The sequence below is a fragment of the Ixodes scapularis genome, unplaced genomic scaffold (genome assembly GCF_016920785.2).
Source record: "Ixodes scapularis isolate PalLabHiFi unplaced genomic scaffold, ASM1692078v2 PGA_scaffold6__148_contigs__length_123643588, whole genome shotgun sequence".
Classification (NCBI taxonomy): Eukaryota; Metazoa; Arthropoda; class Arachnida; order Ixodida; family Ixodidae; genus Ixodes; species Ixodes scapularis.
This window is the reverse complement of record NW_024609881.1, coordinates 88,964,673-89,036,557: the sequence shown is the minus strand read 5'-3', so window position 1 is coordinate 89,036,557 and position 71,885 is coordinate 88,964,673. Positions and strand designations below refer to the sequence as shown.

Genomic DNA, 71,885 nt, shown 5'->3' with positions numbered 1-71,885 from the left:
TTCTTTCGCCTTGCGATAAGCCTCAGCTTCGAGGACGGTCCATGTCCAGCTCGCCCCCTTATCCAACAGTCTGTACAACGGCTCCAAGGTGTGAGCAGCTCCCTTAAGGAAACGATGGTAGAAGTTAAGCAAGCCCAGGAATGACTGTAGTTCCTGTTTGTTCTTTGACTCTGGAGCATCATGAATGGCCTTGACCTTGTCTTCAGTTGGTCGCACCCCGTCCTTGTCAATCCTGAATCTCAAAAACATGACTTGCATTATGTTGAACGTACATTCTGCCTTGTTAAGGCGTAACCCGTCTTCCTTGAATCGCTGCAGCACAGCTCGCAGGCGTCTATCGTGCTGTTCTTTGGATTCTCCGCCGATAAGGATGCATCGTCTAAGAAAATTAGTACTCCTTCAATGCCGGCAAGTAACTCCTCCATATAACGCTGGAAGATCGCTACGGCGACGGATACTCCAAATGGAAGGCGGTTAACCTTGAAAAGTCCCTTGTGCGTCGTGATGGTGAAAAGCTTTGCCGACTCATCATCGACGGTCAACTGCTGGTAGGCCTGTGCAAGGTCAAGCCGTGTAAAGCGACGGCAACCCGCTAAGTTGCTCAGGAGTTGCTCTGGCGTGGGCAATGGGTAAGATTCCCACTTCACTGCCTTGTTTACGATACTTTTATAGTCACCGCAAATCCGCAATTCACCACTCTTTTTCAGGATTGGAACTATCGGTTAGCCCAATTTGAGTGTTTTACAGGTTCAAGGATTCCCTGCTGGACCAACTTTTCTAGTTCTTGCTCCACTTTCGGACGCATCGCATAGGGAACTTGCCTTGACTTGAAGAACTTAGGTGCAGCAGATCTGTCGACCTCCACACGGATGGGTGGTCCCCGACTTTTTCCCAGGCCAGCGTCGAAGATTTCCTTGAACTCCTCCAGGAATCCGCTACCCTCCTGGATGTTCCTGAGTTGATGGACACCTGTGAGGCCGATTCCTAGATGCTTGAACCAGTTTCGTCCAAGAAGGCTAGCGTATTCTCCCTTGACCACCAGAAGTGGCAGAGTTGCCGACCTTTCTCTGTGTTTAACCTCCACGAGTACTCTTCCTAGGAAGATAACAGGCTCCTTCGTATATGTGCGTAGCGCAACCGTAGATGGTTTCAGCCTCTGATTTGGAATATGAAGTCGTGCCATTGTTCTCCTGCTTATGACAGAGAACATGCATCCTGAGTCAACCTCCATCGCTGTTGGCTGTCCGTCGATGTCGACGTCTACGAGGATAGCAGGTTCGTTGGACGAGAGGTTGTACAGCTCGTACATCTTGGTGGTATCGCCGTCTAAAAGATCAGCTTGCGCCGTCCCCCGTCTTGCTCTTGGAGGACTTTTCTTGGCCTTCTTTTGAAGACAGGCTTTGACAATATGCCCTTTGCGGCCACAGAACAGGCATGTGGCGTTCTTGAAGTGGCAATCCTGTGGAGAGTGTGCCCCGTTGCATCGATAGCACACGGAAGTCGCTTGCTTGGTTTCAGGCTTCGCATGAGGCGGTGTCGGTCCAGGTCCATCTTTAGCCACGCTGTGGATTTGGCTTACGTCCTTAGGCTTAGTCCTAATCTCCATGGCATTGCTCTTCGCACATTCCGCTGCTATTGCCAACTTCTCCGCTTGAGCCAACGTAAGCTCGGCTTCGCTCAGCAGACGTCGTTGCAAGGCCTCATCTTTAACTCCACAGACAATCTGGTCGCGCAAACTGCTGTCGAGGGCGTCTCCGAAGTTGCAGGTAACTGCAATACGGCGTAAGTCCGCGATGAACGCAGCCATGGGTTCGTCGCTGTGCTGTGCCCGCTTATGAAACTTAAAGCGTTCCACGATCTCCGAGGGCTTTGGTGCAAAGTGATTTCCCAACTTCTTAATGATGTCAGCGTAGTCCGTCTCTGAAGGTGTCGTTGGCGCGCAGAGGGAATGCAGTATTGCATAGGTCTCGGCTCCGCAAACGCTGCAGAACACGGCTCTCTTCATCTTGGGTGTAGCGATCCCATGGGCTTCAAAGTGGAATTCCAGCCGTTGAAGGTATAATGGCCATGTCTCCGGCTTACCTGCCTGGAAAGCTTCAAATGTCAGCGATGTCCTTTCAACCATGATGAGTTGCCGGAGTCTCGCCCGCTTTTTCCGATTTCCTCGTCGCCAAATTTGTTATGTACATTTAATTACACTGAAGCTATGTACATATATACAGGTCAGGTTCGGGACAGTACATGATGGACTGGCGGTTCGATCAGCGGTCCGAACTGCACGAGCACGAGCACTCTCTAACCTTGTCACTCGTCGTCTTCTTCCATTGACGCGAAGGTACGCTCGCAGTCGCACCTAGCAGGCGCATATCTTACAGAAATATTGTGGACTTGGTAGATGGCAAGTGTGGCCTTGTGTCACAGTGGTCGTCCCACCTGCAGTAACAGCTCGTCCCCGGCAACCCTCCTGAAATTTCTCGCATCTCCATGACGTTTTCTCGTCGTTGGTTCTGTGCTTGGTATACATGTGACCTTTGAAGCAGAGCTTCGGCGATCCTCGACGAGAAGCCACAAAGGTGGCCATGATCTATAAAGAAACCCGATGAAAATTAATTAGGTCTGTTCGATTCGGCCAGAAAGTTCTGAACCAGTTCTGACCGAGTTCAGAGGGGTGCAGCAGTCGGACAGCAGCGGCGCAGAACCAGTGCAGCCGCCGCGCTAGGACAGGTGCTGTGATCGGCTTTCCATGCGGAAGCGCAGGGTGTCGTCTGCATCTGTTGGCTCTTTTTTCTCCACGCCACGTTGTATGCTACATTTAATTAGTCGCGATTTGATGAGATCATTCGTGTTTCTTTATTTCAAAAGTATAATAACCAAATCTTTTCTGTGAAATTTTTTTTTAGTGTACTAAAAACGTTTTCTGCACGAAATGTGTTTCTGTCTGCATTTTTAACGGTCGTTCGGTTCCTGTCGTTTCCGTAAGCGATCTGTCCTTCACATTCATTTAGCAATAGTAGATTCACTCCTAGTCTCTCGAGTTTCGTATTTCGACGATAGGTTCGCGGCGTTAGGATGATTTTGCGCCGGGATTCACTGGCGGCCACGCGCGGTCGGTAGCGGTCACCTCGAAGACGAAGGCCTGACGATAGCGTTTGGCCAAGACAGTTTTCGGCCGTAACTTTCGCGTCAAGCTGAAGCGTTTATCCTGATTCTCAAGAAAGAACTGCGTGGAACTACCAAGCGAATTGCGATTCTCGTCGTTTTTCTCAGACTCGTTAGTGGGCGTCCACAGATACCAGCGGACAAAGCATGCAGTATTATGCTCAGCTACGGGGCATGCGAGGGCCAATGTACTAAATCCCAGACATCTGCAATGTATCGGAGTCATCAGTATGCATCCAAGAGCAACTGAATTTGGGGACTATCAAGAGTGCAATACCTTTCCCGTTTCTGTAAGGAAGACTATCAACACTTTGGATTCTCACAGAGCATCAAAAAGAAACAATTCACGTGAGCCAACATTTCAACACTTACCACACGGAGCCAAACCAACACGAGCAGATGCCTAAAACGCTTTCAAAATATCATAATCAAATTCCTACTCTCGGGTATAATCTCAATTCCGCGTTCACCGCGGGTACGTCATTATCATAAATGAGAGGAAATACAACCTCCGTATCAGCGTTATTGTTACACATCGCAGACATTTGAGCAAGAGCTGCGAAAAATGGCACCGGGAGCAGAGACGGCCGCGGAGCGTCGTCTGCTATCACCGTCTGCTCTTGTCGTCTGCTTCTGCACGGACGCTGAACTGACTCCGGAGCCGGTGCAAGATTTTGAGGAACTGGGTCTGAAATCGTTCAGAACAAGGATGAACCGAACGCGCCAGTGCAGCGGCCGTAGAACTTCCGGTTGAATCGAATGCGCCAGTTCCTGCACTGCTGAACTAGTTCAGCCAGTTCAGGCGAATCGAACAGACCTAATGAATCGGGCCGGCTGGACCGTTCGACTGATGGAAGCTCGATGCCAAGTGTACGATGACCTTACGTGGCACGGGGGACGAAAGAAGAAAGACGAAGTGTATATTTCGGCTCCGCGCGTGAAAAACCGATTTTATAACTTCTTCTTGGCAGAAGACTTTGTGGTATAAAATATTCGTGTATAAAATGTCCTTGGTATGAAGCGTCTTCGGATGAGACGTCTTGGAATAGAAAGTTTCTGAAATGAAGTGTCCGGGATAAACAGTCCTGGGATGAGATAACTTGGGATGAAGTGAGTAGCCCTTGAATGGGCTTTAACCGTATGAACTATTCTGGCATAAAATGCCGTGGTATGCATTGCCCATGGGATAAATTGTCTTGGGCTGAAACATACTGGGATGAAATGACTTCGGCATGATCTGTCTGGGACGAACTGTCCTGGGATGAAGTGACTTGGGATGAAGTGGGGTAGAGCCCTCAGCAGAATGATTTTGCTTGTACGACAACTCGTGCGTAGGAGGCACTTTCGAAAGCCACGCGCTCGTGCCTATGCCTTTGTCTGCACTGCAGATGTTTGTGAAATGGAGTATACACAGGACTCTCAAGCCGCGGGGAGCATTCGACCCGCAAAAAGAAACCATGGCGCTCGCAACTCTATATTCAAGAACGCAGGTAAAAGCATTCCGCCTCAAAGAAAGTAGGACGCGTTATTTCCGGCGAGTACTGGTCAGAGCACCAGGCATTCAAAGAAAAAAGGAAAAAGATATGCTCGCATCGAGCTGAGCGAAAGGATGTGCACCGGTTATGAAAAGCACGAAAAAGACAGCAGTGTTCTTGCAGAACATAAAAGCGTTCTACAACTACATTAACCAAAACTCCAGCGACAACACCGAGTTAGAACATTTGACTTCTGGCACCGAAGCTTCAAGTCAGGACACAAAAAATCTCGTCAATGACGATAGTATGGACGATTTGCAATTTTCCCAAGCGCCCCGGCCCGCGCTCGAGGAACGGACCTTTTGGCGAATATGTGCTGCCACCTATGGGGCGATGGACGAACCTGAGGCGCACTGGGTTGGAGAGTATTTGTAGAGAAAACAACGTCCACGTTACGCTTCTTGTGTGCTACCGGTTCGTTTTCTTTTTGCTGCTCTTAGTTTTCTTTCGCTGCTCTTCGAAGCATTTCGAATCGCGATGTCTCGGGATGAGAACATCCGGTTTGCGTTTGACGCGGACCACTGGGTACGTCATCCCCCGGACCGTGCGAACCTCACCCAAGACCGCGTATGGAGCTACCTCAAAAAGAACAGTTCGTTGAGGTACGCACATCGGGGATGGTCATTCAAAGAAGAAGGTTACGTTCGACACGTGATCTGTCGGTGAACTGTGTAGCCGAAGGCTACACAGTTCACCGGCATGATTGCGGTGCACGTCGTAATCTAGAACGGACGTCGTCAGTACCACGGCCGTGTCAGTACGATGACTCGTGCTCACTTTGTTCGCAACATCAAAACTTGAGCCTCGATGGTCTCCAAGGCGCGCAAAGGCGAGAAAAGCAAGATGGCAGATTGTTTAGAACTAGATACTCTCAAACCCAGGCACATCAAATATTTCGCGCATGCGCACCGCGTATTTCTACAAAAGGTCCATTGTGGGGGAGACTGTCCCTTTCCTGGCCGCTCTGCCTTGAGATCGCATTGCCTTGTCGTTTGCCTCCTCTTAACCCTCTATTTTCGACTCCGTTACCTATTTTTATCTATCCCAGTGTATTTTTTATGGCTTCTAAGTGTTTCTCTTCTATTCTGGGCGCGATATTTTCTTTATATACATAGTATTTGTGTATTTATTTTTCTCTTTTTCGACGAGAATGCCGACGGACAACACGCCGCTTCGCGCGTCGTTTCCCGGTGAGTATTAGCGTTGCTACCGATTCCTATCGGGCTATTAGATGTTCGTTTTGGTTCATTTGACCCGCGTGCAGTCGAGAGGAGCCGATTATAAACACCCGCGCACATGTCATAGGGATAGGCAGAGCTCTGAATCAACAATCGCGACGCGAGAGCCGAGTGCGGTGCGATTTAGCCGCCCGCGCTCGCTCCGTTGACTCGCAGTGTAGCGTGTGCCTTCGAGTGCCGCTTACTTGACTAAGGTACAGCACGCCGCTTTGCCGTCGCGAAAGCGGCGTGTTGCCCGTCGGCACTCCCGTCGAGAAAGGCAAAATGAAGACACAAATACTATATATATACAAGACATATTGCGAGCAGAAGGGAATAGAAACACTTAAAGCAATAAAAATACACTGGGATAGATACAAATAGGTAATGGAATCAAAAAACAGAGGACTAAAAGGAGGCAAGCGACAAGGCAATGCGATCTCAAGGCAGAGCGGCCAGGCGAGGGACAATCTCTCTCACAATTCCTCGCGCGCGTGCCGGGGCGCTTGGGGGATTTCGGAAAAGGTCTATTGCGGCCCCATGAAACAAGAGAACGAAGATGGCCTGTGGCAGCAATACAACAGACGTCGCCGACGTAACCGGTCCGATAAATTAACGTCACAGACACCCACGCACACGGTCGTACTTAAGCCCGTGTGTTGCGAAGACGTTTACAACATTGCGTGCAAGAACATCCGCGTCGCTATTACCAAGACCGGCGTAAGCGACAAGGAATGCTCAGTTCAGACGAATGAACGTTGCAACACCATCGCCATCACCAAGAAGAACCGTGAGGCAAAACCCCCTGCACTAAGTACTGGAGGCGTTGCGTGAGGCCATCCACAAGCTCATGAAAATATGAAAAATCGACCGCAAAGAAAAAGAGCTACAAATGAAGCCATGCGTGGCAACCTCAATCTTGCAAATCAAGGCAGTCACCTATCTGCGAGGATACGACAACGACGAGATTTGCTAACACAATAACTAGAGTGCAAAACCCACTAGATCTCCTCGGCCAGAATCATCGACAAGTCAGGAAGAACAGTCGTCATCACCTTCGAGTACTGGTTTTTATCAAAACATGCCTGGTAAACCTGCGAGGTTTTTAGGGTCACCTCATAGAGACCTAGGCTCTTGGTGTGTTATAACTGTCACCATTTTGGACATAAAACCGACTAACAAGGAAACAGCTCGCACCCTAAAAACAAGCACACTAAAGTTTTCATGCACACAAAAGAAAAAGCCACTTACACAGAGCTGACTGACAACTCTAGGTTATATTTAAAAATTTTTGTTTTCGTCTTTCTTTGTGGACTAGGGTTTCTGGGGCGAAAAATTGCCCCTTTCTTCTTCCTTCTTCTTCCTGTGTATTTGTAATAGGAAGCTAAACCATAAAATTAGTGGACGTAAGTACTCTAGTTCTTTTTTGGATAACATTATGGAAGGAGTGCTGACACACCTCTCCTCTTGTCTGGCAATGTTTTCTGCTTCCATGACTACTCTTGTTAACTTGTCGTAGTTCTTGCCTAACACTGTGCATTTCTCCAGCTGCACTGAGCAGCCACAGTCTCGGCAGTGAATTCCCAGGCGTCCGGAGTTTTTGTTGGTGATAGTGCAGTCGTGCACACGAAGGCGATCTTTGAAGCACCTTCCGGTCTGTCCTATCTATTGTCGTCCACAGGATAGAGGGAAGGAGTAGAGCACATACCTAAAACAGCGCACACACACAAGAGGAAGAGAGTAGACACACGGGGGATCGGTGGCCGAGTGGTCTAGCGCACACCAGCTCGGAGCACTTGGAGCGAAAGCTCGCGCTGCAGAACCCAGAGATCCTGGGTTCAAGCCCCACCCCTGCCCGTTTCGATCTGGATGAGCATCGTACCGGCGTGCGGTCGTGTATCTCTACTGCGTGATGCACGTTAAAGACCCCAGGCTAGCGGCTGTACCGCACTGGCTAAATTTCTCATCTACAGCTGGGAGACTCGTCGCCCCTGTGAGGCAGACCAAGTTCTAGGCTGTATAAACACACACACAACCCAATTTTTTTTAGAGTAGACACACGAAAGAGCGCTGACTCCCAACTTATATAATGTGAAAGAAGGAGGAAGATGAAGCTTCAGGTTTGAAACGTTTGAAACCTACGCGCGCCCACAAGGTAAAACGAAGAAAAAAGAGAAAAACAGTCGCGGTAAAAAAAGAAGAAAAAAGCAACTACAATATAAATGCACGACACAGAAATGAAATAAAAAAGGAAGAAAACACATTAAGAAACAACAAAAAAACATTTAATTTTTTTTTTGTTTTTTGGAGAAAAAATGGAGTAAAAAAGGAAGAAAAAACTTAATGTTTTTTCTTCCTTTTTTACTCCATTTTTGTGTCGTGCCTTTATATTGTATCAGAATTGATTGGGGGGCTAGCTGGTTGAACATCTAGACGGAGGATTTGAAAGCGCAAAAGACTGAGAAGAGAAGGAGGGGACAGGACAGAGCGCTTACTTACAACTGCCAAATTTAATAGAGCATCTTGAGAACGACAAGGTGGAAGTGGAAAAAGAAAAGAAAAAAAAGAAAGATGAAATTAAAGTCACTGATGCTAAAAAGAACATATTTAGTATTATAAATTGAAATAAAAATTATTTTAACTTCAGCCAAAGGCAAAGTACTTGTCACGTAAAAAAAACCCAAAAAAACTCTATACTACAAAAAGCGAAAGAAAAAGAAAAACATGAAATAGAAGAGAAAAAAATTACGCTGAGCAAAAGGCTAAAACGTCTTCAGATAAAATACCGCTAAAACTGAAGTTCTCTCTGTGTTTCACGTCTTCAGGGGAAACACCGAAGGAACTGAAGTTCTTTTTGTGTTAGGTTCACTGATGGCGCGCTTATGCACTTATCGCCACTGGTGAGGATGACTTGAGCCTCGTACAGTTCTCTGGTGTTTTTGTCACGGAACCGCTTTAGAACTTTGGTGTGGTTGAATGTTGGTGAGCATTTGCAGTCTCTGACATGCACCGCAAGATGTCCCGATGGTGCTGATCTTAACGTTTGGGCATGTTCTCTTAATCTGGTATTAATACATCGCCCCGACTGACCTACATACACTTTGCCGCATGTAAACGGTATTTGATATACTACTCCACTTTGACATTCCACATACTTGAGTCGATGTTTTACACTGCACTCTGCCTGTTGATGCTGTTGGCAATTGATCTTAGGGCAGAGCCTTTTTAGTTTGTCCGGAGCTGAAAGCACAACTTCGACTTGAAACTTCGCAGCTGTTCTCTTCAAGTTGTAAGACAAGCGGTGTATATATGGCAGAACAGTCGGTCGGTGTTTCTTTCGTTTTTCAGTGTCACGTTTTTTATTTGAGGTCATCAAGGATTCGGCGACGTCATATATTATGGAATTCGGATATCCCAACGCTTTCAGTCTTTGCACTTGAGCATCGAAGCTTTCCCCCGCTGAGTGCATGCAAGATTTTTTAAGAGCTGTATTCAGGCAATTTTTTGCGATTTCTCTTTTTATAATCTTGGAGTGAGCCGAATCATACTGTAAAAGACCTTTCTTCGATCGAGGGGAATACATCCAGCAAGCGTGGTTGTCGGAGAACACCAGTCTTAGATCTAAAAAGTGGAGTACCGAGTTCACTGGTGATTCTTGGGTGAACTTGAGACCTTGGCCATTTTCTAAAAAGTTAGATTGGATGATGTTGAATATTTGCGTCTCATTCTCACTTGGGCGATGTTGAAGGAGAACGAGGTAATCATCAACATATCGAAAAATATGAGACACATGGCTGTTAGAAAGTGTACTGTCTATTGCCCGATCACATCGGGACAAGTAAATATCACATAGTATAGGTGCCACACAGGAACCTATACATATACCTTTCTTTTGTAGGAAAGAATTACCTTCAAATGTGACGACTGTAGCAGAAAGGTAGAACTTTAAAAGTTCTAAGAAGGACTCTACCGGAATGCCGCACTTGTTTTGAAATGAAATAGTTCCATTGGCTTCAATACATTCACTTACTGCTGCAAATAACTTGATGTGAGGTACTGAGTAAAACAGATCCTCCACATCAAGTGAGAAGCCGAAGCGCTCTGTCCTGTCCCCTCCTTCTCTTCTCAGTCTTTTGCGCTTTCAAATCCTCCGTCTTTATATTGTAGTTTTCTTCTTTTTTACCGCAACTGTTTTTCTCTTTTTTCTTCGTTTTACCCAGTGGGTGCGCGTAGGTTTCGAACCTGAAGCTTCATCTTTCTCCTTCTTTCACAATATATAAGTTGGGAGTCAGCGCTCTTTCCTGTTTCTATTCTCTTCCTCTTATGTGTGTGCGCTGTTTTAGGTATGTGTTCTAAGTACCAGCTAGAGCCACTAAATGAGCTACGTACGTACTAGCTGGTACTATAGTCGGATGCAACCTAAGAACAATCTTTTAGCTCCACCCACAAGCGCATTGCGCCCATCTGAAGTGCGTCCGCCGTCGAGAAAGTAGTTCGCTAGCAACGTTGCTTTTTCTTCCTCTAGGAAACGTGTCTTAAACTACTACAATATTTATTTAATTCATTCAGGACATTTAAATAATTTAGAATACGTTTTTGTCAACGAAATAAATAACGAAATAGAAATAACGAAATAACGAAATAAAATAAAAACGAAATAAAATAAAAACGAAATAAAAAAAAAAAAACCGTCCGTGCTGATCTGAAAAAGAATGGATACACGAGCACCTTCATCCAACGCGTTGCCCGTCGTCAAGCTCGAGGTCAAAGACAACAGCAACCACAAGCCTGTACGCAGCCACGCCCAATTTCGCGCGTCTGCGTACCCTACATCAGAGGAACAAGCGAGGCGCTTGCACGCGTGCTAGCCAAAGAAGGAATCCGCGTAGCCCACAAGCCGATGTCCACGCTTGGATTACTCATGCCCCGTCCAAAAGATCGCCCTCCGAAAGAAAAAAACGCAGGGCGTGGTTTATAAGATCCCTTGTGCAGATTGTCCAGCCACTTACATCGGCGAGACAAAGAATTTTAATGAAAGAATACGCCAACACAAAAACGACGTTCGCAAGCTCGACCACGAGCGCAGCGCAGTCGCCGAGCACTGCGAAGTCAAAGACCACCGGATTGACTTCGACAACACCAGCATTATCGACGCAGAGACTAACAACCGACATAGGCTTTTCGTCGAGTCCTGGCATATTCGAACGACGCCAGGCAACATAAATAGGTGCCTTGGTGCTTTACCAACAGTGTATGTGAACGGGCTTCGCCATATTCATGAAAGAAGAAGATCGAGAATTGCGCCACATCCCTGAGAAAAGAAAAAGATCGAAAAACGACGCTCCTCAACGGCCACAGTCGCCCCTGACGAAGAACCGAGTCGGTTCGAAACGTAGGGCCCCTACATGTTTAGGAATTGGTTGGTTGCCATATTTTAATTAATAGCTGTTTAGTAAAGAAAGAAAGTCATGTCCAATGTACCGTCTTCCCAACTCATTTTCTGTCCAAGATACTGTCTAACATACCGTCTAACATACCTCTCAGCAGTGCTAAGCCTCGCGCCCGCTTCTAAATTTTCGTTGGCGATAGCGTCGCTGGATTCTCACGTTGTCGCGCAAAAACTGCTGCAAACGCAAGCCGATACCATTAAGATTTCGTGGCGTAACCTCGGACACGTAAAACACGGTGCAAAAAAGCAGAATAATTGTCACGAGAAACTAGCGTCGCGTTGCTAAGGCCAGCAGACATGTTGGGCTTTTCTTTTTTTTTTTTCAAAAGGATCGCGATTGGTTTACGGAATCGTGACGTCATGAAAACGATTGGCTGGCGTTTCTCGGCGTAGGATTACATTTTCCTCTGAGAGGTATTTCCGGTTTTTTCTTAGCTTGCAACCGACTTTAATGGTACTAGTACCAGCTAGCTCAACTCTCTACATTACTAGAGTAGGCCACCTTTTCGGTACACTGTACGAAGTTGTTTTTATGTTTCTTCGCGCACCTGACTGTGGTTCGTGTGGGTGTATTTACTCTCTCTAACAGGCTCTGAAGTTTGTTATGGGCTGAGAAGACGATTTCCAGGTTAACTCGATTAGCTATTTTCTTTAGACCGTGGGAAAAGTTGTGAATATATAGCACAGTGATCGATTTTTGGGCGCTGTCTTTTTCTTTTTGTTTAATGTGGTTTCCTTGCTTGATGTCTTCGATAAATCTTTCGGCCACTGATGTTAGTAAGGAGGTTGGGTATCCTCCGCATTTTAATCGACAGACTTTTCTGTTGAAGCTTGCTTGCATGGATTGGCAGCATGATTTTGTAAGTGCGTTGTTGAGACTTAACCGCGCAATGCTCCGCTTAGCAAGTTTCGAGTGCGCCGAGTTGAAAAATAGAAGCGGCTTTTTTCCCCGGGGCTCATAGGACCTTTACCTCAAATCCACGTTCGCTACTTGGGATAGTCGAGCATACCTACAAAAGAAGGGAGTCTGCATAGGGTCATGCATTGCCCCTGTCCTTAGCGACCTCTATCTTGCCCACCAAGACAGGCAGTTGCAGCACACCCTGGTTACCTCCAAAGTTATCAAAGTCTTCAGGTATGTTGACGATTATTTAATCGTGCTAGAAACCGATGATCACGACTTTACAACCATGGTTGCCGAAGTTCTAGACAGTTTTAAAGGCTGCATGAACCCTTTTGACATTACGCACGAACTTCCAGTTGAACACTCGTTGAGATTCTTGGGTCTGCGACTTTTTATTTTACCTTCTCATGTCTGCTGGCCCTATGAGCCCAGGGGGAAAAAGCCGCTTCTACCTTTCAACTCGGCGCACTCGAAACTCGTTAAGCGGAGCATTGCGCGGTTAAGTCTCAAAAACACTCTTACAAAATCATTCTGCCATTCCATGCAAACAAGCTTCAACGGGCAAGGCTCTCGATTAAAATGCGCAGGACATCCAACCTCCTTACTAACATCAGTGGCCGAAAGACTCATCAAAGAGATCAAGCGAGGGGACCACATTAAACAAATAGAACAAAAATGAAAGCCGTTTTGCAACTTCCTGTAACCCCGAATTGGAGCGCAGCTCTTGAGGAGGAGAAGGGGAAGGGTACTGAGGGGGGAGGAGAAGGGAAGGGTATTGAGGGGCGGGTAGACCCCTCCTCCCTTCTCATTCTTCTCCCCTCATTCTTGAATATACTCCGGGGGGGTCACCTGACCTCGGCGGGAGGGGGTCACGTTGCCTCGGGGGGAGCGGGGTGTCACGTGACTTCGGAAGGAGGGGGACGGGAGGGGGGGTCACGTGACCTCGGGGAGGGGGAGTCACGTTACCTCGGGGAAGGGGGGTCGCGTGACCCTGGGGGAGGGGTCACGCGACTCCCCTACGCGTGATCCTGTGGACGACAATACATAGGACAGACCGGACGGTGCGTCAATGATCGCCTTCGTGAGCACAATTGCACTATCACCAACAAAAACTCCGGACACCTGGGAATTCACTGGCGAGACTGTGACTGCTCAGCGCAGCTGGAGAGTGCACAGTGTTAGGCAGGAACTACGACAAGCTAACAAGAGAAATTATGGAAGCAAAGAACATTGCCAAACAAGAGGAGAGATGTGTCAGCACTCCTTCCATGATGTTATTCAAAAAAGAACTAGCGTACTTAGCCGTCCAATAATTTTATGGTTTAGCTTCCTATTACGAATACGCAGGAAGAAGAAGGAAGAAGGAAAGGGCAATTTTTTCCCCTAGAAACCCTAGTCCACAAAGAAAGACGAAAACAAAAATTGTAAATATAACCTAGAGTTGTCTGTCAGCGCTGTGTAAGTGGCTTTTTCTTTTGTGTGCATCAAAACTTTAGAGTGCTTGTTTTGAGGGTGCGCTTTTTCCTTGTCCGTCATAAAGCCCCTCGATGTGTTTGCGCTTTAGTCCGTCATGAACAACCAACTAGCCCGAACATCCGTTTTAACAAATAAAACCGCCGTCTGTAATATAAATGTCAAGCGCTGCAGCAGTTTCGGACACGAATATGACGCGTCCGAAAACTGTAAGCTGCAACCCAAATGCATCAACTGTAGAGGGGCACAAATTGCCATGAGCAATGATTTCCCCTAAACACACGATCCCACCGAAGAAAGCCGAAATTCCACACAATAAACTGCAAAACAACAGCACCTATACGCGAGTGGTTACTCAACGAAAACCTCTTTCAAACAAACAACGTCGCCGGAGTTTCTGTAATGGTTTAAACATTTCCCGACTTTGCCATCAGCCATGAAGCCCCTTAGCTTCTTGTGAAATCCGTGGAACTACCTTCTGCATCAGAGCGGAGAAAGCAACAACGGCTCGGACGCGTCGTCTCGCTTGGAGTGAATCGCGGAAGTACATGCCACCCGTGTCAGAATTAGCACACTTGAGAAGAAAGTCGAACCCTTCGAAAGCAAGGTTGGGAAGCATAGATGCAACCTCGTCAACGCACTCGGCAGCGAACAGCATGTAAAGTAGTGCCTCGGCGTTCAGACCCGAACCACCACGCCAAAGAAAGAAAAGAAACAGCGTACGTTGGTGGGCAAAGGACAAACAGAAAACCCAAAGACAGCTAGGTGACTGGTGCGCGACTATAAAAATTGGCCTGGTCTTAGTATCAAACCAGGGACCTCTTCAGTTCCAGTGGAGCGCTGTACCAACTGAACTCACCAGGAGTTAGATGTCAGTAGAGCAAACGAGTTTTATCAACTGAACCAGTCTAACACCAATAAGCCAATAAGGGTGAACAGCTTACATTTTAATGTTATGATTGATAAAGCAATTAAGTGCAAAGGTGCAACCGCGCTGGAGAATAGTGTCAAAAATGATCCCTGGAGAACGCGAACAAGGTTGACAAAGTACAAACACAAAACTCCAAACACAGCAAGGTGACTGGTTCGCAACCAAAAAATTCCGCCTGGCCCAGGCACCTCTCTATTTTTAGTACGCTGGTTCTTTTTTTTATTTTTTTTTTTGTCGTTGGAATTGCAGTGGTCTCCAACAAAATCTCTCCGAGCTTAAGCTCAGATTAAAAAAAAACTCAGACAAGACGATGTTATCCACCTTCAGGAGGCGAACGTGAAGAACCAGGATGCGAGGGTATCAATGCTTTTCTCCAGCCAATAATCCTCAGAAAGAATGGTAGCCAGGCACTTAGCCAGAAGGGGGAGGGAGGGGGGGGGGGGTCATGGGGCCCGCCCTTCCCCCCCCCCCGAAATCTTCCATTTTGCTGGGACCTCCTCTCCCCCCTCCCCCTCATTCAGCATTTTGTCATGCGTCAAGGCGGAGGCGTTTGCAGGCTATCGTATCGCCATTAACTCTCAGCTCGTATTGCAAATGCAGCGCATAAACCACGTGACCCCATCAAGAAGTTCGAAACTCTCTGTAATACAAGCTCTCTAGCAGATTGTATAGTAGTGTATTCTGCGGCGCAATCTCTTTGAAACAAGAGTTTAAGTTGAACACGGCAATAAAGTTAAAGAGACTAAAAAGGAACGAAAACAAAAGTGAAAGCCGTTTACAACTCCCTGTAACACCGAATTAGAGCGCAGCTCTTGAGGAGGAGGAGGGAAGGGTACTGGGGGGTGAAGTGACCTGGGGGCGGGTCACGTGACCTTGGGGGGTCACGTGACGATGCCGATGATGTCATCAGTGACGTCACTGATGACGTCATCCGTGATGATCACGATGACGATGCGGATGCCGGGGACGTCATCAGTGACGTCACTGATGACGTCATCAGTGATGATGACGATGACGATGCGGATGCCGGTGAGGTCATCAGTGACGTCACTGATGACGTTATCAGTGACGATGACGATGCGGACTCCGATGACGTCATCAGCGATGATGACGATGCGGATGTCGGTGACGTCATCAGTGACGTAACTAATGCCGTCATCAGTGATGATGACGATGACAATGCGGATGCCGGTGAGGTCATCAGTGACGTCACTGATGACGTCATCAGGTGATGATGAGGATGACGATGCGGATGCCGGTGACGTCATCAGTGACCATGACGTCATCGGGGAGGTCACGTGACCTCGGCGGGGGTCACGTGACCCTGGGGGTGGTGACGTGACCTCAGGGGGGTCACGTGACCGGGGGGAGGGTCCCGTGAACTCGGGGTCACGTGACCTTGGGGGTCACGTGACCTTGGGGGCACGTGACCTTGGGATGACCTTGGGGGTCGCGTGACCTTGGGGTGACCTTGGTTACGCCGACGCCGACGGCGACGCCGACGCCGACGCCGCTCAAGCCGGGAACGGGCCCCTAACAGCTCATTCACGCTGGAAGCGGATCCGCGTTCGCAAAGCAGTTGCGAAGGCGGTTGTATAAAGATTCAGTACAATTGCACGCGCGCTCGAGGACATCAAGTGCGCGTGCAATTGCACTGGATCTTTATACAACCGCGTTCGCAACTGCTTTGCGAACGCGGATCCGCTTCCAGTGTGAATGAGCGGTAAGAGCTGCGCTCTAACGCCCCATTCACACTGGAAGCGGATCCGCGTTCGCGAAGCGGTTGCGAAAGCGGTTGTATAAAGATCCAGTGCAATTGCACGCGCATTTGATGTCCTCGTGTGCGCGTGCAATTGTACTGAATCCTTATACAACCGCGTTCGCAACCGCTTTGCGAACGCGGATCCGCTTCCAGTGTGAATGAGCCCTAAAAGTAGGGGAATTGGGTGAGAGAAGGTCGTCAGGACCCACCATCTGTCGTAGTTGACCCCTGGTGGGCGGAGGGTAAGAGCTAGACGGTCACGGTGGTTCAATCGGTAGGTGCTGCCTTCTCGTTGCGCAAATCAGCGTCGCACTTTCCATCACACCTCCAGTCTTTGCCTAGTACAGGCCACGTGGTAAAGTTCATTCGTGAGGCCGAGCGCTTACTCGATGTGGGAGCCCCTGATGGGCGCTGGCATGAGCCTCTAGCGCGTGAGCAGCAAATGCTCGGTGGTCTCCTCGTCTTCACCACAGGCGCTGCAGGTCATGTCCATCACGCTACTGTCAAACTTCGGTCTTTACTGTCCGGTGCGCAGGGCACCGCCGCGGGCCTCGATGAGTAGGCGACTTCTCAGCGTGTTCCCGCAGAACATTATTGAGGCGATCTCGGTCTTGAAAGATGCATACACATGCATGCTAGTATGCTGTTGCAATCCCAATGTCTAGCACTCCATTTCGACAGCCTTTATCTGCGTTCGCACTTTACGCACCCAATTTTTTTCGGCTTGGGGTTCATCATTAATCCAAAAAGCTCCAAACTTTGTGCCGAGGAGGGTGACACGGTTCCTCCATGTCGAATGGACGTTATTGAGGTGAATGTGGATGAAATCATCTGAAATGCACCGCCACCTCTCGGCAGGAATGTAAACCAGTGCGATTTCTAGGTGGGCGCTGCTGTACTCAGCGTTACTGGAGCTTGATCCAGTAATGTTGCTTGTACTCGCGTGTGACGTAGTCGTAAGTATAGAAGAGGTCGTAGTCAAACAGCGTCAGTTTCGCGCCGCTTTGATTTTGCACAAATCGCGACTCCAACGCTCCACCAAAACAGAAAGTACCTAAAGGGGAAACATCGAACAGGGTGGAACTAGTCCTTCTGCATATTTCTCCTCGTCGTTTACGGCTTCCGTGGCTGTAAGTTGTTGGAGGTTGGCCCGACGGTCACCGATGTAAAGTGAGGGAAGTTGCGTTAATTGTGTCTACATCAGCAAAAAACAAAACAAAACAAAAAAACCAGCAGCATCGATAGGGCTGCAGGGAAAACCGTGACTCATAATGACCTTACAAATTATGTGCGCCTTGCCTTGCTTTTCATGTCGGGTATGTACAAATATCTCAGTGACTCTGTCGTTACTGTCGTATTTGCGTGATGCCGAGGTCACTCTGAACGCAAACAACGAAACCGCGCGAACCAAATGTTGTGCCTTTATTAACGTTCATCAGCGCGAAAGAAGGACATCAGGTAGTCCCTCCATCGCTTTCTCGAAGAAGGCCAAGCCCCTAGAAGCTCGCTCGCGCCAACACACCACCTTAGGTTTTTAATGCACTGGATAAAACTAGGAGAAAACCACTTTGAAGTCATACATTGCCTGCTTAATCTAGGGCGTCACGCGGTTATCTGGCACATGGTACGGCAGGACCTGTTTTTATCGCCATTTTTGTCGGAGAGTGGTGACCATAATTCTCGCGGCCGATTGGAGCCCTAAGAAGGAAAAAGAAGTTGATATCGCACTTGCTGTGACGTCCGTGGCAGTTGTGGTGCCTCGAGGAGAAGCAAAAGGTTGCGCCCGGAAGGTTGAAACGAAAAGATGAATATCGCAAAGAAAGCCTACAAGCAGCACCGTGGCTTACGGAGACCATGTTCTCCCGGCCTGGAGGAACGTCAAAATGACCAACCCAGTCCTGTAAGTGAAGCCGTTCCGGCGGCAGCTCCAAGCGGCCGTGGCGCTGTGAAGAAAAGAGCCCGACGCCTGTCCTTCTTGCAAATGAAAGAACTCGTAAGTTTTCCTCTGCCCTATCACGTATAACCTCAGTCTGCATACATGCTACTGCTGTTCTTCAGCTGAAACTGAATGATAGTTTTGGAATTTTTGGCATCAACTGTCGTGACCCGAGAAACTGAGGGGAAGCAGGACACGAGAGGGCACGGGGGGCACCAGAAAGCCAAGCCCTGATTTGAATGATTAGTGGGTGACTCCAAAGCTTTGTCATCTCTGCACTCGTCAAACATGTTCAAATGCGAGAGCCGAATGCAGGACGCCGGCGTTCCGCGTTCTCACGCGTTCGACGAGTGCAGTGGAGACAAAGGCATCTAGCTCCAGGTCGACCCACAAATCATTCCAACCACAGCTCGGCGTCCTGATGTCCCTGCACGCGCTTATGTTCTCCTCTCCTGTGATTTCTCGGTGCATATATTTCTTTTAAAAAAGTTATAAATCCTCAACAGTTGTGAACGCAGAATACACCGTCGAGGTTGTAACTCAAGCCACCCCTCGTTGCATGTGGTCTCGTCGTGCTAATCATTGCTCCATGGTTCCTTCTCACAATCGGCACCTGAATTTTGACAGGCCTACAGTGGTTTAGGTGAAAGGGCAGCATGACTCAACATTTCTTCGCCATCGAGTCGTGTTTTGGTCCAAAATGATTGCACGGCATCATAGTGTCATCTACAAAACTTGCAAAATCGCTGCTTTTTTTACGCTCTTGCGCGGCAGCGCGTGCTTCATATAAGTGCCGACACAGGCGCCACTATATCACAGAGATATCGCTACTAGTTCCTCTATGAACAATGCGCGAATTGATAATGCGAAGGGACGATCACCGTTTTTTCCCTTAAAATATGTAAGGGCTGTCATAAAAAGCTTTTATGGTGATATAAAGTGCAACTTTGAGCTCTAACTTAAGAGGCACAATATGATTGACATCTTGTAGACCCTGAGATGAGGAACGATAAAAAAAAAGGGCGAACAGAACAAATCTCGAACGCAGCTGAAATTTATTGATATGATTTCAATTATGTATAGACTTTCAAACAAATGGAAAAGAGAAAGGAAAAAAAAAAGAAAATAACTCAAACGCAAAAACAAGACGATCAACGAGTTCGCCCCATCAAGCATGAGCCACTCCCCGGCTCCAACACATTCTAAACTCGTTAAAGGGGGACTCGTGAGATCACTAATTGGCAGTGCACTGAAGAAACCTTGTTTTCATTGTGTCGGGAACGCTATCAGCGTTCAAATCAAACGTCTACTGTCGGCGGGTTGTAGTTTAGAGTTTATCGTTTCAAGTGCACGTTTTACAGCTTGTACGCGCATCGGGGACCGCTGAGGGGGTTCAAGGTCGAACCTTTGCTGTGATTCCTTATTTTCATGGGATTCCTCATAGCCTAAAAGCTTTGGGTACGAAATTTAACGTTAATGTGGTTTTTAAGACGGACTTTCGTTTAGACAAGCTAACCCTATTATCCTTCAAACTTGAGAAATGTTCTGTGAATAAAAATAAAAAAAAACACAGAGATCCCTCAGTCTCCTGTGTCGCAAAGGTGGTCTACAAGATCCCCTTTGACTGCGGATTGTGTTATGTTCGTCAGACGGCGTTGTTTGAATGACCGTCTTACGGAACACAAAAGGAGTGTAAAGAATAAGGCGCAGAGTTATGAATTTGCAAATCACATTGGTTCGTGTAATTTTTGTTCCCCTCTTTGGTATGAAACTTCCGTTGTGTGTTATGAAAAAAAAAATTGTTTACAAGGTTAATTAAGGAGAGTTTCTGTATTCGCGAGCGGGGGAATAGAGTAAGCCACCCGCCTTTGGTTATCAGTGATCGGATGAAAGAGTTTTTGCTTGTGTGAGGGAGGCTTTGTAAGCTTGCGGGGGGGGGGGGGGGGGGGAGGGGGGCGGAGGGAAGGAAATTTGAAAGCGTTTGCTTGGAAGTAGGAAATGAAGCTTAGGCTTTAGCGGTTTGGAGGTCGCCTCGTGTGTTACAAATAGTAGAAAAAAAATCCGGAGAAAGTTTAGATTGTTCACATAGCCAACAAATTAAGTTACATACAGAAGTTTATGTTGCTGAGGCAAAGATCATAAGGTGATAAAATAGTGATGGCACAGGCGGGTACGTGTAGATTTATAATTTAGTAAACCGCCTGACACTTGGTGGAGACCGAGAAGTATTTTAATTGGTAAAGAAAGTAAAAGAATGTCAAACGATATAGCTTTCAGTCATTATTTTTAGAGCGCAACTCTTAGGCGCCCGTTTTCGGGTTTCGCGGCAACGGCGTCGCCGTTGCCGTAACCGCCCCGCTAAATTTAGCTGTAAATCTAATTGGTGTTGAATTTACGTGACGTTAATTTTCCTGCTAAATGTAGCGGGCGAAACAACGTCACATGAATTTGTGTTACGTCAACCATGAACAAACACAGTTCCTCCGCTAGATTTAGCCGTAAAATTGACGCCACGTCACCTCAACACCAATTCAGTTTCCCCTCTAAGTTTAGCTGGGAAAACGACGTCAAATAATTTCATGCCACGTCACCCATGAACAAATTAATTTTCTCCGCTAGATTTTGCGGAAAAACGAATGTCACGTTACCTAAACACCAATTCAGTTTCCCCGCTAAATTAGGCGGGTAAAACGACGTGACATGACTTTGTGTCACGTCACCCTTGGACAAATTCAATTTCCCCGCTAAATTTAGCAAAAAAAAACTGACGTCACTTGACCTCAACACCAATTCAATTTCCCCGCTAACTTTAGCGGGGAAGTTGAATTGGTGTTGAGTTCACGTGAAATCAATTTTCCCGCTAAATTTTGTCGTAAAAATGACGTTACATTACTTTCTCACGTCACCCTTGAAAAATTTCGGTTTCTCCGCGTGATTGAGCGGGAAAATTTACGCCTCTTGACCTCAACACGACTTCAGTTTTCCCGCTAAACGTAGTGAGGAAAATGACGTCACATGACTTCGTGTCACGTCACCCATAATCAAAGTCAGTTTCTCTGCTAGATTTAGCGGGAAAACTGTCCTCACGTGACCTCAACACCATTCTGAATTTTAAGAAGGAGGAGGTGGGCATACCCTCCCCCCGTTACCTCCTCTGCTCCTCCTCCTCCTCAAGAGCTGCGCTCTAATTTCGCGTTACAGAGATTTCTCAATCTATTTTTTGTTTCAATTTCACTCGGATTCTTCTAGTTCTGTACTCAATCTCAGGATGCTTAGAAATAGGTGAATCCGGGGAGTTTGGAAGATTCTAACTGTGCCGGGGCTCACATTCAGCAATGATCGACGGACTCTGCCAGCCGTCAGGCACACGTCAGTACCTCGAAGTGCGCGAGAGAGACGAGGGGAGGCCAGCACAGGGAGCTTGCCGAGGAGCATTGAAAAAGGCCATGCAAGGTGACGTGGGGTGGTCAAGCTTTGGATACAGGGAGGCGCTGGTAGGACACTGGGCTTCGAGTAAAGCCGAAGCAGTGTACACGAAGTCCTTTGAACGTCAGGCCTTTTCTAAAACCCATCCAGAAAAAGTGCCGATTGTGTACTGGTTAGTAGAAGAGGTGGCGGGATTCGGGACCTGTTTCATTGGTATAAGCTTCGGTGACTTTTCATCGTTCTTGATGTCTCTTGGGTCTCGTGAAACGACAGCCCCAGCATCTTCTCTTGCGAGCCTTTGCTGCACGCAGGTACACAACAGTCCGGCGTGATTCTAATAGACCGATCTTACTAGAGTGCCTTCATGTGGGCTTTGCTTGCAGTGGAGACATCTGGCCATCTTGTCCAACACTTTTACTTTTATATTTTGTTCAGAAGCGCGTGTCCTTGTATGCGTTTGTGGCGCTGACTGCTATGGGAACATTTGGTTTTCGTCAATTTTTTTTTTGTATTTTATTCGTGAGCGCGTGCTGTCGGCATCGGGTACTGTAGTGTTGGGCGGTTCGTGGACCGCTGTCAGAGCACGACCATCGGGGGCAGAGCCTCGTGAGTAAAGCCTAGTTCACATGCAGCGGTTTTGACCCTAGAGCGGCGCGATTCTGCCGTCGCGGCGTTCTGGCCAGCACCAGCAATTCTGCGGCACGAGCGCCGCGACGGCAGAAATCGCGCCGCTTTAAGGGCCACCCACACTAGCGAGAAAACGCGCCCGGCGCGCCGATAAATCGGTTAAGCGGCAAGATAAAGGGCGTGTCTCTGCACGCGCTCGTGGCGCTGACTGTGCTTCGGCGACATTTTGTTACTTGCCGCGATCGGCGTGCCACGCGCGTTTTCTCGCTAGTGTGGGCGGCCCTTTAAGGGCCGCCCACACTAGCGAGAAAACGCGCGTGGCACGCCGATCGCGGCAAGTAACAAAATGTCGCCGAAGCACAGTCAGCGCCACGAGCGCGTGCAGAGACACGCCCTTTATCTTCCCGCTTAACCGATTTATCGGCGCGCCGGGCGCGTTTTCTCGCTAGTGTGGGCGGCCCTTAAAAGCCTGTTTCACATGCAGCGATTTTGGCCCTAAAGGGCCGCCCACACTAGCGAGAAAACGCGCGTGGCACGCCGATCGCGGCAAGTAACAAAATGTCGCCGAAGCACAGTCAGCGCCACGAGCGCGTGCAGAGACACGCCCTTTATCTTACCGCTTAACCGATTTATCGGCGCGCCGGGCGCGTTTTCTCGCTAGTGTGGGCGGCCCTTAAAGCGGCGCGATTTCTGCCGTCGCGGCGCTCTGGCCAGCACCAGCAATTCTGCGGCACGAGCGCCGCGACGGCAGAAATCGCGCCGCTTTAGGGCCAAAATCGCTGCATGTGAACTAGGCTTAAGCCTAGTTCACATGCAGCGATTTTGGCCCTAAAGCCTGTTTCACATGCAGCGATTTTGGCCCTAGAGCGGCGCGATTTCTGCCGTCGCGGCGCTCGTGCCGCAGAATTGCTGGTGCTGGCTAGAGCCACTCTATGTGGCAGCGAAGCTGCCAGAGTAGCGCCACGCTTTTCCCTGTGCCGCCTCTCACCGCGATTGGTCACACGAGGTACCATAGCAACGAGCTTAGCTGGCTCGGTTTCCGTAGCAACCGAGTGACGACTCGTCACGCGACCTCTCAAGAGCCGTGATGTCATCGGTTAGATGGCAGCGCCCAGAGCTGGTGGATGCGAGTTTGTTCGGTGCGCGGAGTTGTGATGTGCCGCAGCTTGCCGACGATTTAGGGCTTCTTCGTGCTTTCTGACGTAGGTATAACGTGAAGATCTGAAAGAATGATACTTTATACCCTTTCTGTGCAAGATCGCTCTGTATATTAGCACCTGTGCGACAGCATCAGCAATATCGCCTTAGCGGTGCTCGGGTTTTCGGATGTGTTTGAGGATCGATAAGACATTTAGCATTCAATTTTCGCATTCTCTTAGCTCTATTTGAACGTTGGAGAGTCTGAGAATCGATGCGAAATCTATGCGTCGCATGTTGGGCCTTGGGGAATTTGTTTTTGCCCCAGGTAACCGCATGATCACAAACTTCTAGCGAGGAAGCTCCTGCGATGCTTACGTTTTGTACTAATCAACGAGGGAACCTGGTTTCAATCACCACCCGTGCCCGTTTCGATTTGGATGAGCATCGTACCGGCCTGCGGTTGTGCATCACTACTGCGTTGTGCACGTTAAAGACCTATAGACCCAAGGCTAGCGGTTATACTGCATTGGCTAAATTGCTCATCTACAGCGAGTGACTCGTCGCAACTTTGAAATGGCTGACCAACTACACGCTGTATAAATATTAACACAGCTCCCAAGCATACTAATCAACGATTTTACGATATGCGCAGCGCAAGTTTGTCTGCTTCTTTTAGTAGGGGTTGTGGTGACGTCAGAACGCCGAGCTCTGGTTGGTTCTGAATACAGAATAGTGGGTAGGCCTCAAGGCAGCTTGCTTTTAGGCCTACCCACTATCCTTCAATCGGAGTCACTCAGATCTCGGCGTTCTGACGTCACCACAACCCCTGCAAAAAGAAGCAGACGAACTTGCGCTCCACATAGCTTTTAGGATAAAATTTTCGCACTTTTCGAGCTTCCTTTGAAATCGTAATTTCTGAGAATCATAACGAAAGGTATACGGCGCTTTTAGGGCCTAGGGGAAATTGTTTTAGCCCTGGGTCACCGAATAATCACAGCAATTCTTAGCGAGGAAGCTCCTGCGATCTTTAACCTTTTTTACTAATCGCCAATTTTACGAATTGGCAGTTTTGAAGATTTTGATATAACTTGCTTTCGTTGCAATAGCTTACATTTGATCGTAGTGTTTTTTGGTTTGTTTTTCAAGTGAAAAACCGGCGTTTGCTCAAGTGACGTATATGAAATGTCCTGCTATATAACAGTGCATCAACACACACTATTATACTTAGATGCTCAGAGGTGTGTTCGTCGTTGTAATGAACATGTTACAGACGTATTTATTTCTTACGAGTGTAATATTTATGTTCTGTAGCTGGTCCCGTTTTGTGCTCCTAAATGTCAGTGTGCTTGGCTCCAAATATCCTCTTTACAATGCCTACAAAGACCAAAATGACGTCAGCCGACCCCAACTCACGCATTGGACACAAAAACTGCGTCGCTCGGATGTGTGCGCTCGTCAGCAATCAATTCGTCCATGGATATTTGAATTCGCTTTCCTGGCCAATGAGTGTCCTGACAAAACTTATCATCACTTGCGAATGCCAAGGTGTGCTTAAAAAGCACGGTGAAAGCTTGGGGTCATCGCACCGGTGCCCTACCATGTCACGACTGCGTGATTTCATAGTACTCTTTTGAGTTGAGGATTACAGTTAAGGAAGAAGAAGTTTAAAAATAATTTCGTGGCCCCTTTAACATGGATATGTGTGCTACACCAGATAAAAATATTGACTTTTTGAATGCCGGTAAACTTCCGAACAACCATTTAGCCTATCGGCAAGAACATTTCATATCCGGCGTCCGTCTCTTTTGATGGCGTCAACGATTCCCTAGAGGCCACCATGCCTTCCTTCCTTGGTTGAACCCCGTCGACGTCGCTCCTCACCAGTCCGTGAGAAAATCTCATCTTGAAGGGATGATTGGGTCTTGAAGGAGTATGATGCTAAACATGTACTCGCTCACTACGGGGCAGTCGAGCAGCGGTCATGTCCCGAGCCAATCGTCCTGTCGTGGCCGGCGTAATCGGACTTTGTTCCATCGGAGCGAAGTCCGAAAGTACTAGGACGGTACGTTCGTCCCACGAAGCGGCCGCCATCCCTGCGGCGCCGAAACCCACTCGCCTTGTCCGTGCAGGTACGATACCATAGCAGCATTCGTCGCCCGACAGTCCGCGGGCTGCAAATCGTCTCACTTTTCAGAAAAAAACCGGCACCATTCCTCCAGAGGTTCTTGCCGTACCGCGATGCCAAGCGTCTTATACCAATTCTCAATGAACGAATGGAGATATCAACTAGACTACAAAGGCTTTCCGCGCGGCGTCGCTAGAAGCACGGTTACCATGGCAACCTCCCAGGCCCAAAATGGAGATCACCATCAGCGCTTCTGACGTCGTGCATCTAGATAATTTTGCGTCGTGTCGCTACTCTGGCAGCTACGCTGCCATATAGAGTGGCTCTAGTGCTGGCCAGAGCGCCGCGACGGCAGAAATCGCGCCGCTCTAGGGCCAAAATCGCTGCATGTGAAAAGCCTAGTTCACATGCAGCGGTTTTGGCCCTAGAGCGGCGCGATTTCTGCCGTCGCGGCGATCTGGCCAGCACCAGCGGTTGAGCGGCACGAGCGCCGCGACGGCGGAAATCGCGCCGCTCCAAGGCCAATATCGCTGCATGTGAACTAGGCTGCTTAAAGCGGCGCGATTTCTGCCGTCACGGCGCTCGTGCCGCAGAATTGCTGGTGCTGGCCAGAGCGCCGCGACGGCAGAAATCGCGCCGCTCTAGGGCCAAAATCGCTGCATGTGAACTAGGCTTAAGCCTAGTTCACATGTAGCGATTTTGGCCCTAAAGCCTGTTTCACATGCAGCGATTTTGGCCCTAGAGCGGCGCGATTTCTGCCGTCGCGGCGATCTGGCCAGCACCAGCGGTTGAGCGGCACGAGCGCCGCGACGGCGGAAATCGCGCCGCTCCAAGGCCAATATCGCTGCATGTGAACTAGGCTGCTTAAAGCGGCGCGATTTCTGCCGTCACGGCGCTCGTGCCGCAGAATTGCTGGTGCTGGCCAGAGCGCCGCGACGGCAGAAATCGCGCCACTTTAGGGCCAAAATCGCTGCATGTGAAACCCGCTTTAGGGCCAAAATCGCTGCATGTGAAACCCGCTTAAAGGCTGGTTCACACATCTGCGTTGGTTGCGTTCGCAAGCAACGTAAACGACCGTAACGACAAAGTCACCGGGAGAAGTGTTCGCCGTACACAGCATGGCAAGCTATGTAAGGGGTAGCTTCGCGAAGCAATTCATGAGTCACCGTTGTTGCGGTGTTTTGCCGTTACAGTCGTTTCGGTTGCATGCGAACGCAACCGTTGCAAATCTGTGAACCAGGCTTTACGGATTTATTCGGACCGAACACAGAAGAGAAAAAGAAAGAAGATGTATTGAAGAATAACGCGACAGATCGGACAACACAAAGAAAAAGAGGTGAAAGATAAACACAGTAGGACACAACAGGAACTACGAAGGGTGGCATCACCCTAAACGGAAGGCTATTGAGACACCCTAGATCTTGCTAAGCGTTCGCCGCATGCATGACGGTGCCATAACTTTAGTTCACAGGAGGAAGACGGTAGTGCACGAGAGGGCTCGACCTGTCTCGTGCTCTACACGGTAGAGCTCCAGCGTTGTTGTCGCACCAGCAGAAAGACTATACTTCATCTCACCTTAGAATGGACTATTGTTAGCCACGCGTGCTAAAAGCGCGAGCTAGTCGCTTTGAATGAAGCCGCGGCGGCTGCACGAGCGCTCGTGAAGCAAGTGCTCTAGTCAAGGCAGTCAAGGCTGGCCGCTCGCGCTAGCACAGCCTTCGCAGTTAGTCCATGCTAGGGTGAGACGAAGTATAAAGTTTTCTAGATGCATTGCGTCACCAGTGGCGAAGGGAAACTGGCTGGTGAGATCGGTCTACTAGAGTCAGATAGAAGAAAGGGTCGGGTTAAAGAACCTTGATCAAATTTATGCTTTCAAGTATAGCGAACCATTGTTGTGGGAATGCACAAGACACGTGCCATGAGCGGGTGCTCCGCCGCCATTCACTTCCAAGGGACGCTCATTTCAGTGCTGCGCCGCCTTTTGCTTCCAGGGGACTCTCGAGACACGTGCCTCCTGCACTGTCGAATTTAATGCTACTTGCAAGACAAACGCAAACACAAGGGGCTTTAGGTCGGGTGTAGAACAAACAACGAACTACTAGTTAATTAAATGCGAGACACACCTACAACCCCCGATACCAACTGCGCCAATAATGCAGAAACATCCTTCAGACTTACTCTTAACGTTCCAGTCGTTTGTTTGCACATGGAAACGCAGCGCACTCCAGAAATGATTGCTGGCGAATCGCTAAAGGTGCGTGTGTTTTAGACAAGCCTTATAATACAGTGTTGCCTATGGGTATACATACCCGGGGTTGGTAATATTAATATTAATTCCTGTTGGTCGTGATTTTATTAGGCGTAGGGTCAGAGTTCACTAACACTATGCACTATTCCCCAAAACGATAATTTACTGTTGTCCGGATAGGATTTTTTTTGTGCTTTTGGGCTATTGTTATTTTTAAAGAGTACCTTCATGTTAGCATGAAATTCGCCTAGCGTTAAAAAAAAAAGTGGACAATAGAACTCAGGTATTCCACCACTCTCAATCATCACCATTATGTACCGTTAGCGGCAATTTTAAGCTGGTTCAGTTTATTGCTAGCCGAAAAGTGTAAAATGTCGCAACGCCAAGCTATACAACCGATTGCGGCATTGCTACAATAGAAAATGCTGCACTTTATTGTAGTCTCCTTTGAAAGAGATTAACGTATCTTGAGCTCCCCGCATGACTATAGCAGCTCAGGCCTGATCGCCTCTCTGCTAGATTAAATTGCCCTATACTGCACGTCGTCTACACTTTTCTTGTCCCTGGAAATATTTCATATACAAAAATTTTTTACTCGTACGTTAGACTTGGCGCCTGCAAAGATGATCATCTTTAGTCCTGCTTAAGTAAAGTTTTGTTACGCGTTTTAAAAGTTCTACCATAGCACGTATAACGCTCATGACAGAAACTTCTCACCCCTCTAGGGATGAGAGGTGTCGCCTAGAGGAGGCACATAAGGCGACGAAGCGTAAGAATTCTATTTAGACTGAACCTCTGCGTTGCTGATTTCAGGCGGAGGCCCAGCTGAAGAAGCGAAAGGAAGAGAAAGAAATCGAGGAAACCCAGCGGGCTGGCTCCATAAAAAAAATTGCGGCTTCCGGGTGCTTTCTCGTGTTCATTGGAGTCGTAGTATTCTTCGCCGTTCATGCGAGCAAGATACGAGGCAATCCCCAAGCCCAAACGAAGAAGATGTGCACCACAATAGACTGCGTTCAGCACAAGTTTCTGCTCCAAGAAGGAATGGACGCCAGCGTGGATCCATGTGAGAACTTCACGGCCCACGTCTGCGGTAACACCAAGTGGGCCGACGTGATGGTGTCCAGCACAGAACAATACATGATGACGAAATGGTTAAAGAACGGGGCGCTCTACATGAGTAGCGGGATATTTAATTTTCCTGTCACGAAGAAGGCGGAGGCTTTGTTCGCCAGCTGCAAGAACACGCGAAAGAGTGAAATAGAAGATATGAGAATATTTATGCGAGAGCGAGGTCTGCCTTGGCCCAATAAGGCAGTCACGTCAAGGCATCCCCTGGATGTTGTTTTAGATCTCTATATCAACTGGGGGGTCGTGTTCTGGTTTGAGATCAGTCTTCCCACCCTGCTGCCGGGCACAAGAAGCAGTATTTCGTTTTCTCGCTCAGGCAAAGCAAAGTTTGCTCGAGAGCGCATGCTTGACGTCAAGAGCAAAATGTCGGATATCGTTTACGCAAAGCGCTTTTATGACATCTCCAATACCAAGGTACTGAACGAAAGCGACTTGGTGACACTACTTAAAAACGAGGATGCCATTCTTAATATCCTTGTTTCGAATATTCCACCAAAGCGAAAAATAATTTTGATGCACCAAATTGAGAAACTGACACCAAATATTTTGAGAGATGAGCACTGGATTACGTATCTTAACCTTCATTTGGGTTCCTACAAGCTCGGCGCAGAAGATAAGGCACTCCTCGAAGACCAGCAGCTTCTGATCGACATAAATATGCTATTTCATAAGTTTAGCCACGCCGAACTTTTAGACCACCTCGGCTGGTGGTTTGTTCAAGAATACCTTATTCTTGCTTCGTCCGAGGCATCGAGCGCTCTGCACGCCTACGAAAATTCGCGAGAAAGTTATATCGCTTACGACTGCTACGCCGAAGTAGAAAACCATTACAGGAATCTATTGTTTATGGAAAGAAAACTCGCCAAAGAGAGGGGCGGGAAAGATACGAGAATTCCGCAAGAGATAATCGAACATACAGTTTCACTTTTAGAAAGAAACAAGACCTGGGCCTTCGGAGAAGGCAGCCGAGAGGCTGTCAAGAAAGTCGTCAGGGAGATATCTCAGCTACCGCAAATTCCCGACTCCGACAGCGGCGAGAGCAACCGGCATTATTTTGAGACCATGTATAACTCATACCCTTCGAGCGAAAGATCTTTCATGAGGCTCTGGATGGCCACTGCCACAGCCCACAAGAACGCATCTGGCTGGCCGCTGAACGACACGCTACTGCGGCGACCTGTGACAAGCTCTTCCATCGTTGAGTATGACATGTGGCAAAATACTCTCTTCGTCACCCAGAGCGTGTACAACCCACCCGCCTTCTACGAGAACGGGTTGCAGTCAATGAACTATGGAGGACTGGGGACCCTGATAGCCTTGCAGGTCGTCAAAGCGTTAAACCGTAAGGTAAGTCACTATTTTTCCCATCTTAAAGGCAGAATCACCTCCACTTTCGGAAGCTCCTGAACCTCTACCGGCAAGCGACGTACTCGGAGCATCAGTCATTTGACCTCGTTTAATCCCCTTGAACTGAGGGGAAGGGTAATGGGGTCACGTGGTTCAGTGAACACCCTCGTGACACTGGCGCTGCATAGTCAATGGGTTGTGGTTCTTGGTCAAAATTTTCAGTGAAACTTTCGTTAGAAAATACCGTTTTGTGCAGCACTCAGTATGGTTCCTCCGGCAGAGAACAGTTATTGAGAGAGGCGCTGCATGATTATACTGTTCGCTAGATTGTTAGACGTACAAGCAATGCATCACAAAATCCGCCCGAGTGCGCCTGCTAGTGCATATCAATGCTCTGAGGACCACTTACGAAAATACATTATTTTATTATTTCATTTATATTCTCTTAGCGGTGTCAAAATTGGCTCATATGGCTTCACCGGATCGCACATCGGCTGCGGTCGGGGCGTAAAGTGAAGCGAAGTGCAACCCACTTATAACGATACCACGTACAAGGATGTACAGCTTATAATGAACAGTTTCTGTAGCTTCTAGACTAGAAATAAGGATCGCTTTCTACTCCTGTTACGGCGAAAATAGGTAATAACTATCGAAATTTCGTGTTTTTCCACGTGATCGTTATAAGCGAATTGCACGGTATACGTTTGCAGGATCGTTATTAACCTACCCGAACCACCTATACTTCGTTTCACCACAAATTTAGGCGCAGTCAATGCTACGACCCGAGCGAATCAATCAAGCACCGCCATTTTGCAACATCACGGCGTTCATAGTATTCCCCTACGCGTGCTACTATCGGATAAACAAATCAAGTCCGGTGAATTGTGGCGTGACTTCGCACCTTCGGGAAGTGCGTGTTCATGGTTTCGTGTGTCCTAGCTAGATGTTCGCGAATATTTATTGGCATCAAAGAGCGCTCCATCGTTCGCTGCCTTCACGTCAGCGAACCCTGTACGCTGTAGCTCCCCTCCCAGTGTTGGAGTGAGTTAGACATGGTCTGCGCTATTCGGTTCGTAGCTGTATTCGCTCATCTCGAGTCAGAGCGACAGCCCCTAAACAGGAGAGCTTTGGTGATGGATTTTGTACCGCGTCACTAATGTAGGTTACCAGATGGGAATACACTGGACACGGATGCTACATCTGGGTTCGCGTGGAACTATTGTTCAATCAGTGAGAACACTGGTCCCTCCCAATGCTGATGTCGCAGTAGGGTCCCGTACGTCCCTGCCTTAGAGGGGACTCTTTTAGTGGTTCCTGATATTTCAGGACATCTGCTCCCTTTTTTAGGAGATGCTGGTTCCATCCGGTGACTGCACGCAGACTGATGGCCATAACTTTAAAACAAACTTTGATAGTAATAAATTTTTTTTTTTTTTTGCGCGAAACTTTATTTTTTTGGTTAGTTGCTCCGGGTTTTGTGAAGCTGCTTTTCGTGAAGCCGTGGCACGTGGTGACCCATAATGCAACCCGCGCAGAGACCTAGATATCAATTCAGTTACTCAGCTAAATTTAGCGGGGAAGTTGAATTAGTGTATAAGTCACTTGACGTCAGGTCCCGTGACGTCGATTTCTCCGCTCGATTTAGCGGGAAAATTAACGTTCCGTCACCTACACACCGAATGAATTGCCCCGCTAAATTTAGTAGGGGAAATTCATGTCACGTCACGTCACGTAAGCTATACGGCCAATAATTTATGGTCTAAATTTACTGGGAAACCTAACGCCACGTGACCCACACACGAATTAATTTTCCCCGCAAAGTTTAGCGGTGAGATTAACGTCACGTGAACTTATGTCCCGTGATCCTCAAACGCTTTATGTATGCAGCACAATTGCCGAGAAATTGGCCATGGTACCTCTTTTATGCATGTGCATGCTTCAAGAAAGTTTTAATACAGTTTTTTTATAAACAGCATGACAGGACCGTCATACAAAGAAGAGGCGCGCCTCATATATTCTGTGCAGACTTACTTCTTATGAGTGTGACTGCTGTCGCTACGGTTTACCTGGCTCTCGTTGCTGTGTCCATATTATCACTAATATTATTGCCCGACTCCAATACGAATTTTGAAGAACCTTTTTATTCTGTTCTCTGCGCAGGATAGCCAGGTTGAACCATCCTGGAACCCGATAGACAATGTCGGAGAAGGTCTTGGAGCACGGCCGGCGTGCCGTAACGTTGACCACAGAGTGCTCTTGCAAATCGCTGCCGTGCAAGTCGCATTCAGCGCTTACCTGGCCGCTGGAGGCGAAAAATCGTCCCGTCTCAAATATCTCGAGAACTATCCGCTCGATCAAGTGTTCTTCTATAGCCACTGCAAGACGATGTGTGGACAAGGAGACTACTGCAGTGATACCTTGAGGCACCTTGGAGCCTTCGCGAAAGCCTTCGATTGCCCAGACAATTCTTACATGAATCCACCTCAAAAGTGCACATACTTTGATTGACATTGTCCCACAGGCGTCACGTTTCCGGGGCATATAAATCTACAAGCTCTGGGACGCCTTTTGTTGTCAGTGAAGGAAAGTAATATAGGTTCCCCGGCAGACAACAGGAGCTGAAACAACGGATCTGACCATTTTTGGCGTCCGCGATTTCGACTAGCACTATTATTTCTTATATTTGATAAAGCGTCAAAATTATGGGCCCTCAACTCCGCATTCTATTTCCAGTTCGGACAACAGTTCTGTCAAGAACTGGCAGGTATGCCAAAGGATGATGAAGGACTTTTTGAGCTCAAATTGTTCGCGATAGTGCGTGTTGTGCTTCGGGACACACTGCGAAATATAAATCACAAATGGGGGCTGATTGAAAAGTTATGAGACCGAATTTTCTTTTTAAAAGTAGAATTCTTAAAAATCAATATATTCATTCGATTGTTTAAAGGGGTGATGCAACAATTTTTGTACTTTGTGCAAATACCACTTAGAACGGATCCCTGACGCTAATGACCTACGAAACACGCGTTCGTTTTTCGCCCCACGCAATAGAAGTCCAAAAAAAAATTAAAGAAAAACGAGCATCGTTCTACCCCTCAACTCGCAGCCAGAACAAACGGCCACGTGACCTGGAGCCGATTATATGCCGCCAATGTTGATCATAACCCCGCGCTGGGATTGGCAAAGCACAGGACACGCGCTGAGTTCGAGACATTGTTATGGCTCGGCTATTGTCGTCATTGCAGCGATTGGACACGGACCCCTACCCGAATGCTTCTCGAGCTACTAATTATCACGAGCCCAAAGCGAGTGCCCACGGATTGCTCGGGTCGCATCTATGAACCGCATTCAAATATCGTCATCGGGGTGTACTGTGGTCCCCACGTTACGTCATCAAATTTCACAAAGGAGAGACTGAATGAAAATGATCGCTTTTGTCCTTAAAATTACACCGCAACAAAGGAGTTTCTAGGTCAATGGCGTTGCGTGCTAGTATCCTTGAGTCCCACTAGTACCAGTAAGCTCGTGTAAAGTGAAAAATATTCCAATTGAATATCGTTGCACCACTCCTTTAAAAAAACCGCTAGAAACATAATTTTTGGCTAGCACTTTCAGCAAAAGCACTAGCGAGTTTGTTCACTTCATGGTATCAAGAAAACTTCATTCTACGCAGTTTGTTTAAATGTCTTTTCAGCGTTAGAAATGGCCACTATTTACAAGGGTGTACGTTCGATCTATATAAAGGGTATTGCAGTCCAGCTACCCCTCATTAAATGTTATTTTAAAATTCAATCACGCATTTCTGCCTTACTCTCACATGCACGCCCTCGCCATCTTCCATGACAACACGTGCGAGGTGCAATCGCTCGCTGGGGCACAACGCTAAAGGCTTCTATGGACTGACTGGAGGCGCAGACATGTGGATGAGGATCCTTAGCAAACCTCAACACTAGTGCCACTAAATAAGCTACGCTTCAGAGCAACGACGCTTGGCCATATTGTGTCTTAAAACCATGGTTGCCAGTTATCTGAAGCTTCATCTGAAATCACAGGAAACGCTTTTCCACCCTCCACAAATGTTTTAACAGTTCGCGACAGAGCAAAGCAATATTACATGAGCTTCATTACACCGAATCTAATGCTGAGGAAATCGCACTTTGGAATAATGAAGACTGGCAGCTGCGTCTGCTCTGCATACGAGCCAAAATGGCGGTGCCCACAATAATGTCGTGGAACGGAGTACCGATACGCTAAGCGCAGCTCATTTAGTGGCTCTACTCCGCACAACACTGCTAATCTACCAACTATTAAAAACAACAAGAAACAACAACAACAAGGAGACTCATTACTTCTCAATCAGCCCTCGTATCTTCGCAAGACTTAAAGGAATATAGACCAGTTCATAAATATATAACTTTATGTAATATCGAGAGCTGTAGCGTACATCACGAATGTTTTCTAAGCTGAGTATAAACGGATGCCACCAAAGACATTTCCGTAAACTTCCAGTTTACGGAAACGCAACTATCCCATATTGCACTGCACGAAGGGGGAATTGTGGGGCTGTTCCGATATACTCTCGGGCCGATTTGGATGAGTCATAGAGCCTAAAAGAAGCACAATTCAATCTGCTAAAATTGTAAATTCATAACACAAGCACACACACACTTAAAAACAATAACAAAAGCAACCTGTACTAATTTTTTGTTTTTTTTTGTTTTCTGGAATTGGAAAATGCAAAACCATCATCGACTTTGTCTTCTTTAACTGGGTAGTGTTTCGCGAGCTGTAAATTAGATAGTCATAATACGCCAAGCAGACGGCGGGGCATTACATATTCGCAAGCCTGCAACCCACCGAAGATGTCTTCGGTGTGCACGATGCACATGTTATAGGCTCGTCGGGATCGGCAGAGCCGTGTTTGCAGAGAGTTTGGTCAATGGGAGGCCCGGGCAGAGCCAGACTTGCACCTGACGGAGAAAGTGGGCTTGACGCAAGGCCACCTTGGACAACCAGAAGCCTAAAAGAATCCCCTAGTGGTGGTAGCGAGAAGCTGTTTTGGTCCAAGGTATGGGAATGTTGGTGTTTGGTTTTAATAAGCTCCGAAGAGTGAAGTGTAGTAACCCTTTGTGATTGAAAATAGGATGCACGTGATGTTTCGATCATTATCATGCAGAAAGATGTAAGAAACGAGTGCGCCGTTCAACTCTGTTTTGCTCGGATAAAGTGTGGCTGCTCGGACGGCAGATTCCCGGTCCTCGGAGCTTGGCGTACGGATTATGTCGATCGTTTCGCTTGTCACAGTCTTCCGCCATGATTTTGGATGATCATGATTGAAACATCATGTGCACCATATTGTCAGTCACAGAGAGTTACTCCGACGCCCTTATCAGGTTTGTTTCTCGCGACCACTACCAGGGTATTATTTCAGGCTTCTGGTTGGCCCGATTAGGATTTGTGAAGACGCCCTGGAACATGCCCAGCTCGCTTTCGGCCAATGGCGCCTCTTCCATTTGTCTCCTATACTTTCCAACGAATGGCCAAACTTTCTACATATACGGCTCTGGGTATCGGTTGTTATTGCGAGTAATCACAGGCCAACGTTGTCACAGGCGGCCATAACTGAATGTGTGACTGCGAAGCGCATGCTGATGGCGAGCTTCCACAGTTTTTTTAAAACGTGCTGTTCCACACCATCGAGATTGCCGGTCTTAGCAGCCAATTAATGTGAGATCGTTCTGAGCAAGCGCTCCAATCAGCGCCCAAAAATATGGCGTCGAGTAAACACCCCTTATAATCAGTACCTCGGCGAAGGCGTTCGAATAGTGGCTCGTGTAAAATCGCTCTTGGTCGCTAGTCTCGTCAAGCACAAAGCTGGGGCCGAAGTTTGCGGAGCGCTCTGATTGGACCGTCGCGCTGATGGAGTCACGCGGTACGAGATGTCAATCATCCAAACTGTCTCAGTGCTCAAATTCCGGCAAGAGTGTGGGACACAATGTCGTAGCAAGCTTCATAGGAGCGCGCGCGAGCAATACCGTGGGGCCAGCCGATTGAACGGCTGCGCTGATGACGTCGTTCCGGCGTGTCCCTACGTCCGCGTACGCCGCCATGGAGACTGTGCTGTCTAGATTGTCCCTAAGCGCGCTGCGAATACTTTGAACTTTCTCGTCGCTAGACTTGTCGTCTGTGAAAGTTATCGGTGACAACAAAGTGACGTTTACGACTTTGGGAGGGAGTTATTTGAGGCCAAAGCCTTCGCTTTGGAAGCAGGGCGAAGATTAAACTTTGATATTATGGGACCGTGCGCGGTGTGCGCGGCTTTATAAACCCCACAAATGTTTGCAGCAAAGGGAAAGGCATAGGTGCGTGCGCCGTTACTTCGTATTACCTCAGAATGGACGAACTGCGAAGGCTGTGCAAGAGGGAGCGGTTAAACCTTGACAACAGTACCAACAGTACCTTCACAGCCTTAAGTGGAGCGCTCGCTGCACGAGCGCTCGGGCAACCACCGAGGCTGCATCCATAGCAACTATAGCTTGCGCTTTTAGCGTGCTCGACTAACAATAGTCCATGCAAAGGTGAGACGACCGGCTATGTTCCAAATCTTACCCCAGTAACCTGTCTCTTACGTTAGCGTGTAATACCAGGTGACATCGCGAGTAAACGATCCGCGCCTCGATTTCGGAACGGCCGGGATAACCACCTGGATACTACGCGGATTGGCTTCGTTTTAGATTACGGAAAAAAAAAAAAAAAAAAAAAACACAGCAACGATGGTAGAAAATATATCATCATGGAGAAAGCACTCGAAGAGACGATGATGTTAATGACGACGCGGTGTTTTCTGAGGGGGCTCCACCAGCTCTTTTTCCTCTCCTTCCATTTGGGCTGTATATTCAGATGAAAATTAATTACTTCTTTCAGTTTGACATCAAACACTTGTTTTTACTAATCAGCGCGATCACAGAAAATCTAGATCAGCTGCCACAAAGGCATATGTTCTACGAATCGTAATTTGCATCGATTAAGTTATGCGTAAATTGCTTCCACGCGGTGTAGCGGTAGAGTGCTAAGGTTTTCTCAACATTTATATCTAGCTGACGTTCGCTTTGACGCAAGTATGATCACAAAATGAGACAGAAAACTTCCTTGGGGAAGGAGACGGGGAGGGGTTGTTGACTTATATAAGAAATCTTCCAAGCCTTTACTGCTTTGAAAGCGCTATCCTCTCATTACCCCCTTTGGGCGAAACGAAAGTACTTCCACATCATTTACTGCGTTGCACCGTTCTCAGTCTTGCACGTGAGAATGCGGCCTTCCCTTCAACGCCGAAGACGAGGATGCGGAGAAGCTACTGTCAGATATAAAAGCAACAGTGAATATACTGGGGAAGAGCATAAACAAACGTCTGTGGGACGACGCCGCCGATCAAGGGACACGGCTACGCACTATCGACCCGCACCTAATGTTTCATGTACCTCGACGTCTCACCCGACGGCGTCAAGCTGTGCTACATCGAATACGCTTAAACGTTGCATACACATATAAGTACTTGTTTATCATAGGGAGACTTAATTCGCCAGACTGCGCGAACTGCAAAACTCCGGAAGATTTGATACACATTATGCTGGATTGTCCCGACTATGAAACTGAACGCACACAACTAAGAACATATATTAAGTTATCCCCCCAAGAAAACCTCACCCTCGACAAGATACTGGGACCATGGAGAAACGAAGCCACCGCCACACTTGCGACAAAGTCCCTTTTGCGATTCCTGACCACGACTGGCCTCATCAAGAAACTTTAATGTAAAATAGGTTTTTGCTGCTTTTTCTTTTTTTTTGCTTTTTTTTTGTGTGTGTGCCTTTAACTTGCTTCACATCTTTTTACCTCTCTTCCCCACCCTTCCCAGAGTAGCCAGTCAGGAGATACCTCCCGGCTAATTTCTCTGGATTCCTTTTACCCCATCAATAAAAAAAAAAAAAAAATACTGTTTACGCTCACAATTTGATAACAAAAACAGATATACGTTCCTGGGGAAGGTGCACGGTCTGATGTGATGCAGTCAATTCCTGCGTTCGAAAAGAGCAAATTGCAATAACCGAACATAAACGGCTGCCCCTCATTCTTTGTAATTTCCAACGTTCGCCACCAAAGCCAATGGAGCAAGCGAGCTGTGACGGCTGTCGTCACAGAAAGCAGACTACGAATATATCACGTGAACTATTTACTCGAGTGGACCTTTTCCGAGAAGCGCTCTGCGCATGCTCGAGCGCCCGATGCCAAACGGTGGAATTCGGCACGAAATATCAAGGAAATTCGGAAGAAGTCTGTGTGTCAGCGAGTCGAACAACGTAATTGCAGCATATATATAATTGTGTTACACAAAATAAAAATAGTGGACGGTAAGAAAAACACGACGTTTGGGTGGACGCCACGTTTGCCCCTCATTAAAGTCGCGTGGGAACGTGTCGCAGCTCAGAGAGCGAAGAAACTGGTAGCGTAGCTCCCATTATAGATAGGTAGCGCAGGTAAGTCCTTCCTCGATTTTTACTTTGTGCAGCCACCGCCTGATGCAGTCGGTATGTGGAAAAGGTCCATTGACCCAACGTTACCCCCCGATCAAGGAGGGTAGCGTCAGTACTCTCCTGGGTGATTTCAGATAAGATCGACCAAAGGGTGGCTGGTCGACGTATTTAAAGCAACTGAAGCTTTTATATGCAATTGTCTGGTGTCTGGTATAAACAAATCCAAACTTAGATTTAAAAAAAAATGGGGACATGAAACATCGTAAGGCCTGAAGAGGTGGACAGTTGCAGTAACGCGCACTGACGGAGGGGGCACGTTTGAGAGTGAATAACTAAAACGATAAATTTAGAAGGATTCTAATACTTTTTAGACGCATACTATGGGTACAGCTTGCTTGTAATATAAAGTAATAATGTTTATTTCGATTTCTTTTTTCAAAAAATTGCCCAACAGGTTTGATCAAATGACGAGTGGCAACATTTGGAGGCCTGTATGTCATAAAAAAATGTATTAATTATTATATAATTTTCAGATCGCATTTTACTATCATTTAAAAATAAATAAAGTATCTGAGTGATACGAGTTAGGATATATTTAGGTAAACATGAAAAAACAATCAAAAAACGAAAACATTCAATGCAAATAAACAAAAAAGAAACATTTTCGATTTTTCTTATATTTGGGTACCCTGTTATACTCTATTTCGGCCTTCATTTATATTAAAAACATGTTGCATTATTTTATTGAGAAAGAAGAAACAACTCCCCAAACTAGGGTCCCTTTTCGAAGTCTACACTCAGCAGTGATTTACAGAAGAAGTGACTCTGAGTTCCAGTTTCATAAACTAACCCACATCTTCTATATATGTTTTTATTCAGATGAGGCCATTGATAACTATAGAAATTGTTCACGCACTAAAATTGAGGAGACACTACAGTGTACAAAGAGCTATGATATTACGAACAAGTGTTCCGAAGGAGATCCTGCAGCCACCGGCCACTGGAAACTTTGTTTACTTTATTTTCCTACGGCAATATATGCTCCTTTCCCTTTCCGTCAATATCCATCCCTCTCTCTCATCTATATCCCTGACTTATGTCTAGAATAAAAACATAATCAAGCATTTCCTTTCTGCGTGATAGTGTTTTGTGGCTAGCAACAATCATTTCCTCGCGAAGATCACGATTATGGCGCAATAGTCAACGGAAGTAGCAGGCGACACTCGCTGCTAGTTCTACCAAAATGGCCAATACAATTTTTTTTTTCGAATTTCCCCGCTCGCTGTCAAGAATAAGGGAGTTCGCTTCAACCAGCAAAATATAGCCGCCGACGCCTGTTTACTGAGCAGTCGTGCCTGTCACCATCCCCCTCGCTGGCTTCGCGGGCGATAATAGACAGTTTTAGTGGATCGTACGCTAAAGCCTTGCGTATGCAATAAAATTGCGGGTCGGGAGTGCGCGTGCGCAGAACGCAATAGAAGAGCTAGCGTATTGCGTACGCACGCAACGCTGGGGATTTTGCGTGGCGGGCTAGCGGGCTCTGCGGGACGTTCTCGAGAGATCTCGAACCTAACGAGAGCACCAGTTTCAAGATGGCGGTTACCTCGACTGGCGCAGCAAAGGCGACGTGGTGTTTTCAAAGTTCTGTGTTACGTGAAATTGCGTGGTGTTCAGCTCGGCAATTCTTTCCGGGACCTACGGCGGTCGAATCAGATCGCCGTGCAGCTGAAGGAGTGCACAGTGAAAATGTTCGCGGCTTGGAATGTGCGTCAACGCTGCGATCTGCTCAACGCTAAGCCTATTCGCACAGTTCATCGCCGACGGACGAGCGACTCTAAAAGAAATCGTCGAAGTTCTCGCTATGTATACTGGACATCAGTAGGTCATGAATTTCATTCCGCGATAGCATTGATAAAAGGTGCCGTTTCAAAGGGAAGATTGACGGAGGCTCTGTGATCGAATTTGGCTACGCACTCTTAAGCCTGGTTCAGACAGTTGCGTTTGACTGCGTTTGACTGCGTTGCGGCAGCGAGAAACCAGGACATCCCTGCTACTTATATCGCGTGCTAAGATGATTCTTTGAATTGTATTGCACGCTTCACACGAAGCACGGATGTGCCGGTTACTCGCTTTCGGTTCTCGACGCAACGCAGTCAAACGCGAGTGTCTGAACCGGCCTTTACTCGTAGCCTCTGTACCCCGCAGAAAAGCGCGCTTGACGAGGCAGCTGCGGCTTGGTTTAATTTGAAATAAAACGATTGGACATGTTTTCATTTTCAATATTTCTTTCCAGGAGCATGGTTGCGCTATAAGCACGCGGAATTCTGCAGCTCTAGCAAATCTAACCAAGATCATGCGCGGTGTTCACTCGAAAACGTAACGCACAACTATATTCGGTCCGAGCAGGCCATTTTTAGCGTACGCTATACTATTGCGTATTGCGTACGTAAGAGCCAGCAACGCTATACTAAAACTGTCTAGTATTAGGCACAAGGAGGCACACAGACAGACAGCAGAACCCCCAAATACTCGAGCCCCGCCTAAATACAATAAAGTGTAAACACTGTCGCCACGTTAACCTACTGAAAGGTTAACATGGCGACAGTGTTTATGTTTTATGTGAGGAAAACCATGGCGCGTGGTATGAGCCGGATCCTTACACGAGGTGCAAGGTGATCCCTGAGAACCTGTCTGCTGCCCTAATACTTCACGGAAGACGAGCTACAATGTTCAAGCCAAGGTCCTAACCAGAAGGACGTGATCTCTGTCACGCTCGACGGGGAGAAAACGTTCGTGCCAAAGCGCTTCCTGAGACGCTCAATCCGAGAGGCCTTTCGTGCATATAAAGACAAGCATCCTGATTCCGGCGTTGGGTTAACGAAACTTTATTCCTAGTGCTCTAGGTGGGTCAAATGTATTCCTCACCAGGAAGTGTGCGTTTGTGTGCGCTGCGCCAATTATTACCTTTGTATTGCCGCTGTAGAGAGCGTTGCAGGCTCAACATTCAACCCTGGTGAAATGAACTCAGCATTTGTGTGCGACCCACTAAAAGTGGGTCCCACACTTTTAGTGGGACCCACTAAAAGAAGAGTAGCTGATGGAGCGCGCCTTTCCTGGCATTCAGTCTTGGCGCGCGTGGCGGCTGTGCAAAGCATCAACGAAAGGAACCTGTGACATATATGTAGAACGGACTGTCGGATCTGGTTGAAAGAAACTTTAATAAATGGGTACATCGAGGAAAGCCTTAGTGTAAAGTGCCAAATTTGGTGCCTCAAGGACTGCTCATTTTCAGTGCAGGGTTATCTTATTCATCACAACTTCCTTCGCGGGGTATTTAACTTACTATTTTACTTGGTGATTGTTTATAATCTTTATCTGATCACTCACTATATGAGAATTATGAAATGTTATCCTCTCGCAGGATAAAATATCTCGGCTTGCCACGATCCATTCATAGATCGAGAGTATCGAAACTCTTACAGTCTGGCGCGGTGGCACCGCTCACCTGAGATGGTTTGCCCCCGGAAATAAATAACTAACCTAAACACTTTTAGCATATTATTTTTATTTTTGTGTGTTGAAGTAAAGTTTTTTTTTAAATATAAATTATACCGTAAGGTAAAACTTCACACTGCATCACCTTTTCTCGAATCACTAGTCCTTAATATGATACCTTTTTGTACACTGTATGTACAATGCTGTATTTAGTTTCTCCTCACTGTTAGAGTGTGACCAATTTCTCTAGTTGTCAGTGACCTCATCTGAATAAAAATACATAAAATATGTATATTATAGCTTCCTGAAGCTGGAACTCAGAGTCACTTCTCGTATAGGGCGGCGCTGCTAAGTGTAGGCTTTGAAAAAAGGACCCTACTTTGAGGAGTTGTCTCTTCTTTCTCAACAAAATAACGCAACATGTTTTCAATATAAATGAAGGCCGAAATGGAGTATGAGAGGGTACCCAAATTTTGAAAAAAATATCGAAGGTGGTATTTTTTTTTTTATTTGCATCGGAATTTTTCGTTGAGTGATTTTTCCCATATTTGCCTAAATATGTCCAAACTATCATATCACTCAGATACTTTGTTTATTTTTAAATAATATCCATATATTAGTAGGATACTACCTGCAAATTATATCATAATGAATAAATTATTTCATGAGATACAGGCCTCCAAATATTGCCATCTATCGTCCGAGCAAGCATGTTTGGCCATTTGTAGAAAAAAAAAAGATATAAATAAATATTAGTATATTATACTAAAAGCAAGCTGCACCCATAATATGCGTCCAAAAGGTATTTGAATTCTTCTAACTCTCCATCAGTGCGCATTAATGCAACTGCATGTCTACCTATTTCTTGGCTTACAATTTTTCCTGTCCCGAATTTTTTTTCTGGTCAAAACTAAGTGTGGATTCGTTTACACCAGACACTAGACGATTGCATATAAAAACATCAGTTAATTTAAAAATGTCGACCAGCCACCCTTTGGTCGATCTGATCTGAAATCACCCTCCGGAGTAAACAACCCTGTTCTGAAACGATAGTTCTGACGTCATCGAGTAAGCGCGAGAAAGTTTTGAAACGCCACGGTGCGAAGCGTTTACTCCGGAGTGGAATCGAGTAAATTTTGGAACACAGTCGAAGTATGGCTCAGCAGAATGCGTTTGTTTGTAGGAGAACTCGTGCATTGGAGGTGCATTCTTGTGCGCAGCAAAGACAAGGACAAGAGGGAGAACAGGATACAACGAGGCCTTGTTGTGTCCTGTTTTCCCCTTTTGTTTTCGTCCTTGCTGCGCACAAGATTGCATAAGGTACGACCAGCACCTCCCAAAAAAAGTAGGGCGGGTGGTCGGTGGAATGAGTGGAGGGTTGCAATCAAAGTCAAGAAGGGTGAAGAAGGGGAGTTTTCCTTTTGCCGAATTTTTAGTATAGACACTTTACACAGGCGCCAAATATCAGCCGCCATTGCTGAACCTCCTCTCTGATCGAGATACCGAGCCACTGAAGCGGGCTTTGACGAGCCTGCACGAAGGCCATTGCTGGGGACAAGGACACGGTCGGATCTAGAATGGCAATAAGCTATCCTGATGTGGTAAAGATGAAACAAAGTGATGAAAATAAGAGAAAACTAAAACTGAAGATCTGTTATGTTGGCTCCCATGCACAGCTTCTGCAGAGCGTTGTGCATGGGCGACGCCATAACCGACGTTCAGTCTTTGTTTCCTCTTATTTTATCACTTCGCTCCATCATTACGACAGCAGGACAAGTTATTTCCATTCTAAATACGACTGTGTTCTTCTCCCCAGCATTGAACTTTGTGGAGGATCGTCAAAGCCAGCTTCAGCTGCTTGGTATCTAGGGGACACAAGAGAATGTCAACAATGCCAGCTCTAATTTGGCACGTGTGAAAAACGTCTATCCCCCTTGCCCCTTTATGCCCCTTCCCCTTCTTTCAACGCCACTGGGTTGGGGGGGGGGGGGAGGGGGGAGTGAATCGTTCCCTTCCCGGTCCCCTTTTAAGCGCCTCTGCTTCGAGGCGTTCCAACTGTGCGACGACGAGGAACAGCACAGCTACCACAACGTGCAGTTTTCGAAATAACTCTTCCAGTGGTTCTGGAATTAGAACGGTTCGTGTTTCATTAATTCGCGAGCGGCCATGACACAATTCCAAGCGAGAGACTCGTGGCAGGGCCGTTGTGTGCAGGTGCGTTGAGTGGCATCTTTTTATAGCTCCTACCTTCGACGTACGATACTCAGGATTTTAAGTTGTGAAGGACAAATTTGATGGTGCATGTTCGAATCCACCGCGACAAGTGTGATAGTGTATGAGCAGAGTACAAACAAAGGACATCTGGAAAACCAAGAGAGACGGCTAGAACTTCTTAGTGACACTGGATTAGTAATTACCTGTGCATGTAGACTATCAAAATAAGTGGAAGGTTGAAGTCACTGAGAAAAGGACGACTGGAAACCTTAAAGCGTCCATGAAACGAATTTTGGGTTGGGATGAATGATTTCAAATTGGGACTTTACTAATCGCATATCGTTTAGTTGACCAAAAGAAAGAGGTTAGAAAGTCAAAAGCCAGCTTTTCGGTACGAACATTTGAAAATATAGCGGACTATTTTGTACCTTCTTGCCTTCGAAAGCCCTCCGCCTTTTAACTATGATACATCCGCGGTTCCAAAAGCGTGTCACCGGCGCCAAACGGACGTCAACAGAGCCCAGCTCACGCATTGGACACGAGAACTGCGTCACTGGGACGTATGCGCTAGTCAACAATCAATCCGTCGACGAATATTTGGATTCGTGTTCATGGCCAATGAGTGCCCTGACGGAACTTATTGTCACTGGGGAATGACAAGTTCTATAGTGTGCATAAAAAGCACGGTGGAATCTAGGAGTCATTGCACCGGTGCCGAAGGAATGTCACGACCACGTGATTTTGCAATTCGCATTTGAGTTGACGATTAAAGCTCTCTTTGCCCCGGCTGTCATCTCGTCGACTCGTGCGAGTACACGCGCGCTAGGCTGTGTATCAGAGACGTAGTATATTCCGTTGGCGCCCGCGACACGGGCCGGCGCGAGTGCACGAGCCAGCCCGTGTTTAATACGGCTCAATCTGGTGCGAGTTTAGTGCGTCCACAAGGCGCTTCAAACACGCGCCAGATTGAGCCGCAATTGCCGACCTTCTGTTATCTTACCGAGATGTCGAATCAGATTATTGCGGGCAATAATCTGTCCTGCTGTGGTAATGATGAAGTGAAGCGAACGGAATAAGAAGAAACAAAAACTGAAGGTCGGTTAGGACGGCGCCCATGCATAGCTGCCTCAAAGCGTCTATAAGTTAAATCTCTCCGTTGGCTTCCGCTTGCGCGTCGAACACCTGGGCAAAGATAACTGTGTGGTAGGCTAAACTGGCCTGAAGTCACTGTGCTCGTAATGAGCCCCGTCACTGGAAGTGGCCTCAACTTCCGATGTCGACTGCTCCGCCTGCTCAGCCGTCTCCATCTTGCCTTCGGCCTCTTGTGGGGCGTGTGTAGCGCCCCGCTGACGCAGTTGGTCCAGGTGATGCCACTGTTGTGCACCAGGTGTGTCCAGGGTAACCACGCGCCTTCCTTCGGTCGATATCACCGTCCCCGGTAGCCACCTCTGCCATGGCTGAAACTGTCGCGACCAAAAACGCATTCCTGGAGTAAGTGACAACCTAGTACTGGAGGCATTTCCCATGATCTTGTCGTGGTCTTGTTCGTCGTCTTCTCCAGGAAAATAGGCACTCAACCTCGATCTGGGTTAAAATCCCATCGACACCTCTGGCGGTGACTGGCCGTCATTTGTTGGCGTCTACCTGTATCGAAATAAAAACTTCGAAATACGGTTCTGCAGGGTGCCTTCCTTGTTGTTTTTTTTTTTTTTAAGCGTTCTTTAATAATGCCCACCGCGCGTTCCGCTAACTCAGTAGATTGCGGGGGATATGCGGCTTTTGTCAGATGACGCACAGGGTTGTCCTGAAGGAATCGTGCCATCCATTGCTCTACTGGAAAATTGCGGACCGTTATCCGATACCAGTGAGTGAGGCAAACAAAAGCGCGCGAAGATTCCCCTGAGTACGTCAATTGTCGTGTCAGCTGGTGCTGTCTCCATCCGAACGGCCTAAATCCACTTTTTATCCGCATAAGCAAGTACAAAAACCATGCAGGACAGGCAAATCCATGAGCAGACGGCACCAGCGTTTGTTGGTCTTTGGCCATTTTTAAGGAACCTGCGCCGCAGGCATAGGTAAACACCACACGCACTGTGGGCAGTTTTGCACCAGTTTCTCAATGCTCCTGTCAAATCCTGGGTACCAAAAGACTGTTCGAGCGAGACTTTTTGAGGCCGCAAATCCGGGGTGAGTGTCGAGCAGCTCCCTTAGCATTACCGTCCGCGCAGCTTCTAGCAGAACAACGGAATGGCCCCAGTAAATCAGATTATGGCTCACCGAAAGTTCATCTCTGCGTGAAAAATACGGCAACAGTGGCTGCTCCTTTCTGCTTAAAGGAGCGATGCAACAATTTTTGTACTGTGCACAAATACCGCTTAAAACGGATCCCTAACGTTAATGACCTATGAAACACGCGTTCGTTTTTCACCCCACGCAATAGAAGTCCCAGAAAAAAATTTAAGAAAAACGAGCAGCGTTCACCCCCTCAACTCGCAGCCGGAACAAGCGGCCACGTGATCTGGAGCCGATTATATGCCGCCAGTGTTGATCATAGCCACGCGCTGGGGTTGGCAAAGCGTAGGACACGCGCTGAGTTCCAGACATTGTTATGGCTTGGCTGTTGTCGTTGCAGCGATTGGACACGGGTCACAACCCGAATGCTTTTCGAGCTAGCAATTGTCACGAGCCCAAGTCGAGTGCCCACGGAATGCTCGGGTACAATCTACGAACCGCATTCAAATATCGTCACTTGGGTGTACTGCGATTCCCGAGTTACGTCATCAAATTTTGCGAAGGAGAGATTGAATGAAAATGATCGCTTTTGTCCTTGAAATTACACCGCAACAAAGGAGTTTCTTGCCCAATGGCGTTGCGTGTGAGTATCCTTGAGTCCCAGGTGTGCCAGTAAGCTCGTGTAAAGAGAAAAAAACATTCCAATTGAATATCGTTGCACAGCTCCTTTAAGGCCGGTTCACACATGCAGCGGAGCGCTAATGTGGCGCTACGTGAGCGCTCCAAGGAGCGCTCATGTGGCGCTTCCTAGCGCGTGATGTAGCGCTCGGTTAGCGCTTCAGTAGCGCTCTGTTAGCGCTTCAGAAGCGCTTTGTTAGCGCTCTGTTAGCGCTACAGAAGCGCTTTGTTAGCGCTCTGTTAGCGCTACAGAAGCGCTCTGTTAGCGCTCTCGTGCACGCTCCTTGTGCCGTGCTTGCTGCTGCGGAACAGCGCGTGCACGGCGATTCCTTTGTTGTTGTTTTTCCTTTGGCATTGAAAGAAGAGGAAGTAAAATAGCCGCTCCCCAAGCAAAGGGTCGGGCAGGCGACCCAGAGTCATGGACTTTGAGCGACAAATTGATTGGGTACGACCTCATCGCTTTCTATTCGATATTCGTGACCCTGGTTTCAAAGACATGCAGGTAAAAATAATCGCCTTCGAAAGAGCTCTGTGTCTCGGTCCCTCAGCCTAGGAACAAGGTTCACTAGGCATACCTGTCGGTATCTCGGTGGCGAAAGATGTCGCGCACCCAGAAGGCTCTTCTGGGCGCTAAGCCGTCCACACACATATGCACTAATCGCGTATGTATAGAGCATTGGTCGCATTTCTATTTCAGCATCCCACATGTCCGCCATGGTGCTGCTGATTCACACCCAAGCACAGGAACCGGAACCGCAGTGCACGCGGTAATCCGCAGCACCGCGGTACAAGAAGCGCTACTAAAGCGCTAACACGGCGCTACTGAAGCGCTAACAAGGCGCTACTGGAGCGCCAACAAGGCGCTACTGGAGCGATAACAAGGCGCTACTGGAGCGCTAACAAAGCGCTACTGGAGCGCTAACAAAGCGCTACAGAAGCGCTAATCGCGCGCTGTGTTAGAACTAAGTCACGCGCCAGGAGGCGCCACATGAGCGCTCCTTGGAGCGCTCACGTAGCGCTAACTTAGCGCTCCGCTGTATGTGTGAACAGGCCTTTAAACTTGACGGCCACCCACACTGGATCCACCACTCTACTCGCTGAAGTTTTTTGTCATCCTTCGTTAGGGTTGCAATCTGCTGTGTCGACAAAGTCCTGTCATCCAAACCGCGAGTATACAATTAACAAATACTCCATAGGATCTCTAGTGTTATCAACATTAAACCCCGGCATGGTGGACACCGGCAACGGCAAGCGACTTAGAACATCTGCATTCCCATTGTTCTGTCCTTTCCGATACTCAATGTTGTACTGGTATGCCGTGAGGAGCAGCGCGCACCTCTGGACTCGGGCTGCCGCCATTTGAGGGATAGCTTTCTCCGGGTGAAACAACGCCGTCAGAGGTTTGTGATCTGTAACCAGTGTGAAGCGATTGCCGAAGAAATAATCTCTAGACTTCGTCAGTCCGAACACCAACGCCAGCCCCTCTTTTTCGAACGGGGAAAGGTTGGTGATTCATATTTGGGCGAAACCAGCTGAACCTACAATTACAGTTACATAATGGACGTAATACAAAAACATAATGGACACGAAACAACCCGCATTCAACCAGCGGTTGATTGCACATAGTTTTCTCTTATCCCCTTTTTCTAGTTGGGAGTAATTGCGTTCAGCAAGTGACAGTGTCGTTGAACGAAACGCTATTGGTTAGTCTTTTCCGAGGCAGCGATGCGACAAGACAGCACCCAAACCGTCCGGTGAAGCGTCGCACTCTAGGCACTACGGTTTCCGAGGGTCGGAATGAACCAAGACATCGGCCACTTTCATAGCACTTTTCGTCTCTTGGAAGACGCTTTCCTGTTCCACCCCTCTCCCCCCTTTCCATTTCGTTCACTTCGCCAGCAGTCGCTACAGGGGAGTCAGCGTGGTTGAAAAGCTAGGCAAAAGTTTCGCGTAATAAGTCACTAGCCCCATAAAAAATTTAGCTGGCTCACAGATGTTCGCCTTGGCGCTCCTATCACCGCCTCGAGATTGTCCCGTTGAAAATGAAGGCCTTTCGCGTCGAACTTATGTCCCCGAAACGACACTTGTTTCTCCCGGAACTGACACTTGCCTTGGTTGAGCTTGAGTCCATTGTACCGGAGCTGCTGGAACAGCAGTCGGAGCGTCGAGGTGTGATCCTCATTCTCAGCGAAAATGACATCGTCCAAGTATACCTCAACACGAGGCAGTCCCTCCAGGAGCGATGCGATGCGTTGTTGAAAGAGCGCTGGGGCGGACACGATGCCGAAGACCAGTCGGTTGTAGTAGTACAGGCCCTTGAGTAGGTTCAGCATTGCCATCTCCTGAGCCTCCTCGTCGAGAGGAAACTGATTGTACGCGTTACGTAAAACCAATGTGCTGAAGACCTCTCCTCCGTAGAGCCACGCAGAGATATCGTCAATTTTCGGCAAAAGATAGCGCTCCAAGTGTGTCGCCGGATTCACAGTCACCTTATAATCTGCACAAAGCCACGTGTACCCGTTTTTAATCGCCACCGGCACGACGGTTATGGCCCACTCCGAAGTGCGCCCCCCCCCCCCCCCCCCCCCCCCGGGGAAAGCACTCTCTCCTTTACTAGGCGATCAATTTCCACCGAAACTTTATCTCGAAGTGCATCAGGCACCGGTCGCGCCTTACAGAAGCGGTTCATTGCGTCTTCATTTTTGTACAGCTTAACAGGTGGTCCCTTGCACAAGCCCAGCTTCTTCTCGAAGATATCTGCAAATTCTTCAAGGAGTTTCGGCACGGTAGCTTTGGCGTGGATCATGTTAACACTGTGACCAATCCCACAGCTAGAAGAGACACACCAGCATTGTGAAATGCCTGAATTGTGTTCCGGCCGCATAGTAGAGGTCCTTGAGAGTTCACAATGACCAGCGCGCTCTTCACCAGAGCTTGGCCGTGTTGTACCTTCACGGCAATTCTGCCAACAACCGGTAGTGGACCGAGGAAGCACGAAAGGCGAAGGGGAGTCTTCTCCACGCGGGCCACTACTTGCGATGCTTTTGGAAGACGCTGATGAGAATCACGCTCACGGGTGAACCAGTCTCAACAAGCATTCGTAGCTTCCGGCCTTCCCAAAGCGAATCCTCTTCCATCGGTCGAGCGACGGCTCTGTTGGCTGAACTGTGTGCAACCAGGGCTGAAAGCATTTCTTCCCCGCTCGTTTCCTTGTCAGAGTGATCCACCGCGTATGCTCCTTCCTGGTTGGTGCGACCAGACTTGCACGTTCTCGCTAAGGGGCCCTTCTTCCCGCACTTGTGGCACACAGTTCACCGGTGCCGACATTTGTCCGCTGAGTGATAGGCGTCACACCTCCACCAAAAGGCACGTGTACCTGCTGCGCAGTTGCCTCGTCTGGTAGGCCCCTGATTATTGTGACGAGTTCGGACGAAATGTGTGCCACCCGCCCGTGTTGCGAAGCTGTCTTCCGCATCGCCTGCACGCTTTCGCCGGCATTCTCGGGCAAAATTCCAAATCTTCCGCCTCTTCCAAGCTCAGTGTCGTACGCGGAAGCAAGAATTGGCGTGCGTCATCATCCCGGAGGCCACAGACGATGTGGTCTCAAAGCCTCGGGTTAAGGGTCTCACAAAAATCGCAATCCTTGGTGAGACGCCGCTGGTCTGCGATGCAGTCCCGAATGTTCTCCCCTTCCTTTTGCGTACGTGTCAAAAACGAGTAGCTTGCTGAAATATCGATGGCTCGGGGATTGTATTATTCATTGAGGCGACTCACGACGACCTCGTTAGTTAGGCTGTTGATGGCCTCCGACTGGCACGTAATATAGAAAAGGTGAGGTAATATGGTCCAATGTGCAATGAATAATTACTGGCTTGTCCCTTTTTGCGGAAAAATATGTGCGTAGATGCTTGCTCTGCCTTCAAAGCTTCAATTTCTAGATTTGGATCGTGCGTGCAAGTACGCTAGATATTTTTGAAAATAGAGAAACGCCAGAGAGCAAGAGAGCAGGAGGATGATAAAAGTCCTGTACGATAAAGTCCTGTTTTGTTTGGACCCAGACGTCACAACATGGCGTCTGAGTCCAAACAAACCGTTGCTAGGGGCGTTGCTATGGACTAATGCATGGAGGCTCCACGTGAGGCTAGATTTTGGCTTACAATTAAGTAAATACATTTTTGTAAGCAACCTAACTTCTTGATATCTAGTTATGAAGATGTCCTTGTCGTCTTAGTGTCATATTCAGCGATTAAAGCCATTTCTGAATTATTACACTCCGCTTTGCTTTGGTAGCAGACGACACGATAGTTTTGCTGGCCTCTGTTGCAGCAGGCGTCTTCATTAAATTGTGTCGGTAAACGAGTGACAAAAACAAACAAGTGCATCGCCATGGCCGCAGAGGCCTCCGCAATGTGCGCTTTTTTCTGAGAAGAACACAGCTAAGTTCGGAGGGGTAAAAATGCCGTAAAATCAAACCACGCGTCATGCAGATCAGACGACGACCTGAGGTGCATTACCGGCGTAGTGCAGGCCAGCATGAGAAACAAATCGTACGCCGTGGAGGTGAGTCATTTGTCATTATTAATATTCAGGTTGTCCGGTTATTAAAGATTTGCTTGTCTATCGTGACTTCGCAGTATTTTGCTTTTTTGCCCCTTGGTATACATCAGATACCGCGGATGTGCTCTTTTGGTGAAGATCTTTATCAAACCCGCGATGCGAGTACAATCTGTGATGAACTCAGATTATGTTTTTTATCGAGTTCTCTCGCGCTTTGGGGTCTTGCGGATATCTGAAGATACGGCAAGAATATTTCTCCACGCGATGGTTACAACCAGGTACGAAGCACCCTCCCATAGCGCGAGTCCGCAAACAAAGTTTAGGATTTCAACCGATCGCCTGGAGTGCTGTTCCCACTGCAAGGCAATCTTTTGCAGAAAATCATCTCGATCGACGCCCGGACTTTCGATAAACAATATTTTGCATCGCATTCCACTATGAATTCTTATAACTGTCTGAAACTCATTATATTTCAAACAAATGCAATATCAGAATATCGTCGTTATTCACACGATTCAAACGCCGGCGCCGGCTTGGCCGGCGGGCGTGTGGCAGACTGCATACTTCTTGCATTCGTCGTCTGCTGCAGGCACCTTGAGGACCAGAAGTTGCAGTCGTAAATATTTCAGAAACAAGCGATTACCGGCACACTTCTGGGGAAACATATATGACATTCAAGCTTTCTGTATCTGGGATTTTTAGAAGTTTAAATGCTACTCCTGATATTTGAACGGTCGTGTTTTCGCAGCGAAACCTAGCCACATGTATTTGTCCATAACAAGTACCTTAGCAACGGTTTGTTTGAACCCATGACGTCACACTTACGGAGTCAATTCGACGGATTTTTAAGTTTCGGTTCGCTATCGGAGCACAGTTCGGCCCCGACGGCACCGCGCCCCGTGGAGAAATAGTGCAACCAACCTTGGCTGCACTGTCCTCGCGCAACGCAGCAGAAGCTGGCTGCACTATTTTTTTTTTCTAATTTAAGTCAAGTCCTTAAACACAATATTACAATAGTTATTTACGCAAAAATACTTAACAATTCAATGATCCCGGACTTTAATAACTTTCCTAAAAAGGCCCCTGGCCCGGAACTAAAACTACACAAGCTTTTTTTTTTTTTTTTTTTTTGCGATGCGTAGTTTTCGGAATATCGAGTTTGTCCAACTTTCGTGAAACACCCTGTATACGTGCCAGGGGAATGCCGGCGAACCTTGAGCACACTCTACATTTCTTTAGATTTGATTTTTCTTAGAATCGATGCTCCTTTTTACACACCTGCTCTGGAACAGAGGTTTGAACCTGTAATATAGGTAAGTTTAACATCTTTGACTGCTAAAGAAAAATGCTGAAACTAAGCAATTACACTTTTATAATGATAATAAAGTACTAACTTTTCGCTACGACCGTAGCAACAAAAGTGATCCATGTTATTTTCCGGCAAAGAAATAAAATCCAGGCACGTATTCCCATAGGAATGCACAGCAGCACTGCAAAAGTAGACTTGTTTTATCTGCTTATATTTTCAACCCGGAAGTCACGTAGACACTAGCGCCAGTTGCACCTTTAGCGTGTACTATAATAACTCTATGGGTGTACGATGGAAGCTACGAGTCACTGTCTTCTCAAAACCACCGTCAATAATAACAACCTGACATTACTCTTGTTACCTTTGATGAACCTTGGAAAAACGACCACACCGACGCTTTTGGTCTCCCACCTAGGCTTTAAAAGTAAAAAAAATATATTAAAACAATTTCCTCTTCCGGAAAGGGGCGTTCGCCGTCGGCGTAGCCAAAATCAACCCAAGGTCACATGACCTCCAAGGACACCCCAAGGTCACGTGACCCCCAGGTCATGTAACCCCCAAGGTCACGTGACCCCTCGCAAGGTCACCCCAAAGTGACGTGACCCCCCAAGGTCTCGTGACTCCCCTGAGGTAACGTGACCCCCCAAGGTCACGTGATCCCCCCCGATGACGTCCTCGTCACCGATGACGTCACCGGCATCCGAATCGTCATCGTCATGATCACTGATGACGTCATCAGTGACGTTACAGATGATGTCACCGGCATCCGCATCGTCATCGTCATCATCACTGATGACGTCATCAGTGACGTCACTGATGTCGTCACCGGCATCCGCATCGTCATCGTCATCATCACAGATGACGTCACTAACATCTGCATCGTCATCGTCATCATCACTGGTGACGTCATCAGTGACGTCACTAATGACGTTATCGGTATCCGCATCGTCATCGTCACTGATGACGTCATCAGTGACGTCACTGATGACATCATCGGCATTGTCATCGCCCCGTGACCCCCCTCCGGTCAGTTGATCCCCACCCCAGTACCCTTGCCTCCTCCTCCTCAAAAGCTGCGCTCTAATTAGGCGTTTTGGGAGTTGTAAACGGCTTTCACTTTTTTTTTACTTTTTTCTTATTAGCTTTAATTCTCATATCAAAAGCGAATTGAATATACACGAGGTCGTGACATGCTTGCGCACCGGTGCGATTATTCCAATCTTACACTATGCTCTTTAAGCACACCATAGAACTTGTCATTCGAAAGAGAAATGTTCCGTCAAGGCACTACTTGGCTACTAACGCGAATGTAAATATTCGTCGGTGGAATGTTTGTTCACGAGTGCGCACGTCTGACTGACGCAGTTATCTTGTCCAATGCGTTAGCTGGGGTTGGCTCACGTGCTTTGGGTAACGCTTACGTGGATTGGGGACTGAGGATGTATTGTAGTGAAAAGCGGAGAGCTTTTGAAGGTACGAATAGTCCACTATATATGCAAATGTTCGTACCAAAAAGCTGCAGCTTTTGACTTTCTACTCTTTTCTTTTTTGGTCCACAAAACATTTTACGATTGAGTCCCAATCTAGAATCATTTATCTCAGGCCTAAATTCCTTTCATGGCCCCTTTAGCGGTGGACACGTCCTGTGGTGATCGGTCGCAACTGCGCATGCGTTTTTGTGTGGCGAGGAGGAATGCAGAAGGAAAGGCGGAGACCTTTCCAGACGATAAACGCTTTCGTAACCTCCTCGCAGATCGTGTTGTAAATGCGTCCAATAAACCACATGACCCCGATCAAGAAGTTGGAAATTCTAAAATACAAGCTCCATAGCAGAACAGCTGAGGCGCACCGCCACCTTTCGGCAGGAATGCCAACCAGTGCGGTCTCTAGGGGCGCTGTGGCACTCGCCTGTGACGTGGTCGTAAGTATAGGCCCCTTGCACATGACGTCATTTCCGATGCCCTCCAGAGAAGAGAAGAAGAAGGAGCTCCCCTCTAATCAGGATCCTCCTTTGTGCCTCCCGGATTAGCACAGGCGTCGCTATTCTCCCCCAGAAGATTATAGAAGATAACCTCTCACTCAAGATTCTTACAAAAGCAGCACTCCCTCTCCTCCTTTTACTTGGTGTTCAAAAGTGTGCGATGTGGCGTCAGTGCAAGGAGCAGTTGCTCACTTCTTTGAGTTTACACAAACCGCGACTCCAGGGCTTCACTAAAAAATAGAGCACCTAGCGGGAAAACAGTGAACAGGGCGCAACTGGTGCTTTTGTGTTTTTCTGCTCGTCGTTTACGGTCTCCGTGTCTGTAAAGGGTGTTTCACATGCAGCGATTTTGGCCCCAGAGCAGTCTTGGGCAGTAACTAGTTACTAGTAACGCGTTACCGGTAACTAGTTACTTTTTTCGGTAACTTTTAACTGTAACGCGTTACTCTTTAATACTGGTAACTTGTAACTGTAACACTGTTACTTTTTTATTGGGTAACTGTAACTGTTTAGGCCGTTACAGTTACTTTTTACTATAAAATTAAAATTCCTGGCTGACAAAAAAAAAAGAAATTGAACAAACAAAAAAAATTGCCTCGTTTTGCCCACGACGGACCATAGACGAGACGGACGAGCGAGCACGAAACCGGGAGATTAAGGAAGCGGCGCCTGCGGTGGTAGGGGAGGCAAACAATGTGTGTTTCACCGACTTTGGCTCAATCTTCTTCTGTGGGGACCGTCTGCGGGTGTCGGTGGTCATGCGACATGTCTCCGAGTATTCCGTCTGGGCTGTGTCTGCCCTTCCCCCTCTCCCTTCCTCTTTGTCAGATATGTCCGCGCTGTACGTCGCTTTTACACCCAGCCGGTCGCCGCTCCCTCTTCGCTATGAGTTTCCAAGGAAGCCGTCCCCATATTAGGCGGAAAGTCGGCGCTTGTTTAACTTATTCTTTCTCTTCGGAACCGCTCGAGTAAATTGCCTTTCCCGCTGACAGCCCCAAGAAATACTCCAATAGACGTTTTGTTGTGGATTCTCTGCAGTGCTCCAGCTGAAGCGATTACCCGGAAAACACGTGTTTTTAAGAGAGAGAAATTGCTGTTTTGAGGCGCGTGTGCGGACTGATCTTCCACAGTTGGCGTTTGAGACAGAGGCGCCGCGGTGGTCGTCGTACACACGTAGAGCACCAGAAGGCCTCACTTTGTCTCCTTTCCCCCTATATTCTTCCAAAGCTGTTTGACCTGCTATATTTAAGCCTGCTTTCGAGTATATCCCATAAGGTAATTATGTGACCATCTGTGTCCTCTTTGGTTTCGGAGTGAAAAATAAACGAAAATGTTCACTGACGCGGGAGGTCCATCTAACGCAACGTATGTCCGAAAGCTTGTACCCTGTCGCCTATTGGTGAAAACTTTTGGGGGCTGAGCCACGTGCGGGAATGCGATTGGTTTGCGCAGAGGCCAGTTTAACCAGACGGTTCAAAAATGGCCACTATTCTTCAGCTATCACTTGTCAGTTTATTGGGAAATCTCAAGCAGAGGTTACTGTGCGCGTTCAGCCTGTTTATTCTTGATAGCGCTCAAGCCATCCTGACAGGCAGTCATGTCTTCCGACACGGAGCAGCCGTTACCTTGGCCCTCGTATCGCGAATATTTTTCTGTTCTGACAACGACTGCGACAAACATCACAGTGCTGTGATGTTTGTCGCAGCACTGTGATGAGCACTGTAAACAAAAAAAAAAATATTTTTTTTGGTTTATGGTTTCTTGTGTCCAATTTTGGTACTGTAACGAGAAAGTAACGGCGTTACTCTTTCTGCGGTAACTGTAACTGTAACACGTTACTTTTTTAATCCGATAACTGTAACTGTAACAGAGTTACTTTTTCCCCCTAGGTAACTGTAACTGTAACACTGTTACTTTTTACTGGTAACGTGCCCATGACTGCCCCAGAGCGGCGCGATTTCTGCCGTCGCGGCGCTCGTGCCGCTCAACCGCTGGTGCTGGCCGGAGCGCCGCGGCGGCAGAAATCGCGCCGCTCTAGGGCCAAAACCGGTGCATGTGAAACACGCTTAAGTTGTTGACGGTTAGCGCGACGGCCACCGAGGTAAAGTGACGGAAGTTACGTTAGTTGCGTCCACATCAACAAGGAAAAAAAAAATAAGCAGCCGCAAGGAGAGGGCCTCAGGGAAAACCGTGACTCATAATGAGCTTACAAATTAGGTGCGCCCTGCGTTGCTTTTCGTGTTCGGTAGGGAGAACAGATATCTCAGTGACTCTTTTGTTTACTGTCGTATATTCCTGTTGCGGAGGTCACTCCGAACGCAAGCAATGAAACCGCGTGAACCAGATATTGCCCGTTTATCAACGTTCATAAGCGCGGACGAAGGTCAGCAGGTACTCCCTCCATCGCTTTCCCTGAAGAAGGTTAAGCCCCCAGAAACGCGCTTGCGCCAACACACCGGCACAAGTTTTGAATGTAGTGGAAAAACCTCGAAGCAAACCACATTGAAGTTAAAACTTGTCCGCGTAATCTAGAGCGTCGCGCGGTTAGCTGGCACATGGCACGGCAAGATCGGTTTTCGGTCGCCATATTTGTCGGAAAATGGTGATCCGTATAGGTCGCTGTAGGGTGCCTTCATGTGCGCCTTGATTAGGGTGGAGACATCCGGCCATTTTGTCCCACGGGTTGATTATTCTTTTTTGTTCAGAAGCGCGTGAAAGAGCGTGTCCTTGCACGCGTATCTGGCGCTGACTACGCTATGGCGAGAATTTGTTTTTGTCGATATCTTTGTATTTTCCCTGTGAGCGCCTGTCGTCGGCATCGGGTACTACAGAGGGTGGCATCACCCTAAATAGAAGGGCATTGAGGCACCCTTGGTCGCTATAGTTGTTAACAGGTACTTCCATAATTCTCGCGGCTGATTCGAGCCCGAAGAAGAAAAAAGAAGTTAATATCGCACCTGCTGTGACGTCTGTGGCACTAGTGGAACCTCGAGGAGAAGCAAAAGGTCACGCCCTGAAGGTTGAAACGAAACGATGAATAGCGCAAAGAAATCCTACAAGCGACACCTTGGCTTCCGGAGACCATCTTCTCCCGTCCTGGAGGAACGTCAAGATGACCAGCCCAGTCCCGTAAGCCAAGCACTTCCTGCGGCAGCTCCAAGCGGCTGTGGCACTGTGAAGAGAGGAGACCGACGCCTGTCCTTGTTGCAAATGAAAGAGCTCGTAAGTTTTTCTCTGTCCTATCACCTATAACCTTAGTCTGCATGCATTCTAGTCCTGCCTTCTAGCTGAAACTCATTGGTACACTTTGGAATTTCTGCCATCCGCTGGCGTGACCTGAGAAACTGGGGGAAAGCAGGAGACGAGAGGGCACGGGGGCACAAGAACGCCAAGCCCCGATTCGAATGATTAGTGGGTAGACCTAAAGTAAACTGCCTTTGTCTTCTCTGCACTGGTCAAACGCATTCAAGTGCGAGAGCTAAATGCAGGACGCCGGTGTACAGCGTTCTAACGCGTTTGACGAGTGCAACATAGATAAAATATGCATCTGGCTTTAGGCTTACCCACTGATCATTCCAACCAGAGCTTGGCATTCTGACATCCCCCCACGCTCTCGTCTCGACTTCCGCAGTTTCACGGCGCAGAGGTTTATTTCGAAAAAGTTTGAAGTCTTCCGCAGTTACGAACGCAGAAGGTTGCAACTTAAGCCATCCCTTGTTGTATGAGGTATCGTCGACGTAGTCATTGCTCCATCATTCTTTCTCAGAATCGTCATGTGAATTTTGAGAGGAATGTGGTGGTTTAGGTGGAAGGACAAATGGACTCAACATTGCTTGGACATCGAGTCATGTCTTGGTCCAAAAAGATAGCACGACATGATAGAGTGCTCTATACCGATCAAGCCTGCAGAATCGCAGCTTCTTCCACGCTTTCGTGCCGCTGCGTTTGCTTCATATAACTGCCGACGCAGGCGCCACTGTCCCATAGCGAAATCCTTGCACTGCTTGTAAGCTCCTCACTGCTACTTTGACTATGACCAATTCGCAATATCTCTTGTGCGAATGGTCGATTACAGTTTATTCTTCTAAAATACGGAACTGCTGTCATACAAGCCATTTACGTGATGTAAACTGCTCACTTAGTGCGCGCGCCTAAGAGGTAAAATACGATGCCTGACAATATTTTTGAGATACATATATTAAACAATATTAATGTCATGTTCGTGATAACAGTGCCGCGCAGTGTACGCCAGTATATGTAAATTTGCTAGAGATATACACAATGTTCCAAGAAAGTTATAATGGGCAGCAGGTGGCGTCCTTATGTCAAATGCACGGAGCGAGGTGTAACGGAAATAGGCCGAGCCACAAGCTCTTCTCAACCAATGCGGAGCTCAGGTCGTCAATGGGTACCGCCATTGATTTTTGGGGCAAACAACCCTCGTGGCCATGGCATTCCCGTGGCAACGCTGTTGTTTGCCCCATAATTTCATGGTGGCGTCCTCTGAAACAATGTCGAACAGGCGAGATTTGGAGCCCAACACTTGCCCGACCAGTAGGAAGTCGGCGTACAGCGGACGCTCTCGACGCAGCGCCTGGAGCGTTGTACAGAACGAGTCGTCATAGCGCGGCATTGGAAAGCGATCGCGTGTCAGTCGTCATACGCACGAAGGCTGAGAATGGCACCGCGGGTTGAGAGAGCCGTACAAACTCTGCTCCCAGAAGGTGTTGGTTTCACTCCGCCGTGATGAGATTGCGGGTTCGCATCGAAACATCTTTGGTGCGCCGATCAAATCGAAAGCCAGCCGCGACAGCGAAGAGACGAAGCAGACCGCAAGCACGGAGCAGACGTAGCCTAAGCATAACGACCGAGTGGAGAGCAGACGGTGGGAGCTTGGTTGAATTTTTGATGAGAGCGCGTCGGTGCGCGAGGCAGTCTGGGATTGGGTTCTTATTGCGGCGTCCCTGGGCATGAAGTCACGCCAGGTCCTGCCTATTTAAAAGTCCTTGCGATATTCCGAGTAAATGAATATAGTAGACTGTAGTGTAAAACCATTTCAAATAGTAGAAAAAAGAGCTATGATGAAAATTTAGATTTCTCAGATGGCCAAGCAATTAAGTTACATATGTCTTGCTGAGGCAAGGATCCAGGCAAGGATCAGAAGGTGACAAAACAGTGATGGCGGAGGCGAGTTGGTGTTATTTTATAATTACCTAAACCGACTGAGACTCGGTAGAAACCGAGCGGTATCGATATTCGTAGAGAAAGGAAAATAATGTCAAAAGATGTTGCTTCCAGTCATTATTTTTCCTTTCAATTTCACTTAGATTTTTCTAGTTCTCTCCTTAATCTCAGGATGTTTAGAAATTGGTGCATCATTATATGCATTCGAATTGATAAGATCATGGCCCTATGAGGTTATCACCACCACGACTTAATCCGGGCAGTTGAGAAGATGCTAACTGTGTCGGGGCTCACATTTAGCAATGATCGACGCACTGTGCCAGCCGTTAGGCACACGTCACTATCTGGACCTGCGAGAGAGAGAGGAGCAAAGGTCCGCACTGGGAGCTTGCTGATGAGAACCGAAAGTAGTCATGGAAGGGGACATGGGATGGTCTAGCTTTGAATACAGGGAGGCTTTAGGTAGAACTGGGTTTCGAGTAAAGCAGAAGCAGGGTACACGAATACGATTAACGTCAGGCTTATTCTAAAGTTCACCGAAAGAAAGTGTCTCTTGGAAATTGGTGAGCAGAAGCGGTGACTGAATCTGGAACCTAATGTTTCATGGGTATCAGCTCCGGTGACGTTTTATGGTTCTTGATGTCGCTTCGATTTCGTGAAACGACAGCGCCCGCATAGTTGTTTTCGAGCCTACGCTGCACGCGGGTACAAAACAGTCGGAAACCGAACTTACTAAGCGTTCACCGCATGGGTGACAGTGCCATAACATCTGTCCATAGGAGGCAGAAGGCAGTGCACGAGAGGGCTCGTGCCGTCTCGTGCTTTACACGCGCAGAGCTCCAGCTGCGTCGTCCCACGAGCAGAATAGTTAAAGTTCCCTCGATGCATTGCTGCAGCGGTGGCATAGTTCAACAGGCTGGTGAGATCGGCCTATTAGAGTCGGGTGAAGGTAAGGGTCGGGTGTGCAAAAAACAAGGAACTAGTTAAATAAATGCGAGCGACACCTACCTCCCCAAATGCGGACAACTCCGCCAAGAATACAGAAGGATCCCTGAGACTTACTCCCATCGTCCACACTGTTTGTTTGCGTATGAAAAAGCGGCTCACTCTGGAAATGATAGCTGGCGAATCGCGAATGGTGCGTGTATTTTAGACAGTCCTTGTGGTACACAGGAGGCTATGATTACATATTCGCGGTTGGGGATCTTAATATCAATTTCCCTTCTTTGTGATTTTATTAGGCGTGAGGTGAGAGTGCACGAAGCTATTTATTGCTTGGTTTAGTATCATGCTTTATTCTCCAGGATTATCCTTTACGGTTGTCCGGATATAATTTTTGTTTGGTTTCTGGCTACAGTGACCATTAAAAAGTGTCTTAATGTTAGCTTGAAATCCGACTAGAGTTTAAGAAGGATGAAAATTGGACATCTCTAGTTTGCAATAGCTGCATATATCCCATCACCATCAAAGGTCACCGCTATGTACAGTCAGATTCAATATGAACTGGCCGGGTTTCGTGGCAGCCGAGAGGGGTGAATGTCGCAATGCAAAGCTATACAACCGACTGCGGCATTGCGACAATCACGAAGGCGGCAGTTTATTGTAGCCTCTTTTGGAACAGCTTAACGTATCCAGACCTCTCTGCGCGACATGAGCAGCTCAAGCCTGATCGCCTCTCGACTAGCTCGTATGTTTCTTAATCCTGAAAATATTTCATACAGAGGATTGTTCACTCCTACGTTAGTCATCGCAGTTGCCAAGAAAATCATCAGCTGTCCTACTCAAGTAAAGGTATAGTGCGGGTTTTAAAAGTTCTAGAATAGTCAGTATAACGCTTGGGACAGAAACTTCCCGACACATCTAGGCATGGGAGGTCCCGCGTAGAGGAGGCACATAAGGCGACGAAGCGTAAGAATTATATTTAAACTCCAACCCTGCGTCGCTGGTTTCAGGCGGAGGCCCAGTTCAAGAAGCGAAAGGAAGAGAAAGAAAAAGAGGAAACCAAAAGAGCGGGCACTTTAAAAAAAATTGCGGCTTCCTTGTGCTTTCTTGTGTTCATCGGAGTCGTAGCATTCTTCGCCGTTTACGCAAGCAAGATACGAGCCCATCCCCGTACCCAAACGAACGAGATGTGCACCACAATAGACTGCGTTCAGCACAATTTTCTGCTCCAAGAAGGAATGGACGCCAGCGTGGATCCATGTGAGAACTTCACGGAACACGTCTGCGGTAACACCAAGTGGACCGACGTGATGGTATCCAGCACAGAGCAATACATGATGACGAAATGGTTAAAGAACGGGGCGCTCTACATGAGGAGCGGGATATTTAATTTTCCTGTCACGAAGAAGGCGGAGGCTTTGTTCGCCAGCTGCAAGAACACGCGAAAGAGTGAAATAGAAGATATGAGAATATTTATGCGAGAGCGAGGTTTGTATAGGCCAGATAAAGCAGTCGCGTCAAGACATCCTCTTGATGTTGTCTTAGATTTCTACATCAATTGGGGGGTCGTGTTCTGGTTTGAGATCAGTTTTCCCACCGTGCTGCCAGGCACAAGGAACCGTATTTCGTTTTCGCGCTCAGGCAAAGCTAAGTTTTCTCGAGAGCGCATGCTTCACGTGAAGAGCAAAATGTCGGACATCATTTACGCAAAGCGCTTTTACGACATCCTATATTCCGAGGGAGTGAACAAAAGCGACTTGGTGACACTACTTAAAAACGAAGATGACATTCTTAACATCCTTGTTCCGAATATTCCACCAAAGCCAATAATAATTCCGATTCACCAAATTGAGAAACTGACACCGAATATTTCGAGAGATGCGCACTGGATTACCTATCTCAACCTACATTTGAGTTCCTACAAGATCGTTCCAGATGATCAGGTACTCCTCGAAGACCAACAGCTTCTGATTGACATAAACATGCTCTTTCATCAATTCAGCCACGCCGAACTTCTTGACCACCTCGGCTGGTGGTTCGTTCAAGAATACCTTATTCTTGCTGCGTCCGAGGCATCGAGCGCTCTGCACGCCTACGAAAAATCGCCAGAGAGTTATCTCGCTTACGACTGCTACGCCGAAGTAGAAAACCATTACAGGAATCTATTGTTTATGGAAAGAAAACTCGCCAAAGAGCGGGGCGGTAAAGATACGAGAATTCCGCAGGAGATAATCGAACATACAGTTTCACTTTTAGAGAGAAACAAGACCTGGGCCTTTGAGGAAGGCAGCCGAGAGGGTGTCAAAGAAGTCGTCAGGCAGATATCTCAGCGACCACAAATTCCTGAATCCGACAGTGGCGAGAAAAACCGAGATTATTTTGAGACCATGTATAGGTCGCACCCTTTGAGCGAAAGATCTTTCATAAGGCTCTGGATGGCTACTGCTAAAGCCCACAAAAACGCATCGGGCTGGCCGCTGAACGACACGCTACTCCGAAGACCTGTGACAAGCTCTTCTGTCGTAGAGTACGACATGTGGCAGAATACCATCTTCGTCACCCAGAGCGTGTTCAACCCGCCCGCCTTCTACGAGAACGGGTTGCAGTCAATGAACTATGGAGGACTGGGTGCCCTCATTGCGTTGCAGGTCGTCAAAGCGTTAGACTGTAAGGTAAGTAACTATCTTTTCATCTTAAAGCAGAATTACCTACACTTTCGGAAGCTCCTAAACGTATAGCGGCAAGCGACGTACTTGGAGCATCAGTCATTTGACCTCGTTTAATCCGTTGAACCAATGAGAAGGGCGATAGCGTCACGTGATTCAGTGAACACCCTTGTGACACTGGTGTGTCATGGTCATCGGGTTGGGATTCCTGCTCACAATTTTCGGTGAAAACTTTGTTAGAAAAAGCCGTTTGTCGCCTTTCTCAATAGGGTTCCTCCGGTAGAGAACAGATGTAGATCAGGACGCTGCCATGCTTATAGTCTTCGTTATAAGTTAAGACGCACTAACAATACGTCAGAAACGCCCCCGAGTGAACCTGCTAGCGCTTACCAATACTTAGAAGACAACTTGCAAAAAAAACGACATTTTATTATTTCAGTTATATTATCTTACCGGTGTCAAAATTGGCTCGTAGTGCGTTTCACATTACGTTCGACCGCAGCCAAGGCTACTAGCCGACGGAACCAGTCGAGCAGCACCGAACTTGCTTCGTCATGACGTCTTGGTCTTCGTCTTGGTTATCGGAGTCTAGATCGGTTTCTAGTCCCGACACGCCGATAATCGGTGATAACGACCGAAATGTAGGGCTTATACTAAAAGTTGATTGCACGGTATAATTTTGGAGGATCGTTATTAGCCTACGCATTCTCCCGCAATTTGTTTCACCTCGAGTCTGGGCGCAGTCAATGCTACGCGACCCGAGTGAACCAATCAAATACCGCCAATTGTTCTTCGTCGAGGAGTTCCTAGTCTTTCAGTACGCACGCTACTCTCGGATGAAAAAATCATGGCTGGTGAATTGTGGCGCGACTTCTCGCCTTCGGTGGGTGCGTGTTCATGACTCCGTCTGTTCTAGCTAGAGGTTCGCGAATAGTGGTTGGCATCGAAAAGCGCTCCGTTGTTCGTCGCCTTCTCGGCAGCGAACCCTCTACGTAGCAGTTGTCCTCCTAGTTTCGGGCTTAGGCACGACGGTGCGCTATGTGTTTCAATGCTGTATTCGCTCACCCCGAGTCACAGCGAAACCCCCACGGTGGTGGATATTTACTGCGGCACTGAAACAGGCCACCACAGGGGCATAGAATGGACACGGATGCTACATTTGTGTTCGGCTGGAACTGTCGTTCAATCATTGCAAACACGAGTCCTTCTCAACGCTGACGCCGCAGTCCGGTCCAATCCCTGCCCTCAAGGGCGCCTCTTTTAGTGGTGCAAAACATCTCAGAACATCGGCTTTCTTTTTTATGAGATCTTGGTACAATCCGGTGACTGCACTCGGACTTATGAACATAAATGTAAAATGAACGACAATAATAAAAAATAATTATTATTTCACGTGAAAGTTTTTTTTCTTTTTTGCTGGTTGCCGCGGATTTTGTGAAGCCGTGCCGTGTGACGTCCCATAATGCCACGCGCGCAGTGTTGCATTATGGGACGTCAAAGACCTACGCACCAATTCAGTTTTAGAGCGGAGCTCTTAGGCGCCCGTTTCCGGCTTGAGCAGCGTCGAGGTCGCCGACGGCGTAACCGCGTGGTGCATTATGGCTCGCGTGACGTCACTGATGACGATGACGTCATCGCGATGACGTCATGTGACATCACAAGGACCACCAGTGATGTCGCGTGACGTCAACGTGATGACATCATCGTCCTCTTAATTGGCGACGTCATCAGTGACGTCACCAGTGACGTCACGTGTGACGTCACGAGCAAAAAAATTCAGCGCTAAATCTAGCGTAAAATATTTTCCCGGTAAATCTAGTGAAAAAATCCCCGGCTAAATTTAGCGAAAAAAATTTCCCTGCTTAATTTAGCGAAAAAAACTTCCCCGCTTACTTTGGCGGAAAGGATTTCCCAGCTAAATCTAGTGGAAAACATTCCCCGCTAAAGTAAGGGGAAAAACATCCCAGCTAAATTCCCGCCAAATTTACACGCGATGCTCTCACCAAAGATGTGCATTTTCTGCGACTTGCGTTAAGCATACGCCGATCCACACCCATGTTAGTATAGGGTGGCTTTCCACCTTCTCTCCTCAGTACCCTTCCCTCCTCCTTCTCAAGAGCTGCGCTCTAATTCAGGGTTACATGGGATTGTAAACGTCTTTAAGCTTTGTCCGCTATATTTAGCTGGAAAAAATTAACTGGTGCAGAGGTCGCGTGACGTCAGGACACGTAATGTGAATTTCTCCGCTAAATTTAGCGGCAAAATTAACGCCCAGGGACCCACAAACCAATTCAGTTTTCCCGCTAAATTAGACCGGGGAATTTGACGTCACGTGAACTGATGTCCCGTGATGCTAAAACGCTTTACGTATGCAGCAAAATTGCAGAGCAATTCGCCAGACTTCTTTTTACACATGTGATTGCTTCGAGAACGTTTCCAGGCAGTTTTTTTTTTTTAATGAAGGGACTGTCATAGAAAGAGGAAGCACGCCTTCAGAAAGTCTCTGCAGGCTTACTTATTATTAGTGTGACTGGTGTGACTATGCTTTAACTGACCGTCGTTGCTGCGTCCATATTATCACTAGTATTACTGCTGCACTTCAATTCGAATTTTAAACAAACTTCCTATTGCGTTATTTGCGCAGGATAGCCAGGTTAAATTATCCTGGAACCCAATGGACAATGTCACAGAACGTCTTCGAGCAAAGTCGGCGTGCGGTGACGTTGACCACAGAGTGCTCATGCAAGTTGCCGCCGTGCAAGTCGCATTCAGCGCTTACCTGGCCGCTGGAGGCGAAAAATCGTCCGGTTACAAATATCTCCAGAACTATCCGCACGATCAAGTGTTCTTCTATAGCCACTGCAAGACGATGTGTGGACAAGGAGACTACTGCACTGAGACACTGAGGCACCTGGGAGCCTTCACGAACGCCTTCGAGTGCCCGGACGACTCTTACATGAATCCGCCGCAGAAATGCACATACTTTGATTGAGATCGTCCCACAGGCGTCGTCACGTTTCGGGGGCATATAAATCTACAAGCTCTGAGACGCCTTGTGTTGTAAGTAAAGCGCGAGACACGTGGGCGAAAAAATCATTCGATCTGACGTCCAATTCGGCAATACGACTGCCTGATCCGAAAAATGTGGTCGCTTCAGACGTTGGTTTGGCGATCCGGCGTGCGTCCAACGTGCCACATAGTTTCGCATGGTAGACGGACTGTCGGAAGCGCTCAGCCAATGATGGCACAGCTAGCGCGAACGTCATGATGACGTACTGGACATGGCGGGACGAAGAAGAAAACGAAACGGGCGACGAGAAGCCGGACTCGTGAGTCCCGCTAACCCATTCGAGAAAGATGGCCTCAGCAAAGGATGCACGCGCTAGCGAGAACGTGCTCCTACGTTCGCTCGTGGGAGCTGCACCGTCAATCTGGCACAAGAGATCGTACACTGTAGAGAACAGGGACGGAGCTGAAGCGCTTGGATCTCCTGGGCAAAGCCGAACGGATCGTCGTGTCGCATGCAAGGTCGGCAGCGTGTGCCTCTAACTGTCGCGTGCGCAATTCGGAGCGGCGATCGGACTGTAGGATCGGACGCCGGATCAGACGATTCTGCCGTCCATGTGTCTCGCGCTTAAAGGAAAGTAATAGGGGAATCCGCGGGCAACATGAGCTGAAACAGCCGATGGAACCTTTTTTGGCGTCTGCGATTTCCACAAGAAATGTTATTTCTTAACTTGACAAAACGTCAAAATTATGTGGCCTAAACTTGGCATTCTCTTTCCAGGTCGGACAACAGCTCCGCCAAAAACTGGCACGTATGCCAAAAAGGGTGAAGGACTGTTGGAGCTCAAATTGTTCGCGATGGTACGTGTGGTTTTTCGGGACACACTGCGAAAAAGAGATGACAAATGAGAGCTGACTGAAAAATAATGAGTCCGAATTTTCCTTTTTAAAAGTAGAATCCTTCGAATTCAATATATTTTTAGAATTAAAAAAAAAACAGTTAAAATGTAAAATATTTTGGACAGCACTTTCAGCGCTAGCTATAGCGACTCTGTTCTCTTCATCGTATGACAAAAACTAAATTCCCTACAGTTTATTTAAATCTTTTTTCAGCGTTAAAAATGTCTAATATCTACATGGGGATAAGTTTGAGTTATACAAAGGGTGTTGCATTCAAGTTACCCCTCTTAAAATGTTATTTCAAAATTCTATCATGCATTTCTGCCTTACTCTCACACGGACGCCCTCGTGATCCGCCATGACGACACGTCCGAGGTGCCTTCGCTACTTCCAGGTGAACCCTCTGTGACAAGACTGATTATCCTGCATGCTCGCAGAGGTGTTGCTCCACGGAGGAGTCGGTGACACCTTAAATGAACTGCGCGCTAGGTTTTGGGTCCCGCGTGCACGACAGGCTGTTAGGCGGGTTACTGGAAAGTGTACTTTGTTCCCGGTTTCGCCTTAAAGCGGCATACGCGCCGACGACTCTCCTTCCAAGTGACCGAGTCCTAAACTCTTGTCCTTTCGAAGTTCCGGGAGCAGACTTTGCCGGACCCATTTTCGTGAAAAACTGTAGGGTAGTGAAAGCGTACTTTGTGGTGTTCACTTCTGCTGTCGTTAGAGCTTTTCATCTTGATCCTGTTGTAGACCTCACGGCAGACACTTTTCTTGCGGCTTTTATAAGATTCTGCGCCAGGCGTGGCTCCCCGCGAGTTGTGTACTCGTATAACGCTGCAACTTTTAAGAGAGCGTCAAGAGAACTAGCTGCGATGCACTATTTACTGAGAGAAGATGAAATGAGAAACTACTATGCTGGTCAACATGTAACGTGGAGATTTATCGCAGAAAAAGCGCCGGGGTGGGGAGGTTTCTGGGAAGGGCTCATTAGCATTATGAAGACGTGCCTTCGCAAACTATTTGAAAAGGGGTCTTTCGATCTGCAACAGCTGGGAACCTTGCTCTCTTAAACCGAAGCGGTTGTGAATTCGAGACCGACCACTTTTATTTACTCCAGTTCCAATGAGCCAGACGTATTGACTCCGTCTAACGTTTTGCAAGGATGTCGTAGCCTATCTCATATGAAGGCTTCAGATGAGTCAAGAGCTCAGCTAGAAATCCTCAATCTTTGGATTCACTGAGAGCGTGTGATGGAGCACGTGTGGATACGATGGCAGCATGGATACCTTGTGCTCCGGAGTTTTCACTCCCGAGAGGTGCAGCCCACTCATAACCTAAAACTAGGTGATGTAGTAATAATTCATAATGATAGTGTGCAAAAACTGTTCTGGAAGACTGCGGTTATTATGGGTCGCATTGAAGACAAAGATGGTGTAGTGCGGGGGTGTAAGGTAAAGCTACCAAAGGGAACATAAATTGGCAGGCCCGTGCAGCGTTTGTACCCCCTTGAAATTCCCACTTGGGGCCCCGGAGTGTGTCGAATATTGCAGACAAAGAAAAGGAATGTGTGCGCGACGAAGGACTAAAGGTGAAGATGGCCTGAAAAAAAGGCGAGAGGACGGAGCGGATAGAGGCGATCAAGGCAGCGATAAGTGTTGTACATATATGCTAGGTCCATGGCTAAGTAAACGCGATTTTACATTTTACACCCTGGACATCGTTCTTCTGTCTGTAACACAACATCATCGCACTATATGCTAGTGGTCCAGGGGTTTCACCAGGATTTGAAATTAGGGAGGGGGGGGGGCTAAATTTTCTTTTGGGGGGGGGGGGGGGCATTCAGAATAGAGGACTCGTTGCGAATTAAGAGGGTGCCTTCTGAAAAACAAGGGTGTGTGTGGAGGGAAATCACTGTAGTGGTCAAAGGTTTCTTTTTGCTGAGAATATCAAATCCTGTGGTGCAAAATGCACGCTGCAGAAGGTTCGCACTCAGTGAAACTCATGTATTCAGAAACAAAAACTATTCTTGCTTGGTAGAGCGTCGTGAGGAACGGCGCGAGCGTCTGGCAACACGAAACCGCGCTTTCTGGCAGGAGTGATTTCGCAAACGATGTAGTTTTGCGTACTCACGCTGCCGGGGGGGCTAAGCTCAACTGGTCTGTGCTGAAGATTCGGAGCACAGGAACCAACACCCCCAAACGGAGGAGGACTTCCTCCTCCGTTTGGGGGTGACAATTTAACAATTATATGTGTGTAATTTGTTAATAGTAATCCTCTATTTATTTTATTTTGCACCCAAAAACTGAAGTTTTAAGAAAACGGCGAGAATTTGAGCTGCTGCCAACGTTCGGCTGTCCATCTAAGGCCACTAGAATCTTTCTTCTCAGGTATCCCTGCCGTACACACTTGTAGTTCTATTTATCGTCAGATTAATATGCCACATTTAGTCCTTTCAGTGCTTCTATTTTTGGAGACAAGTTTTCCGACAGTTCAGCTACAACAAAAACATCTTTGGGTGTCTCAATGATGTGTACATGTAAAATGGTTCATGCAACAATTTTTGTACCTTAGTAAACCTCAGTAAATACCACTAAGAGCTAATCTCTAACGTTGATAGCTTGCAAAAACACCCATTAGTTTTCCTCTCCGCTCAATATCAGACGCAGAAAAAATAAAAGAAAGATACAGCTTTCCCCTCCTCCACTCGCTATTAGAACAAGCGGCGATGTGATCTGACGCTAATTGCATACCGCCAATGTTCATCATTGGCATGCGCTGGGGTTGGCAAAAAATAAAGCGTGGGTTGAGCTTTAGACATTGCTTGAGTTCGGCTATTTATTTATTTATTTATTTGAAAATACTGCCAATCCCTTAGGGATTTTCGCAGGAAGGAGCACACAAAAGTAAGTGCACACTCGTTCATATTTCATGAAATCTACAACAAAAAATGCGAGTAAATTGTACAATAAACACTGGGATATAAATTGGAGTAGAAATACCTTTAAGATTAATACACATGGATTAACGTACATTTCCAAAGCCAAATTAAACAACCACTGTTCAACAACCACACGTAAAAAAAAGCAATTAAAGTCATTCATAATTACACATCACTGTGCAATAAAACATCCAATAGAGATAGGAATGATGTGATGGAGGTGCTGTTAGTAATGACAGGATCTAGTTGATTCCATTCTCTGGTAGCTAAAGGAAAAAAAGAGTAGCGGAAGCAGTCATTTTTAAAGCAGTATTCAGTCAATGTCTTACCATGTTTGTGCCTGGTCTGTCTAGTGTTTGAAAAAGAGACGTACTTGGATTTGTCAATTTTGAAAGCATCATGCAGCAAAGAGTACAAGAACTTAAGCCTAAGTCGCTTTGCCCTGTTAGCTAGTGTAAGAAGACCACACTTTTTAAGAAGTTCAGTGGGTGAGTCCGTGCGCCTGTATTTGTTAAAAATAAATTTTACTGCTTTGCGCTGTATATTTTCAAGCTTAGCTATATTATTCTTCGTGTAAGGAAACCAAACGATGTTTGCATATTCTGGTGTTGGTCTAACAAGGCTAGTGTATGCTAAGAGTTTAGTGGGTGTAGCGGCTAGCTTGAGTGTTCTTTTTATGTACATAAGTTTTTTTAATGCCTCTGACGTTACATGATTTACGTGTAGATCCCACCTTAAATCTGAAGTAATAAATAAGCCTAAATATTTACACTGAGTCATCCGTGAAATCGTTACATCATCAAAGCCGTACTGAAATTCAGAGATAGATTTCTTTCTTGTTACAGACA

General features: G+C 47.5%; 2 protein-coding genes across 2 annotated transcripts; both read left to right on the top strand.

Moving 5' to 3' along the window:
* The first annotated feature begins 27,914 nt into the window (after positions 1-27,914).
* Positions 27,915-32,915, top strand: LOC115326480 (membrane metallo-endopeptidase-like 1). The gene is made up of 3 exons (XM_040209041.1): positions 27,915-27,938; positions 28,746-30,407; positions 32,568-32,915. Exons 1-3 carry the CDS (start codon positions 27,915-27,917, stop codon positions 32,913-32,915), a joined length of 2,034 nt encoding a protein of 677 aa, XP_040064975.1.
* Positions 32,916-34,109: 1,194 nt separating this feature from the next.
* LOC115326481 (neprilysin-like) lies at positions 34,110-67,188 on the top strand. Its single transcript, XM_040209042.1, has 3 exons — positions 34,110-34,130; positions 62,541-64,202; positions 66,841-67,188. The coding sequence occupies exons 1-3, from the start codon at positions 34,110-34,112 to the stop codon at positions 67,186-67,188; spliced, it is 2,031 nt and encodes a 676-aa protein (XP_040064976.1).
* The last annotated feature ends 4,697 nt before the right edge of the window (positions 67,189-71,885 follow it).

Bases quoted from the DNA above. Each gene is read 5' to 3' on its own strand.
- LOC115326480 (XM_040209041.1), top strand. From the start codon at position 27,915: ATGATTGCTGGCGAATCGCTAAAG. The intron at 27,939-28,745 runs GTGCGTGTGTTT...TGCTGATTTCAG, and splicing joins TTGCTGGCGAATCGCTAAAG to GCGGAGGCCCAGCTGAAGAA. The intron at 30,408-32,567 runs GTAAGTCACTAT...TTCTCTGCGCAG, and splicing joins TCAAAGCGTTAAACCGTAAG to GATAGCCAGGTTGAACCATC.
- LOC115326481 (XM_040209042.1), top strand. From the start codon at position 34,110: ATGGCCACTATTTACAAGGGT. The intron at 34,131-62,540 runs GTACGTTCGATC...CGCTGGTTTCAG, and splicing joins TGGCCACTATTTACAAGGGT to GCGGAGGCCCAGTTCAAGAA. The intron at 64,203-66,840 runs GTAAGTAACTAT...TTATTTGCGCAG, and splicing joins TCAAAGCGTTAGACTGTAAG to GATAGCCAGGTTAAATTATC.